General features: G+C 46.0%; 3 protein-coding genes across 18 annotated transcripts; 1 reads left to right on the top strand and 2 right to left on the bottom strand.

Annotated features, from left to right (window-relative positions):
• Positions 1-21,391: 21,391 nt before the first annotated feature.
• Nfya (nuclear transcription factor Y subunit alpha) lies at positions 21,392-42,144 on the bottom strand. 11 transcript variants are annotated; one of them, XM_021186498.3, is made up of 10 exons: positions 41,848-42,144; positions 33,116-33,253; positions 31,660-31,746; positions 28,418-28,564; positions 26,138-26,269; positions 25,897-26,002; positions 25,071-25,237; positions 24,618-24,791; positions 23,994-24,095; positions 21,392-22,071 (listed from the first exon to the last, which is right to left on the bottom strand). In XM_021186498.3, exons 2-10 carry the CDS (start codon positions 33,188-33,190, stop codon positions 22,018-22,020), a joined length of 1,044 nt encoding a protein of 347 aa, XP_021042157.1. In that variant the 5' UTR covers positions 33,191-33,253; positions 41,848-42,144; the 3' UTR covers positions 21,392-22,017. The 11 variants fall into 11 exon arrangements, with proteins under 11 accessions (XP_021042157.1, XP_021042161.1, XP_021042160.1 ...); XM_021186502.3 differs by having other exon boundaries at positions 25,071-25,219; XM_021186501.3 differs by having other exon boundaries at positions 31,663-31,746.
• Positions 42,145-42,217: 73 nt separating this feature from the next.
• Oard1 (O-acyl-ADP-ribose deacylase 1) lies at positions 42,218-49,560 on the top strand. Of its 6 annotated transcripts, none has more exons than XM_021186509.3 (6): positions 42,218-42,459; positions 43,058-43,137; positions 43,514-43,658; positions 46,471-46,529; positions 47,478-47,590; positions 48,986-49,560. In XM_021186509.3, exons 2-6 carry the CDS (start codon positions 43,099-43,101, stop codon positions 49,086-49,088), a joined length of 459 nt encoding a protein of 152 aa, XP_021042168.1. In that variant the 5' UTR covers positions 42,218-42,459; positions 43,058-43,098; the 3' UTR covers positions 49,089-49,560. The 6 variants fall into 6 exon arrangements, with proteins under 6 accessions (XP_021042168.1, XP_021042166.1, XP_021042169.1 ...); XM_021186507.2 differs by having other exon boundaries at positions 42,240-42,316; XM_021186510.3 differs by having other exon boundaries at positions 42,245-42,316; positions 43,061-43,137.
• A 1,923-nt stretch (positions 49,561-51,483) lies between these two features.
• Positions 51,484-66,230, bottom strand: Apobec2 (apolipoprotein B mRNA editing enzyme catalytic subunit 2). The gene is made up of 4 exons (XM_021149965.3): positions 66,050-66,230; positions 65,028-65,165; positions 55,170-55,734; positions 51,484-51,874 (listed from the first exon to the last, which is right to left on the bottom strand). The coding sequence occupies exons 1-3, from the start codon at positions 66,196-66,198 to the stop codon at positions 55,191-55,193; spliced, it is 831 nt and encodes a 276-aa protein (XP_021005624.2). The 5' UTR covers positions 66,199-66,230; the 3' UTR covers positions 51,484-51,874; positions 55,170-55,190.
• Positions 66,231-70,007: the final 3,777 nt, after the last annotated feature.

Genomic DNA, 70,007 nt, shown 5'->3' with positions numbered 1-70,007 from the left:
AGAAGTCCTTCCTGCCCCTGTCATGATGCCTGAGAATATAGATCCATTTGCTTGAGTCTAGGAAGCTCTGCTGCTCTGTGCCTTATGAGCAGATGATTAGCCACAGCATCTGATGGGCTGGCAGGTGGGTATGGGGTTGCTGAGGAGTGGGGCAGTTACTGATGAGTTCAAAGAAACTCCGGACAGAAGCAGAGTAGGAGATAAGAGCACAAAGAAACAGGAGGGAAGACAGGAGTGGAAACAGATGCCACATCCCTTCTCAGAAGGGACTTAGCATTTTCAAGCCCTGGGGGGTGAGAGAGCTTCTTACCAGCCTTGCTCTTGGTAGGTAGTTCACAAACACCAACAAACACAGCTAGGGCTGGTGAGATGGCTCAGTGGGTAAGAGCACCCGACTGCTCTTCCGAAGGTCCAGAGTTCAAATCCCAGCAACCACATGGTGGCTCACAACCATCCATAACGAGATCTGGCGCCCTCTTCTGGAGTCTGAAGACAGCTACAGTGTACTTACATATAATAAATAAATAAATCTTTAAAAAAACAAACAAACAAAAAAAAACCACAGCTAATGAGTTGCTGAGCTCTTGTCTGCTAGTCAGTAATTGAAAATATAAAGAGATGAATGAGGAGTTTAGGACACTGGGTGAGAAGGCAAGGAAGCCAGGATGGAGCTGGGTAGACAGGGATGAGGATGGCAAGGCATAGCAAAGAGAGCAATACAAGGAGATATGCAAATGAGACATCTTAATTATGGACAAACACCCCCTCCCTTCCTTGAGGTTCTCATTGTGCTCATTTACAGAGAGTGTGAATGCTGGGTCCAGGAGAGTTTACCATAGGCTAGATCCTATGAATGCCTGTGGAGCCTAGTGGTCAATCTGAGTAGAGTCCCAGCTCTACCACGCTATAGCTGTGCTTCCCAGCTAAACTGTCTCTAAGCTTCCTTATCTTTGGTCCCACCGAGTAGTTTCTACTGGACACAGAGCATGTGTGTACCCCTGTGACCCTGGAAAATGACAAGACAAATCACCACAGCCTGGTATTGTCTGCATTCCAACTGTGAGTTCTTGGAGAACCTACAGGGGAAGGGTTACAACTCTTAGCTCTGTGCTATTTACTATCTGTCTTCATTAGTGTTTTGTTGCTGTGAAGAGACACCATGACCACAGCAATTCTTATAAAGGAAAGTTCTTTAGTCAGAGTTCTCTAGAGTCACAGAACTTATGGAACGTCTCTGTATATTAAGGGAATATATTGGAATGATTTACAGCCTGATGTCCAACTAGCAATGGGCAGCTGTGAATGGGAAGTGTAAGAATCTAGTAGTTTCTCAGTCCCATGAGGCTAGGTGTTCCAGCTATCCTTCTATATAAGCTGGAATCCTGAAGAAGTAGCTTCCAACAGATGTGCTGGCAAGCGTGTACAAGCGGGTGAGAAGAGTCCTCCTTCCGCTGTCCTTATGTGGGCCTGCAGCAGCAGGTGTGGCCCAGATCAAAGGTGTACACCACCATTCCTGGATTTGGAACTTAATCTCTTCCAGGCTGGCCTTGAACTCAGAGATCTGCTTGGGATTAAAGATGTGTACCACCTTGCTTGGGCCTAAGCTTTCCTTACCCACTATGCCTCAAGATCTGAATCAAAAGCCTGTGTCTTTCAGCCTCAAGATCTGGATCACAGGTGTGCCCTCCATTTCTGGATTGTAGTTCATTCTAGATATAGTCAAGTTGACAACTTGGGATAGCCATCACAGAAAGCATTTAACTGCAGCTGGCTTCCATTTCATAAAACCTCAAAACCCACCCCCAGTGATATACTTTTTCCAACATGGCCACACCTAGTTCAACAAGGCCACACCTCCCAATAGTTCCACTCCCAGTGAGCCTATGGGGGCCATTTTTATTCAAACCATATTACCTTCCCTGGTCCCCATAAACTTGTACCCATATCATGCATTTAGTCCAACTTCAAAATTCCCATAGTTTATAACAGTCTCAATCATGTTTAAAAGACCAAAGTCTCTTCAGAGACTTATAACCCCTGTAAAATCAAAATTAAAAAGGCAGATCACATAATTCTAACATACAATGGCACAGAATTTATATTACCATTCCAAAGGAGGAAAGGGAGTGTAACAAGGAAATGTGTAACAAAGTCAGACTGAAAACCAGCTGGGTAACCTACAAACCACATCTGATGTCTGATGTCAAAGTGCTCTTCAGAGCTCCAACTCCATTAAGCTTTGTTAACTGCAACACATTATTTCTCCTGGGCTGGTTCCACTCCTTGTTAGCAGCTTTCCTTGGCAGGTATCCCATGTCTCTGGCATCTCCAACATCTTGGAGGTCTCTGAGGCTCCCGGCTTCACCTTTACAGCTTCATGCAATGGCCTCTTAAGCCTCCATATAGGGACACCCTCTCCCACGAAATACACCTGGCCTCAGTGGCTTTTCTTAGTCGTAGAGGGAGATTCCATAACCCCTATCTCATATCCTTGAATCTAAAGCCAAAACCACATGTCTGCAGCCAAGTTCTGTTGCTGGCTGGGGTTGCAATATAGCCCCTTTGTTCAAATACATTTTCACCAGTGTCTTAGTTAGGGTTTTACTGCTGTGAACAGATACCATGACCAAGGCAACTCTTACCAAAACAACATTTAATTGGAGCTGGCTTACAGGTTCAGAGGTTCAGTCCATTATCATCAAGGCAGTGTCCAGGCAGGTATGGTGCAGGAAGAGCTGAGAGTTCTACATCTTCATCTGAAGGCTGCTAGCAGAATACCGGCTTCCAGGCAGCAAGGATGATGGTTGTAAAGCTCACACCCACAGTGACATACCTACTCTAAGGCCACACCTACTCCAACAGGGCCACATCTTCTAATATTGCCACACCCTGGGCAGAGCATATACAAACCATCACAACCAACTTTCTATTTTCAGTGGTTTCCTTCACTGTTTAAGCTTAACTGTCCTGGAATTCACTCTGTAGACCAGGTAGGCCTTGAACTCAGAGATTTGTTTGAGTCTGCCCCTTAAATGCTGGGTAGGATTAAAGGTATGAGCTAAATGCCTGGCCTTAAACTTTTCTTTAATTTCTTTTTATAGTTTGTAAGTTTCTCTGGGTGAGGTCTTGTCCTGAGGACACCACTCCCCTTGTTCTATTTAACATCAGTTTTTCATTAATCTGCTTGTTAATCTGTTAGCCTACATTTACTACATTGTGGGTTCTTCTTTCTTCCACCCTCCTCCACCTCTTTTATTCTACTCTTTCAACCTCCTAACACTGGGTAGGAGAGAAAAAAAAAGATATTGGGCAAAGTGGGCAACGCTACTGTTAGACTATGTGCTGGCAACTAGGGACATCGAGTTCCTTGGGGCAAGTTAGATGTTTGCTAGCAGGATATCTAATTTCTTCTTGTTATTTTTTTTTCTTTGTGCATGACTACTTAACAAACTTTGACCAACGACAACCAACCAACAATCCATCTACCTCTAAGGGCCCCAGCATTTATATATCCTCTGAAAAGTCCCCAGAATTCCAGATGTCACACAATTGCAGAAACTGTCTGCAGCTGGCAAATCCACACCCTAGTTAGCGCACAAGGCAAATCATAGTCAGCTGCTGTGGACAATCTGAAGCAGCCCCATATCCCACACCTAGGACTACAACAAAAACTTATTCTAATAATATTTCTGTGGTTTTTAAAGAAGCAAAAAAATTCTCTCTACACAAGACTTAGACCTATTATACTTCCTGGTGCCCCCTTTTCTCCTCAATCTGTTTATTTTATATTTTTTCCTTGCTCAGCTTGCTCATTTTCATTGCAAATCTGCACAAGACTGGCAAGAACAACACAGCACAGTTAATACTCTACTGTTTTGAAATCTCCCTTGACAAAGCTGTTAATCCAAAACTCTTCCATTTAGCCTCAGGCAGGGTTTTTGGACAAGGGCAAAAACTACATTCTTCAACAAAAATCTCACAAGAACAATCTCCAGGCCATTTACTAATATTCTTCTTTTCTGAAATCTCTTGAGCCTGGCCCTACAAAGTTTGAATCACCCTCAGCACTGTCTTCTATGTTCCTACTAGGATGGACCCTTAAGCCTCACTCAACGTGTCCAATCACTTTTCTAGTGCAAAGTCCCAAACTCTTCCATATTCCTCCAGACAAAAACATGGTCAGGCCTATCGTAGCAATACACCACAGTGCCAAATTCTGTCTTAGTTACTGTTCTCCTGCTGTCAAGAGACACGGTGGCCATGGCAACTCTTGTAAAGGAAAGCATTTAACTGGGGCTGGCTTATGTTTCAGAGATTTAGTCCGTTGTCATCATTAGCACGGACCATGGTAGCATGGAGACAGAGATGGTACTGGAGAAGGAGCTGAGAGTTCTACATTTGGATACACTAGCAGCAGGAAGAGAGGGGGGGGAAAGAGAGACAGACAGACAGACCAGACTCTGGGACTACTTTAAGCTTCTAAAACCTTAAAGCCTGCCCCCAGTGATGTGCTTTATCCAACAAGATCATACCTCTTAGTAGTGCCACTCTCTATGAGCCTTTGGGGGCCATTTTTATTCAAACCACCAAACCAACCATGGCTCTTTAACAAATTCATCACATATGGGTCCTAGTTAGGGTTCCTATTGCTATGATGAAACACTATGACCAAAAGCAATTTAGGGAGGAAGGGGTTTATTTGGCTTATACATCTACAGCACTATTCATCACCAAAGGAAGTCAGGACAGGAACTCAAACAGGGCAGGAACCCGAAGGCAGGAATGGTACAGAGGTCATGGAGGGTGCTGCTTACTGGCTTTCTCCTTATTACTTGCTCAGCCTGCTTTCTTATAGAATGCAGGACCACTCGCCCAGAGATGGCACCACCCATAATTGGTTGGGCCTTCCCCATCAATCACTAATTTAAAAAATGCCCTACAGTGTAGGGGTAGTTCTGATGCTAAGGTCTTGTTCCTCAGTTAGTTCTTGGTTTATTAGTAAGGATGCTATGGGCCAATTGCTGGGTGGAAGGAATAGGCGGGACTTCTGGGTCCCTACAGGAAAGCTGGCAGACACAGGAGAAAGAGGAAGAGAGAGTTTGCCATGCTTTGGAGGGAGAAAAGCCAATCAACCGTGTGAGATCTTCGGTGGGGCAGCCACAGGCCGCTTCTACAGGCGGGAGGTTGGAAATGTTGAGCTGGGGCTGAAGGTGGCTGAGCTACTGAAATTGAGTGCAGACTTAGGGAGCTGAGCTGGGAGTGCTGGGAAGGGTCTGATAGCAGAGGTAGATTGGGGGTGCCCAGCACTGCTAGCGGGCCAATTTGAGCCAATAAGGCAAGTTGAAATTGAACAACTGTGTGTGTCTGTGTTTTTTAATCTGCAGATTCAATATTCTCTGGGTGGGGACTGGTATCGAGGTCTGTTCCCAGAGCTTAGGCAGGGTAGCAGAAGCTACACACAACATTACAGGTTTGCCTACAGCCTGATTTAATAATGGAGACATTCTCTCAATCAAAGTTCTCTCATCTCAGGTGACTATAACCTCTGTCAAATTGACATAAAATTAGCCAGGCTCTAGGTTCTTCCTTATAGTCAGAACTAGGATGCTACAGAAAGATAAAGGCTGTAGACACATCTTCGAAGAGACCTAATAAGGGCCAGTGATATTCAGCCTTGCCTTGGGCTAAGTAAGGGACACAAAAGAATCTTTCCAGTAGGACACAGAGGCTAGGTGGAAAATGTGTTTACAAGCTTTTAGAAACTCAGCTTGGTGGTGTGCAGCTATAGTTCCAGCACCTCGAGACTAAGGCAGGAGGGTATTGAGTTCCAAAATAATTGGGCTAAATAATGAGCTCCTATTAAAAAAAAAAGTTATTCAAGATATTGAATAACTTCTGGAGGGGCATACAATAGCTTAAATGAGTTCTGTGTACCCCTAAAATTCCACCCTTTCCCACAAAGCCAGGATGAGACATTAACATGTAGCTAGGGAGAAGTGGGAACCCTTACCCATGTTCCTTTGAGAGTTTATTTATTTATTTATTTATTTATTATCTTTATGTGCACTGGCATTTTTGCCTGCATGTGTATCTGTGTGAAAGTGTCAGAACTCCTGAAAGTGGAGTTACAGACAGTGGTGAGCTGTCATGTGGGTGCTGGGAATTGAATCCAGGACCCCTGGAAGTGCAGGGAGAACTCTTAACCACTGAGCCATCTTTCTGCCCACCCCACCCCCCGCATCCTGAGAGATTAAAACATTAAAACTCAGTGTTAAATGAAGTGCAGATAGTCATCAAAGGGCCATACAATAATCCTGTGGGCAGAGAAGGCAGCTGGGACAAGATATGCTGTCAAGGTAGGAATTGGGGTGAGGTCACATGGAAAAGAGGAACAAAGAAGACCTAGAAGGGAGACACCTGCAAGTGGCATTTGCTCCTCAAACCTTAAAAGACAGGGCACAGGCTATGGCTTAGGGACATGCCCATGATGACCTATGGTCCAAATGTTGGGTCCCATCTGAGGTCTGGATTCCTTAGGAATACAGCAGAGACCTACACAAGTTTTACCCTTCTTTTTATTTTTTATTAATTTTTTCACACAATATATTTTGATCACGTTTTTCCCTCTCTCATCTCCTGCCAGATCCTTCCCACCTCCCTACCCACCCAACTTCATGTTCCTTCTCTCTCTCCAAAATACAAACCAAAACAAGATTTTTGTTTGTTAAGATGTATCTTCCTTATAAAGCAGCAGATCTCAGTTAGTAGTGAAGCAGGCCAGGCCAAGGGCACCATGACCTTGGGGGATGTCGGTCCATCGACTCTCCCTCGAATGGACAAAGAAAAACTACTGAACAGTTAGGGAGCTAGGAAGCCAGTGGAGGAGATGTGGGGGAGCGTATACTTTCAAAGCAATCCTGCATCTTAAAAGATCACTTCACAGTTCTATTTATACAGAGAACATCTGTGACCGGAATCAGAACTGTCTCCAGGCGTAGCATGTGGGAAAATGCCTGGGGGAGTGTAAGATATCTGAATGTCTGCCATCCTCCTACTTTCCCGCAAGCACATGGCAAGGGTCAGGGCACAAAAGACCATATTCACAAGTTCCAAATCAGCTCCAGTTGTCGTTTTCACTCCAGATCCCCCGACTGTAAGATACTGCTTCTTGGAAAGCATACCAGAGTCAGAAGCATACAAATAGACATTGGTGGGGGTGGGGGGAGGAGGGTAGTGCAGGAAGATGGGGGAGAAAGGAGCATGAGGCAATGTCAACTAAACTAAGTATGTGAGAAAACGCCACAAGGAAACTGGCTACTTTATATTAACTTAAAAATAAAATAATCTTCCGGGAGAGATGGCTCTATGGGTAAGGACGCCTGCTGGGTAAGAATGGGGACTTGAGCTTGGATGTTACCAACACCCACCTTAAAAGCCAGCTGCTCCCCCCCCTCCCTGTTTCCTCTTCTGATCCTCCCAACAGCTCCCCCAACTGCTCCTGGTTGCTGTTATTGTGGTTTGATGAGAAATTGGAAATATCCTAACGAAGAAGATTGGACTTGCCTCAGGAAACTCAATACCCATAATCAGCAGGAAGTAGCCTAAAAAGGTCTACATCCCCTTTCCCTTCTAACCTTCTTTCTCTTCTATCTAGTGTTAGGGGGTTGGAAGGGATTAGGCTGGAATGAGGGTTGGATGGGAGGTAGATATAAGAACCCAATAAAATAGTTTAAGAAAATACACCAACAGTAGCTATGGGGCTTGAACTCTCAGATAGCCCCAAACCCATCACATCTAAGCCTCCTTTCTCCCATCTGATGGAGACACTGAGATAGCCAAGGTAGGGTCTGGTGTAGCCTAAGGCTCGAATGATCATGGCCACGGTCAGCAGTCCCTTTCTGAAGAATTCTTCTTAATGAACAGCTGTGCACAGAGCGGCCACTTCTCTCTGTGTTCTGAGAGGATTTCTGGAAGTCTACAGAGGCACCAGCAACCTGAAGGACACCTAACAATCCCACTATGCATTCATTCGGCGTTTCCATGTGGCTTCGTTCTTGTGTCAGCACCTCTGATAGTGTCTGGGCACTCTGTCCATCAATCTGCCTGCCTGTACTGCTCCTCCATGCTTCTAACCTTATTCCCACTGCTTGACTTTTAGATGAATTCCTTTCTCTCTGTGCTGCTCCTTCTACATCTCAACCCAAGATTTTTCTCTTCAATAACACAGACCAGCGCCTCTGCCTCTTCTTTGCTTTTTTCTAATGAAAGACCCCAAGTCTTGCTCTTTAGAGCCCTTCCCATCCAATCTGCTTCCTAGATCATTATTTCAACCACATACATATCTAACACATGAATGGATCACCTCTTTCTGTGCATATAAACATGTCAACCTCAAGAGTGGTTCCTTGAGTACCCTCCATCTTAACTTTTACATCAGGGTCTCTACCAAACATGTGCTTTTATAGCTAGGCTAGCTGGCCAGGAAGCCAAAGGTAGACTTCACTGTCTGTCTCTTCCTTCCCAGACCTGGGATTAGAAGTGCATGTGGCCATACCTGTGGGTTCTGAGGCATAAACTCAGGTCCCCATACTTGGGTGGAAAGCACTTTAGAGCCATCTTCCTAGTCCCAGCCTCTAAAGGCTCTCTTTTACCAACACTGCTTTCTTTGTGTATCTAGATCACCATGTCCTCTTGTTTTCCTCTTGGCTTACAAGTTATTCTTGGGTTCTTTTGCTAAACCAACCTTTTAACATTTTTTTTCTATACTCATTCCATTAATATCCTGTGCTGGATGGTTTTCCTCAACTTGATCCAAATATGGACATAGATGGAAAGAGGTACTCCGTCAGATTGGCCTGTGACCATGTCAGTGAGGTATTTTCCTGATTCCTATTTTATGTAGAAGGGCCCAGCCCACTGGGGGTGGCTACATTCCTAGGAAAATTAACTGTAAAGAAAGCAATCCAGAGGATGCAAGCCAGTAAGCAATGGTCGGTCCTCCATGGTCTTTTTTAGGTTTCAAACCTGGGACTCCTAACCCTAACCCTGTTAGTACAGAGGCAATTCCACTGGCATGCTCTCGGGAACCTATTGCTTATGTTACCACCTATTGGCACCAGGTGTGCCAAAAGTGTGCTGCAGATGGAAGGACCCCAGATCTCTCTCTCTGTCTCTCTCTCTCTCTCTCTCTCTCTCTCTCTCTCTCTCTCTCTCTCTCTCTCTCTCCATTTCTCCTCTCTGTGCATGTGCACTCTCTTTTTCTTTCTGCTCCCATCTCTCCTGTCTTCCTGTCTGTACGGCAATTTCCCTGACCTTGTTCTCTGAGACCAGTGAACCTGCTCAAGAACTGCCCCCAATAAACCTGCTTTTATATTTTTAATTTGGCTTGTTTCATTGTCCATGGACAAAACCTATTATATTAGTTTCTGCCTTCAGATTCCTACCTTGGCTTCTGTCCATGTTGGGCTGTGATCAGTAAAATAGATGCTTTCCTCCCCAGGTTGTTTTGGTCATGGTGTTTCTCACAGCAACAGAAAGCAAACTAGGACATGCCCTCCCTCCATATCATAGCTTTCAGGAACATCGATTCACTGATGTCAGACCCACAGACTCAGATGCCTCCTCCACAGCTCTGTCTGGCTGCCTCACAGGCATCTCCAGGCACATGCCTCTCAGTCTTCCCCAAAATCTGTTTCTTCTGCATCTCAGAATTATTTTCATCTGTCTTGAGACTCAGGAAGTAGATCTTGGGATTATCCCTTGACTCTTGAACATCTCACATTCCAGAACAGAATCACAAATGAATTGTGCTAGAAATAACTAGACAGAATGGCACTTCTTCCCACTCTATTGCTACCATGGTCTAAGCTTGGAGGACACAGTGACATATATAATACCTCTCCTGGGCATATATCCAGAAGATGTCCCAACCGGTAAGAAGGACACATGCTCCACTATGTTCATAGCAGCCTTATTTATAATAGCCAGAAGCTGGAAAGAACCCAGATGCCCCTCAACAGAGGAATGGATACAGAAATTATGGTACATTTACACAATGGAGTACTACTCAGCTATTAAAAAGAATGAATTTATGAAATTCCTAGCCAAATGGATGGACCTGGAGGGCATCATCTTGAGTGAGGTAACACAATCACAAAGGAACTCACACAATATGTATTCACTGATAAGTGGATATTAGCCCAAAACTTAGGATACCCAAGATATAAGATACAATTTGCTAAATGCATGAAACTCAAGAAGAATGAAGACTGAAGTGTGGACACTATGCCCCTCCTTAGAATTGGGAACAAAACACCCATGGAAGGAGTTACAGAGACAAAGTTTTGAGCTGTGATGAAAGGATGGACCATCTAGAGACTTCCATATCCAGGGATCCATCCCATAATCAGCTTCCAAACGTTGCCACCATTGCATACACTAGCAAGATTTTGCTGAAAGGACCCAAATATAGCTGTCTCTTGTGAGACTATGCTGGGGCTAGCAAACACAGAAGTGGATGCTCACAGTCAGCTATTGGATGTATCACAGGGCTCCCAATGGAGAAGCTAGAGAAAGTACCCAAGGAGCTAAAGGGATCTGCAACCCTATAGTTGGAGCAACATGATGAATTAACCAGTACCCCGGAGCTCTTGTCTCTAGCTGCATATGTATCGAAAGATGGCCTAGTTGGCCATCACTGGAAAGAGAGGCCCATTGGACTTGCAAACTTTATATGCCCCAATATAGGGGAATGCCAGGGCCAAAAGAATGGGAATGGGTGGGTAGGGAAGTGGGGGGGGAGTATGGGGGACTTTTGGGATAGCATTGGAAATGTAATTGAGGAAAATATGTAATAAAAAATATTAAAAAATATATATATTCACAGTGACAAATATATATATATATATATATATATATATATATATATATATATACCAAGAACCATGTAGAAAAGGCTATAACAAGTGAGTGAGTTTTCTGGAGATAGCCCACTGTTTTGCATGACTGCCATGGGTGCTCTCGAGAGGCATAGATCCCAGAGACTTTGTCCCAGGAGTGCTTCTCACTGCTGATATGCCTGTCCTGCTACTACTATTACATAGCCTAATGATTCCTGGGCATCAGTCCACCTTTTTGGGAGAATCAATATGAAGATGTACTTTCATGTAATAATGCTGTTTAGATGAATTGATGAATTCATAATTCCTCATAATGATTGTCTAGAACTCCTGAATCGATACAAGTAATCTCTGTAGAATAAAAGCTACAAATTCATCCCTGTAAACATTCATATTCCTGGGCTAAATGCACTAGGAAAAGAAAGCAGGCTTGAAACAAATACATGATCAAGAAGAATATTTCTTCTAGGTTAGGAATGGGGCCACTATCTGGTAACTAAAGGTCACAAACTGGGAATAGACAAATTATTGTGGGTGTAAGGACAGAAAATAAATTATTGACTAATTTAGCTATATAATACTTCAAAATAATAAGACACAAGGCAGATAATTTTTCCCGTCACAAAACCTTGCTAACTTGTGACATAAAAACTATTGCTTTGAACTTATAATGAACTTGTGGAGTTAGAAAACAGATAAGGAATGTTTAGTTAGGTGCTAGTCTTAATGGAAAGACAAGTACACAATTCTGCTGTAACTCCTTAAACTTTATCAACCTATGACATGAACTATTGCCTTATACTTACTATGAACTTATGGAATGTAAAAGTGATTAGAAAACCATGTAATCAATTATCCTGCTGTAACGGTTCTACCTGCTACGGGATAATTTTTTTGTCTAAAAGGTATAAAAACTAAAAACAACAATAAAGTAGCAATGTAGCCCTTTTCTGCTTCATTCAGTGTATGTGTGTCTCTGTGTGTATCTGACCCCCTTTCCTTTCCCTTTCCCTTTTTCCCTTTCCCTTTTTCCCTTTCCCTTTCCCTTTCCTTTCCTTCTCTCTCTCTCTTTCTCTTTCTCTTTCTTTCTCTCTCTCTCTCTCTCTCTCTCTCTCTCTCTCTCTCTCTCTCTTTCTCTTTCTCTGTAGCTCAGGAAGAGACACCAATCTCTGAGCCTCTTGCCTGGTCAGACAAGCAGCCTCTGAGTTAAAGAGTATAGAGTCTAAGTAACTAAGTTTCTTTTCGTAACCCCATGCTGCTCCCAGCAGGAGTTAATTGCCAGAAGCCTTCAGATTTTGGCCTCAGAAGAGCAAAAGCTATTCTGAGTAAGAATAAGAGAGAATTAAATAGCCCAAAGTCACCAGCTTTTGGTTCCCATTATTGCCACACCTTGCTGCCTTCCTTAGTTTACTCTGGATGCTGAGCTGGCTTTTAGTATCATATCCCCTGCTACTGTTCATTTTTATCCACCATCTAACATCTATGTGGTTATCCTAACATGCTACATGTGTCCCCAGAGCCACGATCAGTTTCTGGAACCAGGATGCTTTTTATAAAACACTGAGTAGGCAGGTAAAAGGTAATGATGCGCATTAGAATTATAACCACCTGTTTTCCTTCATTTTCCTAAGTCAGTGGTTCCAATACCTTTTACAAGCACAGACTCTAGGAGAGTCTGATGAAAGCTATAGTTATCCCGATCAAATGATCCTTTTATTAACCCATATACTGATTGGATGCTTTAGAGTTTGGTGTTTAATTATTACATCTTGTATACATATTTTTTTCATCCTTGCCTAGCTTTTATGTAAGTGCTGGGGATTTGAACATGGGTCCTTTTGTTCACAGCAATGCTCTTACTTGCTAAACTATCTCCCTAGTCTCCTGGATATAAATCTTGTCTGATATATTTTGGATGTGCTGGCTGGTTTTGTGAACAATTCTTGACACAAGCTAAAGTCATTAGGGAGGAAGGAGTCTCAGTGGAGGAAATGCCTCCATGACATCCAGCTTTAAGGCATTTTCTCAACTTGTGAGCAATGGGGACGAGTCTCAGTCATGCTGGCGGTCCTGGTTCTATAAGAAACTGGGCTGAGTAACCCAGGGGAAGCAAGTCCGTAAGCAGCACCCTTCCATGGCTTTTGCATCAGCACCTACCTCCAGGATCCTACCCTGTTTGAGTTCCTGTCTGACTTTCTTCAATACTAAACAGCAAAATGGAAGTATAAATCAAATGAATTCTTTTCCGCCTGTGGTATTTTGAGTTAAAATGGCCTCACTATACCTCTAGGGTGTGGCATTACTAGTAGATGTGTCCTTGTTGGAAGAGGTGTGGTCTTGCTTGAGGAAGCGTGTCTCTGTGGGAGCTTTGAAATCTCAGCTCAGGCTACTTCTCTTTCTGCTATGTGTGGATCAAGATAGAGAACTCTCAGATCCTTCTCCAGCGCTATGTCTGCCTGCACACTGCCATGTTTCTTGCTATGATGATAATGGACTAAACCTCTCAACTGTTAGCCAGCCCCAATTAAATATTTCCTTTATAAGAGATGCTGTGGTCAGCCGGGCGTGGTGGCGCACGCCTTTAATCCCAGCACTCGGGAGGCAGAGGCAGGTGGATTTCTGAGTTCGAGGCCAGCCTGGTCTACAGAGTGAGTTCCAGGACAGCCAAGGCTACACAGAGAAACCAAAAAAAAAAAAGAGATGCTGTGGTCATGGTGTCTCTTCACAGCAATAAAAACCCCCAACTGAAACAGAAGTTGGTACCAAGTACTCGGGTATTTCTGTGATAGGCCTGACCATGCTTTTGTTTGGAGGAATGTCGACTTGGGGGCTTTAGATTAGAAAATTAATTGGATTCTTGAAGTGAGGCTTAATGGCCATTTTAGTCGGAACGTGGCAGACAGTGGTTGCCGAGGATGATTTGAACGGTGGGGGCCTGGGTCAGGAGGTTTTAGTGGAGAAGGATGTTAACATGGGCCCTAGGAACAGCTCTTATAATATTTTGGCAAAGAATGCGGCTGCTCTTTCCCCTTGTCTGAAAAACCTGCCTGAGGCCAAAGTTAAGAGTTTTAGATTAAGTCTAATTGGCAAAGGAAATCTCGAAATAGTCTAGTATAGATTCTGTGGTGTGATAACTAATGTCCACCCTTATGAAGAGTGTCTTGATGAAAGGAACCAAGCCTAGCATGGAAAAATATGAAATGTGCAGTTCAAGGAGACAAAGGGTACCAGGAGGTGCGATGGAGCTAAATTCTCTGTCCAAGGAGATGAAAAGATTAAACAAAAGCCCGATGTTAAATGGCATAAGCACAGCATGATCTCAGGATGAAACTTGACCCAGCTAAGCTTTTATTTTGTGAAAATGAATGAAAGAAAAGCTTAGGTATTGGCATGGTGGTACACACCTTTAATTCCAGTACTCAGTAGACAGAGGCAAGTAGATTTCTGAGTTCAGGGCCAGCCTGGTCTACAGAGCAAGTTCCAGGATACCCAAGCTTAGGTAGTGAAGGAAACTATTGAGAATAGATCTGGTGAAGATGTAAATGAACAAGGGGGACCATGCTCTAGCCTCAGCAAGCTGCAGAAACTGGCAGCTTTTGGCTAAGAGGCTCTGGTTTTAGAGTCAAGGACAGAAGAAAGAGGTTATGGACTCTCCTTCCATAACTAAGGGAAGCTTCTGAGATCAGGGATTTTTCAGGGATGTCCCTACATGGAGGCATAGAGAGGCCATTGTGTGAAGCTATGAAGGTAAAGCCTGGATTGCCTTGGGGACCTGAAGATGATGGAGATGTCAGATTTGTGGGATACCTGCCAAAGAGAGCTGCTAACAGGGAGTGGAGCCAGCCCAAGAGAAAGAAATGTGTTGTAGTCAACAAAGCTAAAAGGAGTTAGAGATCTGAAGAGTGCTTTGACACTAGAGTGGGAAATGCAGAGTTTGGAGTTTGCCTAGCTATTGCTTCTTAAAAGGACCTTGATTTGCTGAAGAATGAAGTTGAACTGAACGTATTTGACATTATGATACAGATACAAGCTTAGGGGGCCAGAAAGTGGCATGTGGTGGTTTGAGTAAAAATATTCCTCATAGGCCTAATGGCACTATTAGTAGGTGTGGCCTTGCTGGAGGAAGTGTGTCACGTGGGGGTGGGCTTTGAGGTCTCAGAAGTTCAAGCCACTTCTCTCCCTGATGCATTACAGACCACGGTGTAGAACTCTCAGCTAATTCCCCAGCACTATTTCTGCCTGCACACTGCCATTTCTTGCCATGATACTAATGAACTAAACCTGTACTATACTGTAAGCCAGCCCCAATTAAATATTTTCCTTTATAAGAGTTGCCATGCTCATGGTGTCTTTACCTAGCAACAGAAGCCCTTAAGACACCAACTTGATGTTTGCACAGGATGTGTTATCACAGCAACAGAACCCATAAGATACTAGACAAAGGTTGTTTTTGTTTTTGTTTGTTAGGCTTTTCCCCCCTTATCTTGTAGGCTGTTTCTTCATTCTGGTAATGCTTTCCTTTGCTGTATAGACGAATATGTTTTTTGACATGGTTATTTGACATACATATAGTCAGACTGAGTATCTTTCCCCATTCCCTGTCTCAGGATATTTGACCTCATTGTGAACAGGGAGATTGTGAATTGGTTCTAATTGTGGTGGCTCAGCCTTTGATTCTAGAACTTTCTGTTTACTGTAAACAAAAATGTGTGCTATGGGCCAGAGCTAGCACACACCTTTAATCCAAGGGCTAAATAAAGTCAACCCTAGGTCAAGAGGAGGAAGAAGCCACCAGGCAGCCAGTAAGTGAACAAAAGTAAACAGAAAGGGAGATCTTTAAATTGAAGGCTATTCAAGACAGCATGGAGAAGGAGAGAGAGCTTTTCCTTAGGAAAGTCAACAGGGTGTTTTCTCTGCCTCTCTGAGCTAGCAGGTTTTCACCCCATCATCTGGCTCCTGAGTCTTCATTGGTAAAATTGAATGGCTGAGACTTTTGTTTTTCAAACAATTTCCTTCCAACAGGCTTTCTACCATGTATAGCCAAGGCCCTCTCCAAATGCTCTTTTGAACACACACACACACACACACACACACACACACAAACACACACACACACACACACACACACACGAAAACCTGTCTGTGAGCTGTGAACATAAAACCCTATGCAGACACATGAGAAATGGTGTCCAGTTAGGTCTAGTTTATTGGAAACTCATGCTAAAACAGGAACTTGGCATTGTTCTGCCTAGCACTTGATGTTTCTGAGAAAAACCCAGGAACTGCTCATCCCAGCCTGACTCCTGCACCATATTAGCCATGCAGGTAAATTTGTGACTGTTGGCTGTGGCCTCCATGCAAGAGTGTCCAGAGGTAGTGTGCCCAGCTTCTTTCTGTTGTGAAACACAGGACGGTCACACCCTACTCTGCTAATCCCCACCTTTCCTTTCCACATAAGAGCTCCAAATCTACTCCTCATGGGGCCATTTATAGTCTTTCAAACCCAGAGATGTCTCCCAATCTTCCCAATTTGAACCCCATGTATCATTTTAAGCCATTCCTGTTAATGAGGAAATGATATTTTTAAAAACGTTCAGGCTAGGGTGATGGTTCAGTGGGTAAGATGCCGGTGACAGCAATGAGGACATGAGTTTAGATCTCCAGTATCCATGTAAAAATAGAGGTGTGTGATGCTATGTATATGCTTGACCCAGGGAGTGGCACTATTAGAAGGTGTGGTCTTGTTGGAGTAGGTGTGTCACTGTGGGCATGGGCTATAAGATCCTTGTCCTAGCTGCCTGGAAGCCAGTCTTCTCCTAGCAGCCTCCAGATAAAGATGTAGAACTCTCTGCTCTTCCTGCACCATGCCTGCCTCGAGGCTGCCATGTTCCTGCCTTGATAATAATGGACTGAACTTCTGAACCTGTAAGACAACCCCAATTAAATGTTGTCCTTATAAGAGTTGCCCTGATCATGGTGTCTGTTTACAGCAGTAAAACCCTAAGACAAGGTGCATACCTGCAATTCCAGCACTGGGGAGGCAGAGGCAGGGGGATCCCTGGAACTCAGTGGCCAGCTACTCTAGCCTAATCAATGAGTGCCAGGTTCAGTGGGAGAATCTGCCTCAAAAGCTAAAGTGAAGACTGATAGAAGACACCTGGCATTGACCTTTGGCTTCCACAAGCATGCACACACATGTGTGCACACCCAGAGGTTCACTCTTTGGTTTGCTGTTTGCTACATAAAGGTGGTTTGTAGACAGAGAATATCTTGTGTATTGTATGGATGTATCACTTGTCAATTAAAAAAAAAAAAAAAAACTATGGTCAATAGGAAAGGGTATAAGGTGGGACATCCAGGAGGCAGAAAGAATTCTGGGATAGAGCGAGGCTGGGGAGATTTGCCCAGGAAGATGTGACATGTTGGACACATGGTACCTGAGCACAGGTAACCAATCACATGCCAGTATGTAGGTTAAAATAAATGGGTTATTTAAAGTTTTATCTAGTCAGAGAAGAGCATTAGCTATATGGCCAAAGTGATTCCAAATATATTTTGAGTCTGAGTCTTTTCTGGGAGCATGGGCCGGATAAAGAACCAGACCAAACATCTACAATAGTTAATAGAGCAAGGTAGAAGATCTACACCTGTCTGCCTCTCCAGTAAATGATGTTAGGTCACTTGACAGCAAAGAAAAGAGCAGTCATAGATGAATATGGGCGGAGCTCCAGGCTGGGTCCTCGTTTCACCCCAAGGAGAACGAGGACCACTTGGCTAGGCTTCTCACTTCTTTTGAGCTGTTTGACACGTTGGCTCAAGAAAAAGGATTATACTGATTTTTTTTCCCCCAGAAATGTTTGAAAAAAGATCCCAGACCAGGTCCAAAGGAAAACCCTTTTCATAAGCTGAAGGGCAGTAGTTTGGCCACAGTAATCTGTCCCTTGTTAAAACAGACCCAGAGATGGGAAGCTGCAAACATATGTTCTGGATATAACATCTGGCTCTTTAGCTATGAATTGTGAGGTACTGATACGCTCAGAGTGAGAGAGATTTTCTCCACTGATTGAAGATGACTTAAGATATTAAGGCTTCAATAACATTCACTGCCTTTCTGACATCACCGTAGCCATTTTGAATAAAACTTCCATTTTGAATAAAGGTCAAATAAAGTTTAAGTTCCCAAGACCTCCCTGGGTAGCTGACAATGGGTCAGCAGCAGTTTCCAGACCTGTTTCCAGTCCCCATGTTCTGAAATGGAATGAGCCTAGAGAAGAAGCAAGATGTAAGTTCCCTATCCTGGAATCTCCTAATGTGCTTTAAATCAGGCCTGTGAGCTCTTAACTTGGTTGGCTCTCTATTCTGGTAATGGGGGACCCTAGCATATTGGACTTCTGCAAAATAACACTCTTGCATTTACATACTATTGATACTAGGGTATCATTCTTCATCGAATCATGGACCCTTACAATATCATGCACTCTGGTCCCATTCATCTCCCTGCCCCTTGGTATCTGCCCTCTACTCTTGTAAGTTTGCCCCCTCCTAAAGGGAAAAAAATTAAAAGAAAAAAGAAATGAAACAAACAAAAACACCTATGTATAATCTTTTGTTTAATCATCTTTACTTGTAAATGTTCGCTGCAATTCATTGGTCTGGTTTGAGGCATCTTGACTTCTGCTACACTATCAATAATTGGGACTCCACTCAGAAATCCTGTGTTGCCCTGTTTCAGGGAGATCCTGCAGCTTTGGACCTGCAGGACTGGCCCTTTCATGTGCTCTAGCAGTTCAGATGTTAGGGTAGACCAACTCAAAGCCCTGGATCTGGGTCTGGTTGGTGGATGAGTTGGTCAGCCTGCCAGCACTGCTGTGCCAGTGTGGTGGTTTGAATGTGCTTGACTGAGGGAGTGGCATGATTAGGAGGTGTGGCCTTGTTGGAGGAAGTTTCACTGTGGGGGTGGGCAAGATCTTCCTCCTACCTCCTGAGCAGTCAGTCTTCTCCCGTTTGCCTTCTGAACAAGACATAGGACTCTCAGCTCCTGCATTATGCCTGCCTGGGCACTGCCATGCTCCCACCTTGATAATGAACTGAACCTCTGAACCTGTAAGCCAGCCCCAATTAAATGTTGTCCTTATAAGAGTTGCCTTGGTCATGATGTCTGTCTGCTGCAACAAAACCCCAAGATATCCAGCTCTCAATTTGGCCAGGTGAGTAGTAGGGCCAGCTTACCTGCCTAAGGCAGTTGGCAAGGGACTGGACTTGCTCTCCCACACCCTGGGAGGGCTCACCAGCAACCACACCACCAGCCTGCCTGGCTGCTCAGCAAAACCCTGGGATTGTTCTAGCTTCACATCCTCATTACTGGGCATAAGCCTGGCTCCACCATGCCTTTTGTATGTAGTAACTGAAATGAGACCTTCAGGCTTAGCTAGCCCCAGACTGGTTTTTGGCTTTACTCAAAATATTGGAAGCATATCTTCACTGTTGAGGTCTACCCCCTGGAAAATGAGAGAAGGCTCATTCTACTCAGGGGGTCACTTATTTTGATGTCCATTTCCAAGGGGAACTAAGAGCACAAAGTGGAGAGGTCTGACCCTAACATCACATGTTTATGTCTAAAAGTCATGACTTCAACATTGGGAATGAGTTTCCAGGCAACGGGCATGCAGATTCCTCAGTTGTCATCCATGCTGGGTGTGGGGATGCACACCAGGCAAGGCAGGAAGAGCGTGAGTTGGAGGCTCAAACAACAACAAAAAGCCAAAAAACAAACAAACCCCAAACTAAAACAAACACCAAAAATCCAGCCACTTTTTCTAGTATTTTTATAAATTTATTAAAAAAGAAAAGCAATTGCAATGACATCAGTGATCACCTGTACTCCCCTACTGGGGGAAGGGGGGTGGGGGGTGGGGTGAAGAGAGACGTACATGGTTGAGTCCCAAAGGAAAATCAAGACATTATTATCAGGCACCCTGTAGCCAGGAGAGGCTGTTGGTGCAGTGGTCTAGACCAGTGCAATTAAAATATATACATTTACAGTTATCCTGCAACAGGAAGTAGAGTGCCCAGTAGACCAGCAGCCCACTCCTCCACTTACTCTGTGTCTTTGAAGCCATCACTACAATCACAAGAACAAGTAAAAAGAACTAAGTTAAACAAATAAACAAACAAACAAAAATAAATCCAAGTGAGCCCCTCTGGCCTCTGTGCCCACGCCGGCAGGGCTGGGAGCCGACTGCAATGCGGCCAGAGTGGAAACCCAAGCATCTGCATTAAAGGAAAGAAAACTCAAACTTGCCTATGAGGTTAGGGTTATGTACAAACTTACAGACACGAATAAATAGCATTCTACAACTGCTGGCTGAAGCGCTACAGTTAAGTCGGAGGAATCCCTGAAGCCTCCCCTTAGAATTCTCTCCACCTCAAAGGGAGAAATTCCTCCCGGCTTTCAGTAACACATGGAAGCTCATGTGAAGAGCCAGAAGTTTGTAGTGAGTTTATTAAAAAAAGGATCAGCCCCCTCTGACCTCTGGAAGCCAGGAGAAATGGCAAGATTCCTGGGAGTAGGAAGGGATGGCTTACCTCATGGTTCTCCAATTAAACTGGTCTCCCTGTGATATTTCTTTATAAGGTTAAAGTCTTTCCCATCTTTAACACAGAACAAAGTCAAAGAGCCAGTCTCTAGACTTGACAGGTATTTTAGTCTTTGGATTGACTGTGTTTGACTTTGATTACAGAGAAAGCAGCCAACTCTTTTGATGTATCAACATTGGTCTTTTCTTCCAGACCTCAGCATTGGCTGGGGCTGGGGCTGGGGGAGGGGTGTGTGTGTGTGTGTGTGTGTGTGTGGCTCAGTGGTAGAGTGCTTGTACAGAAAACACATTTCTGAGGCCCAATTCCTGACCCTGCAGGAATCCTTGCAGGCTGTAGTTGGTCCCTACAGCACTGATGCAGTGAGCAAACCTTGCTGCAAGGCCTACAGAGAAAGGAGAAAACAAGTGGAAACTGGCACCAAAGAATCAGCTGCCATGGGCAGAACATTCACCCTCTGGGTCAGCACCCAGCTCTGTGCTCCAGCAGTGCTCCAGTCTGTATCCAAGACAGCTAGCTCAACAGTGCTTCTTCAGGCAATATAAGGATTCTCTTTTAGTGCACGTCAGAAGGTGTCAATGTAAATGTGACTTGGTTTCTTCAGCCTAAGAGTCATGCCTGGTATCTATCCATCCACTGGAGAATCAGCAGGGCACTTGCTCTCTAGATTGAAATGCACAGATCCTTCCATTTGCTACTTGCTGTCATAAAGCCCATGATTAAATACCCTAGGTTTGCCTCTGTTGAAGAACAACTGTGAATGTCCTCAACACTTCAGCACAGATGTTTTGAAGTTTTGTTCTTTACTCTCTAAACTGTCTCTAAAGTGGTCACAGTATGAACTATGACCCAGATGGCCGTTAATAGAAATGAGCAGACCACAATCAAAGCTAGAAATGTACCTTTTAGGTCCTTTTATCCTGAGTCCAAAATATCCTTTTTGTACTTTCTTGGCTGAAGTAAACACAACCTAGCATGTGGGCAGACAGGTTCTTATCAGCACGGGTCAGAAGACAGCAGCTTGGTCGGTTGCTCCAAGTCCTAACAGGAAGCCTCTTTGCCTGGGAGCCACCTGAGTGCCAAGTGTCTATGCATCAGGCAGCCCGACACCCCACCAGGGCATGGATGCTTGTTGAGAACCCACAGGAAGCCAGGGGCTGTGGCTGCCTTGACTGAGGACCAGGTTGAGAAGGCTGCTCTCCCCTACTGCAATGGCTGACTGGCTGGCTTTACCACTCAACATAAGTGCTGTGTTTGTAATGCTGGGCTGGCAAATACCTCTTTTTAATCATCCAAATTTGCAAAAGGTCAGTGTCCAACAGTCTGAAACAGATCCTCAATGAAGGGGTGCGACAAAAGCTTGCCACTTCAGTTTGTCAGCCACCACTGCAGCTGTAATACTGAGCTAAGTAGTTTCTGTCCTGAGAAAGGGCAGAGTGAGACTGTCAGTGCCCCACTGGAAGTCAGTCCATTTCCAGAACAGTGGAGAGGACCGTGACTGATCAGCTCTGCCACCCTCCTGTGGTTAGGAAACTCGGATGATCTGTGTCATGGCTTCTTCGTCAGCTTGGTTTGGATCCTACAGAGAGAGACAGCACAACAGTCCTTTACATCAGCACCAGGAGTCCCTGGCTCTCAACTTAGGTGCTTGAGTGGCTAGGACAAAGCCCCAGAGCAAGCACCATGATACACTGTAGTTTTGTGTCATTATTTTTATATATGAGATGAAAAGAGGTGAGGGAACTTCCCAGGTCAGCATGGAGAACAAGGAAAGCCTTCCACACCACAGCCTACAGCTGGCAGTTCCTATTCACAGACATGCGCAGATACCACTAAGAACAGAGGGTTGTCAGGATGCTCGCAGTGTGGTTCACTAAGGAGAAGGAACCTGCAGACTGCCGTGGGTAGACTATTAAAGCCTTCACTATCTGATACAGAACTGCACGTGGCCACCAGATGGGGCCCTGTGAGTGTAGAGGAATTCCATGCTGCTGATAGTGAAGAGAGCCAGCAAAAGAATCATGAACTCAACCACTTAGAATTGGAAAATAAGTTAACCCCCAAAATACAACACAACAAAGCTTTCTATTTTAATGTCACTTACTCTGCAATAAAGGAAGCAATGGGGACCAAATAGAGAAAACCTCTTGTTGGTTCTTACAAGGTAAAGGATGGAATTATGGGAAAGTATAAGAGGTCAGAGAGCTCCAGGAGAGATGAGAGCAGGCTCAAAGCCTCTCAGACCTAAGCCAGGCCTAAATGTAAGGCAGACCAAAGCCGTCTGTGGTGGCATACTCCTGTAACCCCAGTGCTTGGGAAACTGGGGTAGGAGTAGTGCAAATCTGAGGACAGCCTAGGCTACCAGAGAGAAGAAGGGATAGTCATGGAAATGATGGAGAAAAGAACATTACAGACTAGAAACTGTAAGGACAAAGGACCAGGCAGGAGAAACAGATAAATAGGTAAACTGAACAAATGAATCTAGACCCAGACATATGCTTATTGACAATGGGGTGAGAGAGCAAAGGTAGGAGAAGGTGTGACGTGGGGCCTGACGACCACCACCCTGAGATGTGGAAAATGCAAAGGGAGGCAAGAGGCACGACAGTGGATATATTAATCTAAACCAAGAAAGAGGACTAGGCCAGGCTGGCATCAGTCAGGAGGGTACAATAAACATGTAAACATGTAAAATTATGTTTCAGAGACAGAACCAAAAGAACTTCAGAATCGGAACCATCTAAACTGTACTAACTGGGTGGTGACAAGCCACCTGTTTAGGTAATAGAATAATGAACAAGCACTCCATTTTGGACAAATTCAGAAGCATGTGAGAGCTAATTAGTGAGATTCTACTACCTGAGTTTGAATTCAGCTGATGAGTCTGTTTGTGGAGGAAGCAGGATTTGAACCCAAGGCCTCATATGCCAGTCAAATACTCCACACTACTGAGCTAGCTACACTACTAGCCCTTTATGAGAATGGGTCTCACTAAATGAGCTGGGCTTGAATTCATCTCTAGCCCAGGCATGGCCTCACCTTGTTATCTTCTTGCCTCAGCTTCCAGAGTAACTGGGATGTGGACTGCACTTCCAGGGCTGATTCAGCTGTGCAAGGATCGGCCTTAGGCAAGTTACCTAAGATCTCAAGAACTTCTATTCAAATGTAAAAAATGCTATGTACTCTATGGACCTGAGTCTGCCAGTCAGTTGAACAACAACAAATAAAAGCTTACTAGAATGCGTGACACAAGAACTGCCACACAGCATTAAATGTTACTGACTCTAATAGGCTAAAAGAAAGTAAAACTTTTCCTTAACAAAGAACTGAGAAACCAAGAGTAAAAAGGCCGTGGGTTGGAGCTTTCAGTGCTTCTAAAGGAAGGAAGCTAAGCAACAGACATCACATGCTGCACAGAGTGTTTCTTCCTTAAGCGAGGACAGCCCACTGTCGATAGAGAGAAGGCTGGCGACAGAGAAAGGATGTATGCAATGTCCTTACCTGCATGTGGGGACTGTCCTTTTCTTTTGGAGAGAAGAAGCGACCCCCTTCCCCACGCTTCCGTGCCATGGCGTGCCGATGCCGAGACTCATGGAGGTATTTCTAGAGAAGAGAAATAAGAGCCCCACTGTTAGTGAGAAGACCGAGCAGTAACCTAAGCAGAGTCTATCACTACAAGTTCAGGCAGTGCAATCAGGTCCTCTGCTCCGGGAACTGAGCGAGGTTTGGTTGAGCAAATGGCAGGTCAGGAGGAGACCCCATCTTTATGCTATCGATAGCTTAGACTGGGTCAGTGGATGCTGGCTAATGGGACAGACAGACTGACTCCTTTAAAATGAGGAGGCTGCTTTCTTATTCCCTTGGCTCCTTGGCTAGAGCCCAACTGCCACTTCAAAGTACAACCAAAACATGAGCACTGCAGCCTTAAGACAAGAAGAAGTCCAGAGGACACGTTTTCTTTGGACTTTACTGTAGAAAGGGCAAAGTCCCTTGTTTCCAAGACATTTGTCACCAGTCTTACAGTAAACCTTCCTGCATTCCAGTGTTTGGAAGGGACAAGGAAACACACACGCTTGATGCAGAACTGTACTGCTTCCTGCTTAGCTCTCCCCAGGGCACACGTACCCTTCGTTCCTTTGGGATTTTCCCTTCTGCCTCTAGCTTAGCCCGTGCTTGTCTCCTCTTAAGGATGCGGTGATACTGTTTGGCGTTCACATACAGGGGCTCTTCTTCCAGCATCTCTGCTCCAGGCAAAGGGATTCTTTGGATAGCAGGCACAGAGCCAGCTCCTGGTACCATCTGCATGAACGGAGACCAGACCTTATTACTGGCATGAAAACCCTAAATAAAATTGCCCATTCACACCCATACTGCTGCACATCCAGACTAGTCTGCTAACTGGTAGGCATCAGAATGAACTAGGCTTCCTGTGGATGCAGAGCACTGCTAGTGCCTTAAGGATGAAGTTAGCTTCAAATCCAAAAGTTATCATAAGTGACTTCACAGGAGACACCAACTTGCAGCTCAAAGACAAGAGAACCCCATGGGAAGCTCCAGTGCCAGGGACACTTTCCTTACCATGACCATTCCTCCTGAGTTGACCACATTCCCTGCCACAGGCAGTGTCACAGTGACAGTCCCTTGTCCACTGCTGGTTGTGTTGGTATTGGCTCCTGTCTGAACGATTTGTGCCCCTGCCAAACTGGCTGCTGGGATGGTGATCATGCCTGAAACAGGGACTGTAACTTTAAGAAAACAAAACATAAAACAAAAACAAAACAAAACAAAATAAAATAAACAGGTACACGGAACAGAAAGAAGGGGAAATAGTTAGTCCCTTCTACCTGGCTCCTGTATACCCTCCTGGACAAACTGGCAAACACCACGGAAGAAAGCAAGCGCCTTCTGCTGCTTCACTGTATTCTGCTAAGTTCAGTTCATTTTTAAAAGTCTAACAGTCTAGGGCCCAATTCCAAATAAATTATACTTCCGCCCACCATCACAGAATCTGGCTGCCATCTCCTTTCTAAACTTAGCTTCCAAAGCATTGAAGTCTACTTTGAGCATGTTTTCCCTGAAGCCGAGTCTAGTCCTGTTACACATCTCTGCCTAAGGCATACTTCTCTAAGCCTTTGCATTCTATATGGTGTTTACATCTTCCTTCTTGTGACGCTAAGTAAACACCTATGTGAATAGATGTAGAGGCCCAAAGTGAAATGGAAGGAACTCTAGTGACTAAGCATCAGGTTGGTCCTGTGGTAACTGACGATCACTGCAGATGTGGTGGAAATCCTGTTGCTGTTTAAACATGACATGGACTTCATAAGGACTCTGAAGCACTCTCAGGTACTCAAAAGCTAAAACTAATGCCCTAAAAAGTGCCACTGCAATAGTGGCAGCTTACCTTGCTGGAGAATTGTGCCGTCTGCATTAACTGGTTGGTAGACAATAGTCTGCCCTTCAGCAGTCTGGGCCACTTGCTGTCCCTGGACAGCAATCTGTTGTTGTGTCTGTAGAAAACAATGACATAGTTAACAGATGTCAAAGGCTCACAGAGACCCCATTTTGATGACGTTCTTCACATTCACATTCCATGTGAACCAGGTGGCTCGCTGTCCTGATGACAGAGGAGCAGGTGGACTCACCTGAGTCTGGCCAGCGGTGACTGCAGTCTGTGGCTGTTGGATGATGATCTGCTGGGTTTGACCCTGCTGGCCTTGCACCTGCACAGCCTGCCCACCCTGGATCTGGATCTGTCCAGGAGGTACCAACTGTATCTGTGGAACAGAATACACAAACAGCTTGGCACCACACTGACACCACTCCTCTGGCTCCTTATTTGTTTCTGTTCTTTATTTTAGGTGTATGGGTATTTTGCCTGCATATATACATATATACATATATATACACACCATATGTGTGCCTGGTGTCCAGAGGCCAGATGAGGGATCCTCTGGAACTAAAGTTACAGATGGCTGTGACTACAAGGTGGTGTTGGGAATCAAATCTGGGTCCTCTAGTAGAACGGCTAGTGTTCTCAACTGATAAGCCATCTCTCCAGTCTCAGTCTTTGGTTTCTGAAAATTAGCTGAACAAATTCCACTAGAGACCAGGAAATACCCAGAGGAATATGCCTGCAATTCTACAATTTGGGAGGCAGAGGCAGGGTTATCAGGAATTCAAGGCCAATGTTAGGGACACAAAAGTGTCCCTTTAAAAAATAATCGTTGGTGGCATGGTTATTTTTTAAAGTATATTTACTTAAACATATTCTGAAGTACTGTTATCAACGAATCAAACAACTTTGAAAATACATTCTTTCCAAGTTAAATGTTATGCTGATGGCAGCAAAGGCAACACTTTGATTAGATCCTGGATATACAGACAGATCAGCTGTCAACCTTCCGATCCACAGAAACTGAAATGTATAACCACCCATTTGACTAGACAGAAAATCATCATGAAAACAAACACTAGGCATGTCTGTTTCTAGATTAATTAACAGAGGTGGCAGCCTGAACTAAGAAGGAGACAGTGAGCAGAGCAGCAGTCACTCTGCCTCCTGCTTCCGCCTTTTCCCCACCATGCTGTACCAGCACCCTTAACCTGTGAGCCAGCAGAACAGTAACTCATACAAAATGCTTCTTGCTTTCAGCCAACAACCTCTAGGATATGGTGATCCACAGGAGTAACACAGACAAGGCTCCAAATCCCTCACTGTCACTCGTCACTGCTGGTAGTGTTCACTAGCCCTTCCTATCCCTATCCTACAGGTTTTAGAGTGCCAAAACTCACACTACAAAAATGGAAAGCAAGAGATCCTATGAGGTAACCACTTATCAGAATCTTGACAAGAAGTTTTAAATGTTTTTCTTTGAAATCTTGTAAATTGACAAAACAAAAAAGCCTTAACACTTTGCTCAAGGAACAAAATCCTGTTTTCATGAGTACTGATATATAAACCTTAAAAGATCTGATGGGAAAGCATTTAGGAAGGCCCACAACTTAAAATTTCTAGTACTTTATACTCTAGAATATCCCCAATCCAAGCCATAGTCCCAGCTACCTAAAGTCTGGCCTCCACCTCTCAACCCCACCCCTAGACCCGCCTTCCTTCTCACTGGCTTTGTAAGCATCTGTCACAGTTCCTTTGACCCTCTGGAGCATTCCCAGATCTAGCAGCCTGGGAGGTCACTCTTGAAAAGGTGAGTCTGTGAAGGACATGACTAGAGCCTCAAGTCCTACCACTTTCCAGCTGACCGACAGCTGGTGGGAGGGAAAGGGAAGGAAACCAGGCCATGAATGGCCCCGTGTCTTAGAGACGTCTGTGGACCTTTTGTTGGGCTACACACTGCCCAATTTTCTTAAAGACTGGAATACTACTTAACTCAATTAAAATTGTTGACAGCTGACTAGGTCAGCAAATCTACCTGGTTCCACCTGGACTGTTTTGCTCCAGAGTTTCAGGTAGCAAGGAATACCTGTTTCCAGCACATTACTGTGCTCCTGTTATGCAGTACAGTACAACAAAGGCAGAAAGATTAAGAAGCACAAAATAAGGGGTAGGACTCAAGCAAAAGCAGCTGGGTTTTGTTTTTTGTCTTTTTTGCAGCAATTTCTTCTTCAAAACATCTGCTCTGCAGGGTAGGAAGACAGCTCAGACAGAGGTGAGGCACGTGGTGCACAGCACAAGGGTCTGACTGGAACCTTGGCATCCACAGGAATTCATGGCAGCGCTGGCACAGAGGACAGGCAGGAGACACCAGTGGGCTCCCAGACTACAGTTAGTAAAAGACCTTGTCTCAAAAACTAAGGTAAAGCATGTGTGTACAAACCTGTACACATATGAATTATATACACCATCCACACTCATACCAGACGTCTACTCTGACATACAGCCTAAATGCTTTAAAAACACCACTCACCTGCTGTAAACCTTGTGTGCCAGACACAGGTACTTGCATGATGGTTTGGCCTTGTCCACCAGGCACAGCCTGTACCATGATGGGTTGGCCTGTTGATGTAATAAGCTGGCCTCCACTGACTTGCACCATTAACGGCTGCCCCTGGACCTAGAAAGAAATAAAATAACAATGAAATAGTGTCAGACACAAGCAGCTTCACCAAGATGATCAATCACTGCCACTATCCTGCTGCCTGGAAGAGGGGAGGTAAGGCAGATTTAGGAAGGTCAGTCTTCCACCTCCCCACCAGGGTCTCTATGTAGTGCTAGCTGGCCTTAACTCAGATATCCTCCCTCTGCCTCCCAAGTGCAGAGATTAAATCCCGGCCTGAGAGTGTTTGTAAACTCTAATATTCATATCCGCTCTCTGTCTCTCTCTGTCTGCCTGTGTGGAGGTTATGTGCATATACTACAGAGAGTGGGATTTCAGATCCCCCTGGAGCCTGACTTACAGGTGATTAAGAGCTGCCTGATTATGGTGCTGACTGAAATCAGAGCCTCTGCAGCAGCAATATGTGCTCTTAACTACCGAGCCATCACTTCAGCTCCAAGAAAAGTAAGTCTAATGTTCTTCAGACACATCTGATTATTTTTGATTAAGTGCCAAGCTGGATATTCAAAGGTCAAATATAATGGAACCTATGTAGAGTCTGGAAAATCCCAATAGATGTAAGGCACTCATCACCAAACACAGGCTGAATTCAAGAAAGCAGTCAAGTTACCAGTACTGCTTGCCTGCTCAAGCCGATACTCAGGACCGGTTCTGGTAAAGGCTATAGAAGCAGTGGGCTTCAGCTAGATCCAGGTGAGCCTGATGAGACCCCATTTCAAAGCAAAGCCAAGACTGGTCAGAAACATTATCTAGCTAGTTTGTGATCAAGGTAGAGTTCTTCGAACTGCACCATAAATATTTGCATAGCTGTTTTAATTATCAGGAGCAATGAAACCCCAAAATCAGACAGCTACTGTATGTAAATAGAATGTCCAATTTTCAGTCTTCCGCATCAACAGACACTCTAGAAAGGAAGCCAATGCAAATGCTCAGCCACACCTTGAACCCCAGCGTGAAAACTCAAGCAAGCCTTTCAGAGGCCCAGACAGAAGCTGCTTTGGACTGAGGAGTAACAGGACAAATCCCAAACTCCCTTGTAGAGTGTGTCTCTGCTTGAAGGAAGGATTTGTAACAGAATAGACTGGCACTCTCCTTAGTCCCAGCAGAAGTCAATTCCAACAGCATCAACTACCTGTGCAGTGACTGTGTCCTAGATGTGTGTGGTGGCAAGCTCTCCACCATTCTCCGTCAGAGCCATCAGCCCAACCTTAGGGCTGTCCCAAGACTTTATGGCCTATATTCACACTCTCTCAAGTCTCCATAAATTCCCTTTGCTGCAGGAAATGTTATCAGGAGCCTTACTGCAGAGGAAGAGAAAGAACTGTTTGAATTCTCCTAACATGAGGAGGCTCATGAGAAGTCCCCATTACTTCCATTTCTCTTCAGTGCAATCTAGATCTAAGTAAGCTGACACGGCTGTGTTGTTGCAGTGCCCTGGAAGGCTGTGCAGTTCTTGGTGTCAAAGTGGAAGCCAGAAGCTGACACTGGATGCCATCTTCTACTGCTTGCTACCTTGTTTTGAGACAGTCTCCTAGAGCTCCCTGCCACAGGGACAGCCAGCCAGCCACAGGTTCTTCCTGTTTCTGCCCCCTAGTGCTAGGGTTATAGGATAAACCTACATATTTTTAAATGACTTCTATGGACCCAAACTTAGGTCTTCACACTTGCATAGCAAATAGGGCACACTGAGCCATTGCCTCAGTCCCCAAAGTTGACACAAATTTTAAACCACTTACTTTTCTGGTTATCCATCATCTCTGCCCACCCCACACCCGCTCCTGCACTAACATGCTATACATGCATGCAATAAAGGGTTTGAGACTGAGGAGCTCATGTGTCTACAACAAAGACCACAGGGACTCATGCATGAGACAACAAGCCACACAGTTAAGAGCATGGTACATCCCATTCACACAGTGGTTAATGACAATCCCAGACACCACTTCACGTATTGAAAAGATGAAGCAAGCAGGAACAGAGAGCTGCTGCTCTCCCTGATACTCAAACTGTGCAGGAAGACAAAACAAACTTCTTTTATTTTCATATATGTGTAAAACTGGCTGTGTGCCATCACCAAAGTGGCAGGGTTGGGACAGGCTGAGAAGGTCAAGTGCTTACAGCAATGGCTCTTAACTAGTGGGCTGCAACCCTTTGGAGGCCGAAAGATCCTCTCACAGCGGCTGCCTAAGACTGTCAGAAATCCCTGACTTACAGGAAAGGGTGGTTACCTGCAGGAGGGTCTCGGCAACATTGGCAGTAAACGGAGATGCCAGAGGACTCTGGAGGTCCTACTGAGTCCATCCAATTCAACAGAGGAAGAAAGGGAGGACGGGTATCTGAGTCTTGCCAATTTCTCAAAACCTTTAGTTCTTAATGGACCCAGAAAAGACCAATGCTGTTACCCTTTTTTCACGGGAATTTAGGATATTTAACAAGCATACATAATACTGAAGAATAGCATTGGTTAACTCCAGTGTTTGTCTTTAAAAGAATATCAGTGTAACCAGTAATAACTTTTTGTGTTGTCCCAAACTCTCATTCCTCCTGCCTCCATATCCCAACCGCTGGACAAGACACATGCATCACCATGTGTTATGCTGCCACTTAGAGATATGCAATCATCTGTATAGTGCTTGTAATGAAACACCATGGTTCATGGTACATGGTTCTCAGATAAACTTTGCTTAGTGCAATGGCTGTTCAGTAGTCATGTTGCACTTTTAGCAAAAACAAAACAGTGTAGCTGAGTCTTCCCATGTGTGCACTCCCTTCTCCAGTGTAACACAATTCATGGAACTCTGACACGCGCTTGGATTGGGAGCTGAGGACTGAGAAAGATCTGCGCCACCTGTAGAATTTATTCCTGTTGCTTCCTGGTCTTTCTAAAGCAACACACTTAGTGCATACTTCTGAGAAAATAGACAGAGCGGTCACTACATGTCTTGGCATGGGACACTGGCATACTGGCCTCAGAGACAGGTTAGCAGCACAAAAGGCATGCGATTTTGCCATTCAATTTGAGATCCAAACACAAACAGCAGCAGACAGGCAGCGTTCATGCAGTGCTCACAGGGAATCAGAGAGGGCACCACTACCTGGAGGGTCTGGACTTGCTGGCCTGAGGCGGATGCCACCTGGGCCTCAGTCTGCAGCTGGACAGCAGTGACACCACCCTGCTGCTGAGAACAGGAAGAGGAAGAGCTTGAAATGTATCAGGATGGAAATATACAGCTCAAGACAGCAGATCACTCTGAGGGAGAGGGAGGGATGCCTCTAAAGCACCTCGCCCTACACAGGAACTTTCAAAGGTGCGGACTCCTACATTCAAGCTGTCCTGCTGCATCAGCTGCTCCTAGAGTGGACCTCACAACACACTTCTAGGACTTAAAATACAAACATTTATAATGCAATACTCCCTAGTAATTTTTCCCTTCTGCTAGACATATATGTTAAGGATCTCTTCCTTTCCTGAGGGTCACAAGAACAAAACTACCAGGTTTTAAAGCCTTGAAACTACAATGAAGACTTGCTGTGGCTTTAAAGCATCACCATGGATGAAGGAACTAGCCATGGGGACTGATCCAGACGCCAGCCTCAGGAGGCTACTGCTTTTACATCCCCAAATGAAGATTTAGTCCTAGCCACCTGACTGCTTTCAGAAAGTCAACCTTATTTCCTATCCTGGGGAAGTCCTCACAGAAGAGAGGCCCACCAACAAGGCTCTGGCCATAGTTAGAAGGCCCCTCCAAGGTCTATTCGCTAAGGCACTTCAGGAAGCCACCAGTGCTATAGCAGAGTGTGGACAGGAAGGCGGCTAGGGAGCCACCATGCTCAGCCCATCTCCCCCTTTAATGCAGAGTAGCCTCTCTCCCTCATCAATGGCTTGGGACTCACAGTCACTACTCCCTTCACCCTCCCTGCTATTCTGTACTAGTGAACCTCTGTTCTCAGGAGAAAACACACCAAGGACAACAGTCTTGACCTATAATCAAATAGAAACAATGTCTTTTTCTCCAAAGTGCAGGAGAGGGGAGTGGGAGGAGATTCGCTAATATAAACCTAGGTAAAAGCATCAAAAATGGTATCTGTGCATGAATCCAAACATCTGAGCAACTACTGTGGAAGACACCAGTGGCAGACGCTCTCTCTCAGTATGTACTTATCCACAGAATAGCAGCCCAATATTATTCTAATATTAGACTACAACTGTTCCGAATTAATTCTGAACAGACTGGCTGGAAACTGACAATTGTCTGTTGTGGCCAAATCCTTACTTTATCATAAGGTAGCATAAAACAAGGGAAATAAGCAGACTTAATGCAGAGAAAAGCAGGGTAGGTATCATTTCAATGAGTCAAATAAAAGAGGGCAATCTACTTTTAAAGTGATTTTCACCAAGAACAAGTACCAGGTGGCAACAGACTGATTCATAGCACAGCAGCAGTCATGAGACCGAGGACTTCCTAAGGTCTGACTAGGCCTAAGTCCTTCCACAGAGGTCTCCATCACTGTGGTATTGTGATAGTCAAAGCACACTTGCTCCCATACCTGCTGCTGAATCTGGCCGGCCTGCACCACGATCTGCTCTGTGGAACTATTGCTGTTTGTCGTATACTGCTCCATGGCCCGGCCACGTTAAGAGTCCTGAAGCTTCACTCTACAGAGGCAGCTGCCAGGTAGGGACTCCTATTAAAAAGGGAAGGAAAAAACCTAAAATGAGTCAATCAGTAAAGGCCCTCTTAAGATACTTACTATACATACATACATACACACACACACATAATTATTTGCAGTATTTTCAATATAAATGCACACCAGTGGGAGATGCTCATCATCCTTGTTTGCTTTTTTTTTTTTTTTTTCAAATAAAAGAGGATTACACAGCACAGTCTTTAAAAAAACACCACAGTCAGGCTAGTAGTGGGGATCTCTAATACCAGTACTGGAGAGGCTGAGGCAGGAGTCTGAAAGTTTGAGCCAGCCTGGGATACTTAAACCGACTCCCCTCAGAGACTAACTGACAAGCAAGCCACAGTATTTCATTTTCACTTGCACTGTGAGGGTGTGTGGTGGTGAAAAGTACATTTTCACACCATGGTGGCCAGGACATAGAGAATAAATACTCCAAATGGTGAGGGCAAGATGTAGTCCCAAATAACAAACCCTCCTCACAGTAACCCACTTCTAACTAGGCCCTATACTTAAGCAATAATGGTATCATATAAATCCACCCAGATTGGAACCCTGAGGATGCAACACTCCTATAAACAACATCCTTACAGACAGGCCCGGGTGTGCTTTCCTAACTTCCTGTTTCTTAATCCAGTTAAGCTAATAAAACTGACCATCTTTCAACATTGCCAGAATAACACTTAGGAGCACTGTCAGACCATCTCTTGTTGCAAGGTCTACTTTCAAGGCAGCAGACGTACGTCAGAGAATTTGTATACAAGTGGGCCCAAACATGCTACTCTCTTGAGCCACATATGTCCCAAACGACCTCAGGCTCGAGGGTTGTTACTAAGGAGTTCAAATAGTTTGCTTATCAAAATCTCCATTTTACATAAGCCTGGAGGTGGGGTGGGGGGTCTTATGCTTAAAATCACAGCACTTGGCAAACAGAAGATGAGGACCACCTGTGTCAGGCCAGCCTGGGCGACACAGTAAGTTCAGGACAACCTATGCTTGAATGAGAGACACTTTGCCTGTAAACAAACTCCACCTTACAGAATCATGTCTATTAAAGACAAAACAAAACCCCCAAATTTCCTTTGCACAGTGATGCAGGCCTTAAACTCAGCAGATAGATCTGAGTTCAAGTCTCTACTGGGAGTTCGTTCCAGGTCAACCAGGGCTATACAGTGAGACCCTGTTTCAAACTCCATTAAGTAGCACTAAGTAGAACACTTTAGCAAAGCTCTGGGGATTGTGCTATAGTCCAGGAGAGTGGCTGCAATGAAATGGTATCAATGATAGCAGCCAGTTAAAACCTGATAAAGCACAGCCTGTTTCCACGTGGTGGATCAATACACACACGGGGTGTTTAAAACCGGGTTTAGTACCACATCCCATCTAGACTATTCTTTGCATATTCACCCTGCAGCAAAGCCTAAACAGTGAGCCCAAATGAACCTTTTCTTGGTTGATGACTTCAGGTTGCTTCTTAGAAACTGAAAGGTACTGTCTTAGTCAGGGTTTCTATTCCTGCACAAAACATCATGACCAAGAAGCAAGTTGGGGAGGAAAGGGTTTATTCAGCTTACACTTCCATGTTGTTATTGATCACCAAAGGAAGTCAGGACTGGAACCCAAGCAGGCCAGAAAGCGGGACCTAATTGCTTCCCCTGGCTTGCTCAGCTTGCTCTTTTATAGAACCCAAGACTACCAGCCCAGAGATGGCACCACCCACAATGGGCCCTCCCACCCTTGATCACTAATTGAAAAAAATGCCTTACAGCAGCATCTCATGGAGGCATTTCCTCAAGGGAGGCTTCTTTCTCTGTGATAACTCCACTTGTGTCAAGTTGACACACAAACCCAGCCAGTACAGGTACCTAACAACATTCAAGTGTGACCTAAATAAACAATGACATATAAAACTTTTTATGTTCTACTATACCTTCTTCAAAACCTCTTCTACCCATCTTGTGGCCCCATTTCTAGGTATACAATCTCTATCCACACAAACAGCTACTCACCCGCTACCACGAAAGTAAAGTTAGGATTGCCTCTGCTAGGACTGCCTATGCCCGAGAGAAAAACACATGTGTTTTTTGAGTCCGATTTATCTTGCTTAACGTAACAAGCATTAGTCAGGGTTTTCTGGAGGAACAGAATAGAATAAATCTATCTATCTATCTATCTATATATATGGAGAAGGTTAGACGGCTTACAGGCTGTGGTCCAGCGAGTTCAACAATGACTGTCTACCAACACAAAGTCCAAGGATCCAGTAACTGTTCATTCATCCATGAGGTTGGAGGTCTCAACTGGTCTTCAGTATAGGTCAGGAACCTGAAGAAGTAGGCCTTATGCCAGTGAAGGAGCAAGGGCAAGCAGGCCAAGACCCAGTGAGAAAGTTTCTTTCTTCCATGTCCTTTATATAAGTTGCCACCAGCAGAAGGTGTGGCCCAAAATAAAGGCAGATCTTCCCACCTCAAAAGATCTGGATTAAAGATGTGTCTGCCCACTTCAAATGATTCCAATCAAGAAGAATTCCTCACAGGTGTACTCAGCTCCTTGGGTTTTAGTTAAACCTAGATGTGGTCAAGTTGACAACCAAGAGCAGTCATTACCTAAAACTTTACAGATTTATGTTTTCTTGCAAAGTTTATTTTTACGGCTGTCTTAAAATTCCATTTTACATATGCATGGCATTCATTTGCATTACCCATTCTGCTGATAACATCTACGTTGGTTCTACTTCCTTATTTTTTTTTAAAAGATTTATTTACTTATTATATGTGTGTACACTGTAGCTGTATTCAGACACTCCAGAAGAGGGCATCAGATTTTTGTTACAGATGGTTGTGAGCCATCATGTGGTTGCTGGGATTTGAACTCAGGACCTTTGGAAGAGCAGTCGGTGCTCTTAACCACTGAGCCATCTCACCAGCCCTACCTCCTTGTTATTGTGCATAGGAGAGTGCAAGTACTTGTGAGGTAGCATAGAATCCTTTGAGTATGTATGTAGCTGAGTCACATGGTAAATCTATTTGAGAAAGCTCTGTATTCATTTGTACACACCAACAGTGTAAATAATGAAGACTTCTCTTTCCCACATCCTCAGCAGCATTTGTTGCCCTTTATCTTCTAGATGAGCTCTTGACTCAGGTAGGGAGGTGGGGTGGGGTAAATTTTAATTTACATGGCTCTGGTGGATAAGTATGTCGGTCACTTTTAAAAATGCTGGCCCTTTGTGTCCTTCTGAGAACTGCAGAGCCCATCTCATGCCTGGCAGTTCTGTCCTCTAGTATCAGCAGTTCTGGCAAGATGGCTCAGTTGGTAAAGTACCTGCCTCAGGAGAAGGACCTGAGCTGGATCCTAGAATGCCCATAACACTGGGTGTGCTGGCCTGTTTGTAAAGGCCAGAGCTGGGGAGGCAGAGACGGCACAACTTCTGGGCCTCCAGTTCAGCCTAATCGGTGAGCCCTCAAACAAAGAGAGACCTTGTCTCAAAGGAGGGCAGTTACCCAGAGGATGAGTGGTTTCCTTCAACAGACAAACACACTAATGGTATGCAAAAACTTTGATTCTGGAGGCTACTTACTTTGCTAAAATCCTAATTTCACAAAACCCCTTTGTTAATTCTTAAGAATGCTGCCCTACTCAGAAAGTTCATATCCTATATCCTTTTCTGCCACATCACCCTGGAAAAGCCCCATCTTGTCTTATCTCACAAGCCAAGCAAGGTGGGAATTGATCGGTCAGTCCTCAGTACTTGGATGGGAGTGTTCTTTTCTAGGTCTCTATCTTAAGTGTCTCTCCCCACCCCCCAGTAGTAACTTACTCTTATAGTGATAAAAAATGAGTTTGTGGAGAGATAAGCCAGCATTTAATTTGGCAGATGGTAACTATAGAGTCTTAAGTAGTAGGTACATGGGTATCCATCATAACATTTTTTTCAACTTCACTGTCTGGAAATTGCTACATTACAATGTAGGGGGAAATATTCAATAAAAATAATCAGGCTCATTACCTGTAACCAAAATAGACCACTATGCCTTTACTGTGGGTTCCAATGGACTGACTACTCAACACACAGATTTCTGGCTCTGACTTGAACTTACAAAGACTTGCAAAGGGAAGACAATATGAATGGCAACATAACTAAATTTAATCACTACCTTATTAGCAATGTATTAGAACTTGATTGCTACTTTACTGGCATGTGTTCATTGTATAATAATGGTTTTTATCTGTATGTTTTAACAATATACATAACCTGTCTGGACTACGCTGACTCCATTTTCACTTTACAGATAATCCCTTCTTGTCTTTAGATTATGCATATTTGGTATTTGGCTTTCTGAATATACCTTCGTTACCTTACTATATAGCTTCAGTAGCATCCATTTCCCTACAAACACCATAATACATAATACACTGAGTATACATACATTTTTTTCTTTACCAGTTTACTCACTGATTGGCACCTACAGATTCCCTAACTTGGTGATGAAGGCACAGCAATGAAGTGCAGTGTCTTTAGTACATGTTGACTCTAGCTTCTTCAAGTGTAATCCCAAGACAGTATAGTGGGATCATATAGTGGTAGGTAGGGATTTTTTTTTTGGGGGGGGGGTGAGGGCAGTATGTCTACAGTGTGATGGCTTTTCTTGGTGTCAACTTGATACATTTGGTATTAGCGAAAACCCAAGCAGCTGGGCACACCTGTGAGGAATTGTTCTAAGTTCAATCATTTGATGTGGGAAGGTCTACCTGTAATCTGGCTACACCTGGTAACAGTCCATATAAAGGAACTGGAAGAAGAAAGTGTTTGCCCTTCACCTACTTGCCCTTGCTGGCAAGTTCATTCCTTCATTGGCTGTACAGCCCAGTACTTCTAGATTCCGTCATATACTGAAGACCAGCTGAAATTGAAATATCCAGCCTCATGAACTGAACAACTAGGTTCTTGGCCTTTCTGTTGGTAGAAAGCCATTGCTGGACTAGTTAGATTACTTGTAAGCCACCTTAATCACACACTCACTCTCTCTCACACTCACACACACAGGCACGCACGTCAGTCTCTGTCCTGTTCCTGGAGAACCCTAATACACCAATGTGCATACACTCCACTCCACGGTGGCAGAGCCGACTTATATCCCAACCCATGGTATTACGAGCTATTCCTATCCTCGCTCACCGGCACTCTTTATTTTCTTGATGACAACTATCCTGACTGGTGTGAGAAGGAAGTTACAGTATAGTTTTCATCTGCATTTTCCTGATGGCTCAGTATATTATTTTTAAATACATCTATAGGCCATATGTATTCTTTTGAGAACTGTCTAATCAATTTGCATATTTATAGCTTAGATTATTTTGTTTGTAATTTCTGAGTTCTTTCTATATTCTGACTATTAATCCCATCAGCTGAAAAGCTAGCTAAGTTTGCAGATTTTACACCAGCCTGTTGGAGCCAGTTGCCTGAGCTGGTTCTTGAGACCTCAGGTCCAATATGGTAAATCAGCCAAACTAAGTGGCTCCACCAGGGCACCAATGTTTTCCTTACTGGGGATGAGGGGGCTTGAGGGTGCTGACAGGTGGTCCAGGCTGCCCTCAAACTCAGAGATCCACCTGACTCTGCCTTCTGATTGCTGGGATTAAAAGCCTGTACTACTATAGTCCATCCAATGTTTCCACATTTTACCTTGTGTCTAACAATGTACCTGTCTCCAGACTAATAAATTAGGGCTACAATATAAGCAAGCATGGCCCTATGATAAGAAACTCTGACATCAGAAGCCTAGACAGAAAGCAAACTGGAGTTCCTTAAGCCTGAGGGAAGGAGGTGGGAGAGACTGAATAGATGAATAGATGAGCTAGCTCTACGACCATTCTGGGGATGATCAAAGTTCTCACCCTTTTTTTCAAGTGGGACTGTACAGGTGTGGAGAGCTTTAAAAACTCACCAAAATACAGATATATAAGGATTAGATTTTAAAGGTTTTTTTTTTTTTAAAGGTATTAACCACCTCTGTATTTTACCACTTCCACTAGCCCCTATAAAACTTTCTTCTTGGCTAAATGTCCTAAGTCTGCATCGTCTCAGATAAAATGCAGAATGGAGCTTGAAGTGGGCAAGAGGGCTGGAATAGCTGCAAGGAACATTTGGATCTGACTCAGTTATCTTGCTGAGACAAATGCTCCACTCTCAGGCCGTTGAGACCTACTGTGCTTTGGAGGCAGCTTCAAACCCAGCAGCTATTCTGCATTGATAAGGGAGTGGTGGCGCTTGGAGCACAACCCTCAGGTTGCCCATGGTGCCTGCTTCTTGGCTCCAGTGCGGCCACATGCTCCTTCCTCCATCAACTCAGCCAGCAGAACTGTGACACAACCTGACACACTTCCTTTCCTTACGCTTTCTGTGCCCAAGTTTATGACAGAATTGAGCCAGCTGGATTTAGTCTGTCTAGCTCTTCTACAGACTTGTGAATGTGTTTCTGAAAGTGAGAATATGAATGAATAGGAATGAGAATGGGTTTATTCTGGCCTGAGACATTCTCTTCCATAGCATTTCCTGCCCATTTACATGGCACAGAAGTAGCTGGCCAGCACTTAGAATCTTCAAAAGCTGAAATGCCCAGAAATGCTCCTACAATAAGCATATGATCACCACAGTCCTTCTGACCTGGCATCACACGCACACCCAGCTAGGGCCTTTGAAGGCTCCAGTGTGCTCCTTGTCTCCACTAAGGAGATAGCATGAACTAAATAACAAAACAGAGTTAACTTCAAAGAGGCTTTTAAGTCTAAAAAGGAACAAAAATGTGTATTAGACTCCTAAAGGGAAATACAGTAAATGGAGTTTGGGGGGACAGAGGCTTTTCCACTGGGAACAAACCAAGGAAAGCACTGGGAAAGGGTGTCCTGTGAGTTAGGTTTAAGTCTGAGGTCTCACCCAGATGATGATAGTATAGGGTGAAGTATTTCAAACAAAGGGAAATGCCTGGGCTGTGATTAGAGAAAGCGAGAGTCTGCACTACTTTTTCTTAAAGTGCAGATGCAGAGGAACCAGTGGAGGCTCCACAGGTCTGAGTCACAGTGACCGAGGAGAACTGCCTTTTGTCCACAAAAACATTTGGCAGTTTTGAGGTGGACAGATGCATCCATTTTTTTTTTTTTTAAATACCAATCAAAGTTAGAACACCCAGTCCAAATACAAGACTATGGGGTAGAATCCTCAGGTCAGCAACCTTTACCCCCAAGGTTAGGGGAGAAATCCACTCTGGATTAACTTTTAACCTCTAGTCAAAACCGTTTTCAAAAAATTCCTTTGTAAGACCTGCAAAGGTTTTTACCAACTGGACTTTCCCGCCTAAACTCAGTACTCCAGGCCTTTATGCGTCCAACCGCACTATCTGTTCCAGTTACTCTTCAGTCTTTCCTCTCTGAGGACATCATCCTCCATCACCCAATCAAAAGCGTGGCGCTGAAAATAGGCTTCCTCATGTAAACTGCACTTCTGGGTACTGGATTAGATCCCTATGAAACACTAACACCAGTCAATCTCCACCGAGCAGGCATAGCTCCTACCCCTACTCGCTTGCAGCACTTGGGTGACGCCCGCCAAAAACTAATAGCTAGCAGTCCTTGGAAGACTTCCTGTCCCCCGAAGAGGGAAAGAAAATCTAAGCACGTGTAAGTTTTAAAACATCAGTGGAGAAAACGTTCGCGCGGGATTTCAAGGTGTATTAGAAAAAAGACATGAGTGGGCCGAGCTATTGAGTGGAGAGTGACACACAAAGGTTAAAGGAAAACAAAACCAGAGAGCATCCAAGGGAGAAAAGATCAAGGGAGGAGACAGGGATAATAGGAACTGCGAGATGTGTGCCCCCAATCATTAAGGATGCACAAAGGTTATCAGTTCTGCAACAGCGGCGTTTCAAACACCGAGACCCTGAGCAAAAAGAGGAAGAGTGCTTGGTTGGGCTTCAGTACGGAGGTGTGCCGGCACCGCGGGCTGAGCGGGGAGGAAATGACGAGCCAGAAAGGGGTGGTAACGGCGCCGGCCCGGGAGCCCCGGTGGCGGGCCGAGAGGAGGGGCGCGGCAGGCGCGCCAACGGCCCCGGGGTGGGTCTTGGGAGGCCGCGCCGCGCGTCTCCGCCTGGTCTCGCTCCGGATCTGTAGTCCCAACTGTGCAGAGCTCAGGACACACGGGCCTCGTTGGGGCCCGGAATGTGGGGACACACAAGGACAAGCCGTAGGATGCGGCTGGAACGACGTGGGGAAACCGCCACGGCCCGTGGCTGGGCGGTCAGCCACCTGACCTCCCGGGACCGAGGATCGGGGACCGGTGGCGCATCCGCCACCGGTCCCCGGAGACGATCCAGATCCCGAAAAGCCTGGCTCCAGGACGCCGTCCCAACGCTGGACGGCCCCTGCAGGCCTCCACCAACTCCGAGCCGGGGCTACTGGCTACCCAGCTCGGGTAGCCTCGGCTCGACTCCCGGGCTCGACGGACGCCTGGGCCTCTCCTGAGTGGTCAGCGAGACCCGCCAATAGGGGCGCTGGGGCCGGCTCTGGGCCGCTGGATATTGGCTCCTCATACTCACCGTGCCTCGCTCCCCCGGTTCGCTGCCCGCGCTGATTGGCTCCAGTACCGGACCCCGAAACCCAATCAGAGGCTCCAGCCGCCGCCGCCGCCGCCACTGCCGCTGCCTCGCAAAATGGCGAATCTGAACAAAGGGGAATCGGGCCTCCCTCCAACCGCCTTCGCGCAAGCGCCTTCGAGACCACGCCCCATAACCCCGGCCAACCTGGCCCCGCCCCCTAGGAAGAGCACTGCGCAGGCGTTCCAGAGGCCACACCCACTTCCTGGATTTGACACCGCCTCCTGCCAGAGGCCTACGCAGGCGCCTTTCACACGCTCCGTACGCTGCTTCTTAAACACCTCCCTGAATTATACACTACGCAGGCGCTGACACGCCCCCCTGCTCACCTATTTCTAAGTGTCCACTGGGACCCACCCTCTGGGGCCGAATGCGCAAGCGCTCTTCTTCTCCAGTCGGGGTCGGCATCTCGGTACGCATGCCTGAGCGGTAGCGGGAGCCTACGGAATTTCCCGCCGGAAATTCTGAAGCCTTTACTACCGAGAGCGGGCGCCGCTACCCAGCTAGAGAGGCTCACTTCCGCCCCGTTAAGGGATGGGGGCGGCCATCTTGAGTGTGCGTACAATCAAAAGGCTTTGGCGGGATTTGTTGCGTGTCGGGACTCTTCTCTTGCTTTCCCACCTACGAGAGTTTCATCCCGAACCCTTCCCTGCTTGGAGGAGGGCCTGCTGACGGCCGATTCCTTTGCAGGTGAAGGATGACCCCCAGTACCCACTTTTCTGCGCGATCCCAGGGTTGCCCTCCTTAGGGTAGGAGAGACGGGGAAGTCTTTTCAGACCTTCCTTCCTGCACCTCCAAGACTAGTGGTGATCTTCCCCTGAGAAGCTGTTCTCGGCTCACTCTGATTGTCGCTCAGTGTGCCTGTGGCCAAGTATTTCCCGTTCTAAGCTATATTCTCTGTGAAAATTATGGACTGTCCTAAACTTTCCCTGCGAGGAGAAGTAAGGAGGTGTGTCTTAGGACCGCCTTTGCTTCGGCTCCTGGAAAGCTGTTCTGTGTTGCCTCTTAGAGGCTGAGTGAGCTCACATCCAGAAAGAATACCTTAAGGAGGTGGGGAAGACTAAATGGGTTGTCAGGGTGATCTGAACACCCTATGTTCGGGCTGCCTGAGCAGTTTTTTTTTTTTTTTTTACTTGCTTTTCCTTTTCATTAGCAGAAGGAACTCTTAAATTCTGGAAATAGCGACTCAGTAGCATGGCCAGCCGCCTTAATGAAGATCCAGAAGGAAGTCGAGTGCGTAACAGCTATTAAATTTATCGGTGAAGTGAAAATCAGAATAATTGAGGTCAAAAGCATAAACACTTTTTAATTAAACCAATAATTGGATTCTCACCCCTCCCTGTTTGTTTCTCTCTAGCTGATTTACTTAGAAAAGGCTAATACAATCCTAGACAGATAATAACCATCCATCACTTTCCTTTTACAGATACTTTTAAATATCGTGGTTAACTCCTTAAGATGGGAAGGGTTGTCTTTAATTCAGAGTGTCAGAGAAGCAGGGTTGAGGTGCGCGGGGGGGGGCGGGGGGGGGGCGCTCTGTTGAAGATCTGAAAGGAGAAATAGTTTTCTGTTTTTAACCTTTTTTTTTTTTTTCCTTTGCACGTTTTAGATCACTTACGTGAAAGGAGATCTTTTCGCATGTCCCAAAACAGACTCTCTAGCCCATTGTATCAGTGAGGATTGTCGAATGGGTGCTGGAATAGCTGTTCTCTTCAAGAAGAGATTCGGAGGGGTGCAGGAACTGTTAAGTCAACGTGAGTTTCCAGAGCATCGTAGCCTAGATCATGCTGGCTGAAGCCTGATTTGGTCTTTTGTTATACTCTGTGTACATGTACAGTCAAAGAGATTTCTAGTGACTGCTTTTAACTGTTAAGGGTTTTGTTGTTGTTATTGCTGCTGCTGCTGCTGTAATTTTTTTTTTTTTTAACTTCCTCAAGATTGGCCTCTGGTGTGAATCTTTACCACACTAAACCAGAGTTGTTGTCAAAGTTTCCAGTCTCTTTGCCCTTTTTGGGTATGAATTTGCAGTGTGCAGATACATACATGTAAGGAGTCCAGAGGTTGACACCATCTGTCTTTGTTGACTCTCCACCTTTCTTTTTTCTTTCTTTCTTTCTTGTTTTTTTTTTCCTTTTCTTTTTCTTTTTTTTTTTTAGCGAGGGCATCTCTTAATAACGTAGAGCTTGTCCATTTTGCCCCGTTGGGTTAGCCCCAGGCATCCTCCTATGTGCTTTTCCAGTTTGGGCTATCCAGTGTGTACCTGACAGGTAGGTTTCCTGTGGGTGCTGGGGATCACACAGGTTGTCATGTTTGTGCAGCGTGCACTTCGCTGATTAACTCGTCTCCCCAAACCCTCAGGTCTTCTCTTCCAAAATATTTCACCTTTCCCACACTTTGCTTAACTGAAGGGCTTCTCAAGTTCCATATGCTTTGCAGGTCAAGATCCTGCACGAAAGTTTTATGCCGTTCTTTCTTTGAAGCATAGTCTCGTTGTGTAGCCTAGGCTGGCCTGGCTCTTGCTGTGTAACTTAAGCTTGTCTTTACCTCTAAGCCGTCCTCCTGGCTCAGTCTCCCGAATACTGACATTACAGGCATGAGCCACCACAAAGTGTGGTTTGGACTAGAAGCGGTAGCAGACACCTTGATCTCAGCGATTGAGATATAGAGGGGGATGGATCACAGCAAGTTCAAGACAAGCCTGATCTCCATAAGGAGTTATAGGCTAGCCAGGGCTATGTACTTAGACTTATGAAGCATAGGTTGGAAACCACTTTCCAGACCCCTCCACCACTTTCTGCCAATGACTTTAAATCAGAACTGTGTATTACAGTACATCTGGGGCGTCTGAAATAATCTTACTACACTCCAGCCCCATCCCTCTTCAGAACTGCTACTTCTCCAGACTTCTAGGAACATGGACCATTTGTTATGACTAGACTTACTGCTTTTGGTTGCAGTTATTTAAAATGATGCCATTAAGTTGGATGGTGGTGGTGCATGCCCTTAATCCCAACACATAGGAGATAGGTAGATGGATCTCTGTTAGTTCAAGTCCAGCCTGGTTTACAAAGTGAGTTCTGGTTCTAGACCAGTCGGGACTGCTACACAGAGAAAACCTATCTTGAAGAAACAAACAACAACAATAACGAATACAAATGATGGCACTGTTTCTGAATAGATAATGGAATAACTCAGGGCCTTACATGTTCCTCAGCATCGAGTGGTTGCACACACCTCTAATCCTAGTAATCACGAGGCAGAGGCAGGCAGATTTCTGTAAGTTCAAGGTCAGCCTGCTCTACAGAGCAAGTTCTAGGACAGCCAGGCTACATAAAGCAGTTATGGGTGGGGTGCAGAGGGGGAGTGTTCCTTAAAATGTTTAATTCAACACTGGGGAAAGGTTACTGCTGGGAGAGGGGCGTGATTTGAGCTATAAAGTGCTTGCTAAACAAGCATGAAAGTGAACTTTCTTCCTCAGAACCTATAGGTTTGATTTTGTTTTATTTTTGTACAGCTAGGTATGTTTTAGTCAGGGTTTCTATCCCTGCACAAACATCATGACCAAGAAGCAAGTTGGGGAGGAAAGGGTTTATTAGGCTTACACTTCCATACTGCTGTTTATCATCAAGGAAGTCAGGACTGGAACTCAAACAGGTCAGGAAGCAGGAGCTAATGCAGAGGCCATGGAGGGATGTTCATTACTGGCTTGCTCAGCCTGCTCTCTTATAGAACCAAGACTACCAGCCCAGAGATGGTCTCACCCACAAGGGGCCTTTCCCCCTTGATCACTAATTGGGAAAATGCCTTACAGTTGGATCACATGGAGGCATTTCCTCAACTGAAGATCCTTTCTCTGTGATAACTCAGCTTTGTCAAGTTGACACAAAACTAGCCAGTACATAGGTACAAAATATGTTTGCCACCGGTCCTGAAGATAGAGGTAGGTGGATCTTCGGGGCTCACTGGCCAGCCAGTGTAGCTGGTTCAGGAAGCTCCAATGTCAGTGACAGACCCTGATTCAAAAAGAGAGAAGGAGAAAAGAGGAAAACAAAATATTAGCTGGGGTGGGGATGCTGGAAAGGGGGCTCAGTGGTTAAAAGCTTTTGAAGAAGACCCAAATTTGATTCTTAACATCCACATGGGGTACCGCAATTGCCTGTGACTCTGGTTCCAGGGATCTGATGTCTCTGGCTTCCATAGGCACTTGAACTTGTGCACATATGCATACATGAACATACTTTTAAAATAATAAAATAAGTACTTTTCAATAATTAGATGGAAAATAGTTGAGAAAGCACTCAATATTGACCTCTAGTCTCAGTGCATACCTGTCATGCACGTGCATGCGCACGCGCACACACACACACACACACACACTTGTTGAATAAACATGTTTGACAACTTTTGAACAGTCGTCTATTCTAAGACAATTTTAAGACACAAGTGGGCAGATCACAGTGCATTAGAAGTTGGGGTAAGTATGGTCAGGTCTATAAAAATTGTTCTATCATAAGTGGAAATAGACATTCCTTTTCCTTTTTACTATTAAGTAACTGTTTTTCTTAGAAAAGAAGTCTGGAGAAGTGGCTGTTCTGAAGAGAGATGGGCGATATATATATTACTTGGTAAGATGGGGCCAAATCTTCATACTGTGTAGATTGGCAAGTAGATGAACTTCTCTGTATTGGTCATGATGCACCATCCTAGACACCAAAGAATGCCAAACAGCTCCCAGCTGTACATCAGCTCAGCTTCAGAGGTGCTGGCTGCTTGGAGCACTGAGGCAGGTGTACCAGGCTGCCCCAGCTCCCTGGTGAGACGACTGTGCTGTCCTCTATGGGCCTGTGGTCTAAGAGTGACAAACCTTAGGGTGATCCACTTCTATTTCTTAGTCACAGTGGAAGGAAACCCTGTCTCAAGAGAGATTTCCCTGAGGGCTTTTAATCTTCCTTGTTGTGAGCCACAAAATGTCCTGTTCCTCTCCTGCCTACTTGGGGAAATGTGGATTCTTTATCTTTCTCCCTATCTTCGGTCCCAGAAGAGGTGCGCCTTCCTTACAGTTGGTGTGGGTGCTTTAGAGCCAACCCACAAGAAGCCGGTTCTGGACAGCAAACACTTGGGAGACACACTAACCTGCCAAGTGGCGTCTTAAAAGCCAAGACTGCTTTTCAGTTCGAAGAACTATGTCTTGCTGCTGCTTTCACAGGGAAGCCCAAAGCAAAGGAGTGTGATTGCTAAATGAGACTTTGAAGGGGGCTGCTCAGGCAGTATGAGGACTTGGCGCAAGTGCGCCACTTCACCCGTGATCTTGCTTAAACATGGCAGTGGGTTCAGCTTTCCTGTGCCGTGTTCTCCTTCTTACTCGGCAGAGTCTGTTTCTCAGTCACTGATGGATTTTCCTGCGGCTGTAGGATGTTGCCATCCCTGCTTTAGATGAGTTAGGTGAATTAATCTATAAAGCCATGTTTATTCTTGGAATTCTCAGGTTGTAGAGGAGTCATATCACTTCTTTGTTGACTGCTGTATTGGGAGATGGAGCTAATGAGAATTCGAATCCTTTCTTTTGTGTTCAGATTACAAAGAAACGGGCTTCACACAAGCCAACGTATGAGAACCTACAGAAGAGTTTGGAGGCCATGAAGTCCCATTGTTTGAAGAATGGCGTCACTGACCTCTCCATGCCCAGGCAAGGGAATCCCGAATCGATTGGTGAAGTTTAATCTCTAACTTCCAGGCCAAGCCTAGAGTATAGGTGGAGACACATCCATGCTTGTCAGAGCTCCTTACTAAGTGGCATATCTGTAGTCTAGCTTAACTGAATGAATCAGTTAAGTAATGGAAGGCACACACCTGCCTCAGCTCCTCTGTGGGGAGTGCTTATGGTTGAATTCTTGCCATTGTGTCTGAAGCGTTAGCCTCTACTCCTAAAGCATGGAATCTCAGACTGTAGACTGGGCAGCTGCACTGCTGCTCGGGCTACTGCTGAGCTCCTAAAATTGGATTTGGTGTTAGGAAAGTTGTCAGTGACCTCTGCCTTTTGTGCTGCATGCCTGCTTGTGGTTCCCGTGGGTTGCAGTCAGGATGTCCTTGATGTCCCTTTGAGGACTTAAATGACATTGGTCTTAGGTGACCCTTTGCTTCCTCTTGAGGACATGGTCCATACCCCTTCTCTTTTTATTGCCCTAGTAGTTTTTAGTCAGTACTGACCAAAGCCCAAGTGACTTTCACTGTGACCACAACATCTCTTCTTTTTATTTTTTTAATGTGCATTAGTGTTTTGCTTGCATGTATGTCTGGGTGAGGGTGTTGAACTGGAGTGAACAGGCATTGTGAGCTGTCATGTGGATGCTGCAAATTAGAACCTCTGGTCCTCTGGAAGAGTAGCCAGAGGCCTCTCTCCAGGCCGTCATCCTTTCTTCAATATACTAGTGGCTTATGTATCAGAAACTTTTTTTTTTTTTTTTTTTTAAAGTCACTGTTCAGGAACTTGATTGTCCTGTTGTCGTGTGAAATTGGCAGTTTTAAGCTTTCCCTTTGTCCCGAGGGCTGTGTCATATTACAAGGAAAGTGTCAGTTGGTAGAGTTGACCATCTGGTTGCAAAGGCCTCATTCTTGCCACACAGCCAGCAGCATCTCCGGGCATTCCGTTTTGACTCCCTTCCGAAGGTCCTCCCTCCTTTGCATGCTCCCTAACTCTCTATTATTTTAAATATGTTTTAAACATATGGACATTTTCCTGCCCACTCAAGTCAGTTTTCATTGAAAGAGTAACTAGGCTAGTGACCTCGTATCAAAGAGTGAAATAATTAGAAAGTACTTAAAAATAATTGGAAAGCAAAGAGATACGATGGTCGCCCAAGAACTGTCCTGAGTGACTTCACAACAAGAATCGACCTGGAGATTTTTCATCATGGCTTCCTGTGGGTGTAAGCCTAGGTAACTGCTTTGGTTAGAGCCCAAAGGGAGCGGGGAGGGGGAGCAGGGTCCTATGCACTTTCATCATAGCCAGTGGAGGGTTGTGTGTTCACGCTTCATCCTAACCAAAAGACCAAGAAAAGAGCGTGGTTTCTTTTGTTCTCAGGATTGGATGTGGTCTGGATCGGCTGCAGTGGGAAAATGTATCTGCAATTCTCGAAGAGGTGTTTGAGTCAACAGACATCAAAATTACTGTGTACACACTCTGAACAGATGAAGATCTTGGATGAGCCCGTGGTCTTTTGTGTCATCTACGAAGCTGTAGGACTAAGCAGCTGTAGGACCTCAGAATGGGCAGAGGACAGTCTGTGAGAGGGAGTCTCTCCTAGGCCAGATGTGGGTTTCTGTACTCCAAGAGGATAGGGAGGGCACTGCACCCAAGCAGGAGGTGAGGTCTGTCACTAGGCAGGAAACCATGTAGGTAAGTGTTTAGGACCTGCTTGCTTAGCCACTACTGGATTTGTTTGGCTGGCCACTGGGTGGCAGAGTAGGTTCTAATTTTCTTTTGAAGAGAAATTGTGGGAAGGGTAAACTTTTGAGATTTTTTTTTTAACAATTTTATGTTTGTGCACTTTGTGTTAATCTCACCAAAAATCATCATAGGAAAGGATTATGGTTTTTAGTTATGACATCACAATGTGTCAAGAGTGGAACAATAAACGTTTCCCTTGTGTTCACTGAGGTTTGCACACGTGAACGTCTGTGTTCTGGATCTTGGGGACAGGCTAAACCTGAGATTCAATTTTGAAGAGCCAGGGTTCCCTCGGGAGAACAAGAAGGTAAGAGGAGGTATGGACAAGGACAGTCTGCCTGGTTACAAGGTGCGGTTAGAGTGCTTGTGGGGCTCTTTGCTGTCTGCTGTGGAGTTGATGTGATTAATCAGGACTTAATCAGGAGGCCAGCAAAGGAACACTGAAGACTCAGAGGCAAGAGTGGGTTCCAGGTCCTAGAAGATTGTGACATGCGACTAACTGGACTCTCACGAGCACGACAGTAATTATTGGTCCCTCTTCTGAAACTAAGGACAAGCATCATGTCTATGGTGGGAAGATAAAGCCCGCTGATTTAGTCAGTGCTCTGTTATTAGAGATACTGGGGCAAGTAGGAATCCTCCCGACCCCACAGTGGTTGTACTGCAAGTTAACACAGCCAGACGTACCACAGTCTGGACTCTAGTGTGAAGGCTGATTGGTCAGGAATGGGTGATTCTTCCAGTGTAAAAATAACAACTAAATTAGAAGCGGTTGTGGAGATACCAGGAGAGCCCTGATGATGTGATTCCCTGGTACGTGAGCTATTGCATATTGCAGCCTGCTGGCAGGGAGATCAAAGGGGAGCAGACAAGTTCTACATGGTACTGTGGGAGGAGTCCAAAGCTGTCATTAGAACCTGTGTCTCTAAAGCTGTAGGAAGAAAATGTCCAAATACATGAAGCAGATGATGAGAGCGGGTGATGGGCAGATGATAGTATTTCACTCTGGGAAATCTTTACGTTCCTTCTCTCCCATGGATTGAATCTGTAGCCTTCCGTGTTAGACTGTTCCTCCACCAGCCTACACTTCAGCCCCCATGGAAACATCTGAATGCTTGCTCAAATCAGTAGCTCTCTAGGCGGCTTTGCTTTTAAGGGGATTATAGTTAATAGTTAATTTTTGTCAGGGAGCCTGGTTGGCTGTCAGTGACATTCTGGACCTTGGTGGGAATGGTATTAAGTGCCTTTGGGTCAAATTCCAGCGACTTATCTATCACACATGAAGCCTGAGGAAAGGGGAGTTGGCTTGATAACAGACACCACTTCCTCAGAAACCCAGTTAGATTCTGGCTGATACCCCAGCACTCAGACATGCAGTGCGGTTTCACTTCTGCAGAGGACTCAGACCCTTGAGAAGTGACCCCTGCTGCCTCCTGTCATCATTTCCAAGAGTCTCACGGTGTGTCGGAACATTTAGCTGTTACTTTTGACCCCCTCTTTAGGGAAAAGAAAGTTGCTTATTGCTTGGCTGTTGAGATGTGGATATCTCGTCAAATTCCACGAGCCTTGTGTTCCCCCACCATCTTATCTTCACGGGACAGGAAAAGCTCTCCTTTACAAACACTCCGAGGAACACATTCTTTTCTTTCTTTCACTGTTCGGTAGTGCTGGGGATGGATGAGAGAAAGCCTTGCATATTCAACCCAGAATGCTCTGCTGCCTCACAACCTTCTCCCTTATGTGAATCCGTCTCCTGGTTGCCACTGGGTATAGTAGGCTGGCTGGCCCACAGACCTCCAGGGGTTCTCCAGCCTTCATGTTGTGCTAAGAGGACAGACTGATGCTTCTACATCCTGCTGCACGAGAGTTCTGGGGATCTGAAGCCTGGTTCTCATGCTTGCAGCAAGAGTTTTACACACTGAGCCATTGCCAGCTCCCCAGCCCTCTGGAGGGTGGGGGTGGGGGGGGTGATATTTTCAGGTCAGGACCATGGTGAGAAGTCAGCCTGAGAGAGTGAGTTCTTCACTGTCAAGACTTGGTTCTTAGCTGGCAGTATCCCTGCACCTAGGTACCCACTCACTGTCCATGGGAACTTCCCAACATCCCACTTTCTTAAGAGAACAGGCCACAAAAACCACTTATTTCCTTTATTGATGTTGCTATTTTGTCTTTTTTAAAAAGTCAGCCCAATTCAGAACACTTTTCTAGCTGTATTTCAAAGGTCTGTACCTTGACTGAGGATCTTTGTCTCAGGCAGCACCCCTGGAGAGGCAATAAGACCCTCCACCCCCAGGTACCTGCTGCCCACATCACAGTTGCTTTTCTTGTCTTCATTTTCCTTCTTCTGATAGCCCTATTACAAAAGGCATGGTTGAATGAATGACGTCCCGAGGTATGTTTTGAGTTCTCTTGAGAGAGGGTCTTGTCCAGTGCAACTGGTTTGTGTCAGATGTCCAACTCCAAGTAGAATTAGAAAGCCTGGATGGCATCCGGGTCATTGCTCTGAGTGGCAGCAGGTAGAACCTACAAGGGAACCAACATGTTACTGAGAGCCTTGCTAACCCCGTCTGAAGTAACTAAAGCCTCTCTGTGCCTTCCCTAAACGACCCTCCCGTGGTTCCTGGCTGAGGTGCTGTTGGGACTGTCTCCTGCATTGCTTTGGTGTGGTTTACCACAGCCCCAGAGATCCGTTTGGATTCTGTTCTCTTAAACACACAGTACAGCAAATACTCTGCAGTGTAGCTTTGTGTGGCCCAGAACTACACAGAGCAGGCTAGCCTTGAACTCAGATCTGTCTATCTCTGCTTCCCCCGGGCTAGTCTGCTAGTCTTTCTTAAAGCAAAGATAAAAAGAGATAGACAAATTGTATTTTAAAAGTGCTTGCTATTTAGTGAACTTTAAGAAGGGCTGGCTATTCTTTAGGGGCATTTGGACTCTGTCATGATTTTTGGCTTACATTGGATCTTCCCTCGGGAACTTTAGAAGACCCACAGATATGCCAAAGGAAGTGTGCTGATGGGTTCAAGAATTCTGGTTGTATCTGTATACCCAAGAAGGAGTTAAATTCTTCTTTAAAATCACACTTATTTATGTGTATAGGGGGTAGTGTGCGGGTTTGGAGGTTGAAGTATAACTTTGGGGGTCAGTCCTCTCTTTCCACTATGTGGGTTCCATAGATGAAACTCAGGTCTTTAGGATCGGTGGTAAGCACCTGTGCTAGGTGGTCCCCTGGCCCAAAGTGTTCTATTTTACAATAAGCTGACTTAGACATGTCTTCCCCTCATATTGCATCACTTACTGAGCATCAGTTAAAACTCCCAGTGGTCCCAAATTTAAAACTTTATTCGTCATTGAAATTCACAATTTTAATGAAAAAAAAACAAAACAAAACCCTGAAGACTTGCTAATTTGGTAGCTGGCAGAAGTGGCCTGTAAAAGTCTTCAAAGGGGCTGGAGAGAGAACACAGTCAGTTAAAGAGCGAAGCCTGACACCTGAGTTCCATTCGCAGAACTCGCACGGTGGACACAGAGACTCAGCTCTGATAAGTTGTCCTCTGACCTCTATGTGTGTGCTTTGGCGTGTGCCCCTCCAACACACAAGTAAAAAAATAAATATAATCTCATTAAAAGTGTGGACTTTTTGTAGGGGAGGTTTGTGTTTGTTTGTTTGAGATAGGGTATGTAGCCCAGGCTGGCCTATGAACTCTTGCGTTCTCTTCAGCTCACCTCTTGGCGCTGGGAGCTTGTAGTCTGTTATTATCAGAGCTAGAAATTGAATCCAGTATGTATACCTTCTAGACCAGCATTTCACAACCCCAGCACACATCTTTGAGTTTTGTAAACATTCTACCACTGAACTACACCCACAGGTTAGCCTGAGACTTGGTATAACCCAAGATAGCCTCTGACTGGCAATCCTCCTGCCTCTCTGCCTCTGGAGGGCTGGGATTATAGGCACCCAGCACCAAATCCCTCTCCCCCATGAAGACTGCAAAAGAAAACACCTCAGGGGGAAATTAAGTCAGCAGCCACCATTCTGGTGAGTCTTATGCTGGCTAGGGGTGCTTACGCTAACAAAAGTCTTTGAGGAATTTTAAAAGCAAGTTCTGTATTTTCAGGGATTATCCTTAAATCTCTCCTTACTGCTGTCACGACCCAGTGTCCTGTGTTACTTTATGGCGTGAACCTACCTACATCAAGTCTCTCCTCTGTCCTTTTGCTAAGACTAGGCTGTGTGTGTGTCTGCTTGGCTAGCAAGATGCTCAGCCTGAGGACATCTGGGCACCCCGTGTGTATGCCTAATAGCAAACACCTGCCAACATGCAGGTCCGGAACATCAGATTTCCAGAACGTGTCTGCGAAGCTGCATCTTCTCTTAAGGGTATTGGAAGTGAGAAACATCAGACATAAATTGGATGATCTTCATGGATGCATGCTGCGTCCATGTTTTATGAATACAGGAGTCGTTCCAAAATTAAACTCAGGAGTGCAGTGAGGAGCCTTCGCCATCACTGGGAGATTTTGATCAGTTATTGTGGCCTTGGAAAAGGGTTCAGTCACAGCAGTTCTATGGGAGCAAACTAGATCAGACCAAATTCAAAAGATAGTGAGGGATCTTTTACCCTCTTTCCCGAGGATAATTGGCCTGTTTCTGTGAGAGTCTAATTTACCCACAGCAAGAGGCCAAATTGGCCTTAATTGTGTCCTAATTATTTGCCTAAACAGCTCATCTTTATTTCCAGTTCTCCCATCACCTCTTGACATCTGTAGACTACTTCTAAGCTGCTGTTTTTAGTTACCAACACCTTAACCCTTTAGACACTGATATAAAGTAGCTCACTACTCTCACCTGATGGAGTTTGACTCCACGAGTTAGTTCTCATGGCGATTCCCAATAAGAAGGCCCTAGCCCTATGCATCCACATTAACAATCACTGAGTCACTCAAAGAAAGACTCTCTGAAAGCAAGAGAGCAGATCTGGTTCAAATTGAAAGTAGAATAGAAGGCTGGAGGATGGATCAGTGCTTAAGAGCACTGGTATATCTCTTCCCAACGACCCAGGTTTGATTCTCAGCACCAGATGTCTTACAAGTGCCTGTAACTCCAGTTCTAGGGGGAATCTAATGCCCTCCACTGGCCTCTTGGGTACAAGGCATGCATGTGGTACACAAAAATACATGCAAGCAAAACACCCACAATATAATTTTCAAAATAAAAAATGGAAAAAAAAGATGAAAAGAAAAATTCCCCTCAAGAATGAAAACCCTGTATTACAGAAGAACAGAGGTGGTGGCTTTGGAACTGGGATCTAGAAAGCATCCAACAATAAAGGGCTTGGAGTCTCTGGCGTTCGGGCAGGCCTAAGCCACCGTGTGGGTGTTAAGAATCAACCCGGGTCCTCTGCGAGAATAACCAGTGTTCTTAACCCTTTCAGCATCTGTCTAGCCCTTTAGATTTGTGTACATCTGTGTGTGGATATGAGCAAGTGCATTCTAGTGTCCGGAATCCAGAAGTGTTAGGTCCCCTGGAGCTAGAGTCAACAGGCAGTTGTGAGCCCGCTCAGTGTGGGTGCTCAGAACCAAACTTTAGAGCAGCCAGTGCTTTTAATAGTTGAACCATCTCCAACTCCAAGACTTGGATTTAGGTAGAGGGATTCAGAGGAAAGGGGAAGTGAAGCAGTGTTCTAGAATGTCTCTACAACCAAGTCATACAAAGGCAGCCCGTGAGAACTGCGTTTCTTCCTACCTGACCTCAAAGTCTTGCTACTCAAGTGAACAGTGAATACGGAGACAGTGCCAGGGCATTGGGAAAACTCACTGGAAGGCTGAGCTCTGTTGCCTACTTCAGGATGTCTGCCAACTTCTCCTCATAGTATAGGAAGTTTTCCTGAATGTCCTCCCAGGGCTCAAAGGCCTTGGATTCACCCTCTTCTTGCTCCACAAAATTCTTCCAGATGTACTCGAAGTCCTGGGGTTTCATGATGCGAAGTTTGCAGCCGGCCTCCTTCAGCTTTTTCAGAGCGGCCTGGACCTCTGGCTCCTCCCACATGAAGAGCCGGCTCACCAGGATGAGCAGACGCAGGTTCTTGGTCTTGCTGAGGGTTTTGAGAATCCGGTCAGCGCAGGCTGCACAGGGGCTGGAGGACACATACCAGGTGACATTGTACTTGAGGGCCGGGTCGAAAGCTGGCAGGATGGTGTTAAAGAAAGCCTCCTCAGCGTGGGCACCTGCGTGTTCATCCTCCAGGTAGCCCTGCGTCGCCTGCGCTTGGCCGCCTTTACTCTGTGCTTCGACCACATAGCAGAGAAAGGTCTTATTCCGCCCGGAACTGTATTCCACGTTCCGGAACTGAAACTTGAAGAAGTTGACTGGTAGCCGCACCCTGTAGGTCAAGGGGACATGGCAGGGAAGAAGGGAATGGTGAGTCTTTTGTTCCTAGGACCTAGAGCCGGCAGATCTCCAAGACCCAGTCATTCTTGCTGAAAATGAGCCGTGTCTATGCTATCCCAGAGGTTATGAGGGCTTGCTACTCTTCTACAGGACTTGAGTTTGGTTCCCTGTACCCATATTCAGCAACTCACAACTACCTGTAATTCTAGTTCCAAGAGCTGACACACTCTTCTGGCTTCCCAGAAGAGTCACCTGTACACATTCAGTGACATCAGTATAAAAATATCCACTCCTTGAAAACAATATGGTCTTTTTTTTTTCTGGTGTCCTGAAACGAACTATATAGACAAGGTTGGCCTCGAACTCACAGAGGTCCATCTGCATTTACCTCTGAGTGCTGGGAGTAAAGGCATGAGCCACCAAACTTGTAGCAGATGTAAATCTCTTGCATGGAGCTCACTGGGAGGGACAGAGATAATCTGGATTTGCGTTTGTATTCTGATTACCCCACTAGGAAGTGGCCCCAATGTGCCCACCTTTGACCTAGTTTCCCTCCCTCTCTAATTTCTTTCTCTCAACAGGGTGCAGTTAGCCCAAGTGGCTGGGACTCCAGCTCATCTTGCTGTTTGTGGTAATGAGGCAGTAGGCTGTGAAATTTCTCGTGATGGAGCAAGACAAAGATTTTACAGAACGCCCCACACTGTCCTTTCTCATTGAAGCATACATAGACTGTGTTTTGGTCATGGAATGGCCTACATCATGTAATCACGTGTTCTCCTATTGGCTGCTTCTCAATGAAAAGGGGTTTCTCATGATCAGGGGCTAAGAACTATCTGTAAGACGAGTCTACCCAAGGGTACACACAGGTTAATTAAGCTTGAGTCATTTCAGTCTTGAAAGACTTGGCCCTTGGCCTCCACGTGACTGTCATCTAGCGGCTAGAACCTAGTTAGACTGCCAAGATGTAAATAAATGGTCAAGAACGCTAGAACATTGCAGGAGTGGGCAGAGAGAACCTCTGCAGTGTGAGGGTTAGTCTGTCAACCTGACCAGATTTAGAATCATCCGGAGACACAGGTCTGGGCATGTCTGTGAGGGTGTTTCCAGGGGTGTTTACCTGAGAAGGGAAGAACTATCCTGAATTTTAGGGGCCCTGGCATGGGCTCGCGTCTCAGGCTGATAGAAAGGGGATACAAAGAGAAAGTGAGCCAACCAGCATCCCCTGCTTCCAGCTTCCTTGCTATGGATGCCATGTGACCGGTCACCTCACTTATGCCTTCCAGGCTCTGACAGGTTAGATCGCCTCAGTCTGTGAGCCCAGAGAAACTGTTCTTCCATTGTATTTGGTTACAGCCATGAGGGCAAGCTTCGGAAAATGTATGGAAGCTCTTGCAGGTTGCGTCTTGGTTCATGAGGTCGTACAAAATGGTTTCACGTTCCTGAAGAAAAGTGCACTGCAGGTAACCTCCAGGGAAGATCACAGTGGTGACACCGGCATAGGCTGAGGTGGATCTAAAGAGCCCACTAGATGTCTTAGGACAGTGGACTCGGTAAGAGGAAGATTTAAGAGGGGAGTTATATCAGGCAATAAATAGGGAAGGAGTAGCATTTTAAAGAACAGCATGCCATTAATAAAAGGAGAGAAGGCATCAGAGTTGATGGTTATATTTATTCTTGGGGAGGAGGCACCTGTGCCACGTCATGTGTGAGGAAATCAGAGGACAGCTTGTGGGAGAATTTGGGACTGGGGTAATGAGGCCAGACAGCCAGCGCCTTTACCTGGAGCTGAGGCAGCTTTGTGGCTCTCAAAGATTGTTCTTGCTTTCCTCACTTGGGAGTGTTTTCCTAAAGTTCAGACCTGTATGCATTGGGGGGGGGGGGGTGGTGGCGGCAATGAAAATGAGATTTTTTTTCAAAATCAGGGGTGGAAAGGTGCTAAACTAATTATTAATTAATAAATCCTGATGACGGTGTTGCTGCCCGACTCAGTGGTTTATGTTCTCAAATGAAACACACACACACACACACACACACGCACACACACGCACACACGCACACACACGCACACACACACACCCTTGTATTTTAATATGCCTTATGCAGCACAATAGCTGGGCAGCTGCCTAGCCTCTACACTGCTAGAATCTACCTCCCGTCAATAATTCTGAGTTACCACCTTGGACTCTCCGGACCCATTTATCCAGCCCTCTGAGCCCCACTTTCTTGACCCAGCAAGCTCTCTTTGCTTCTCCACCCCTACTAGCTGTTGGCATCTTTATTTACCAATCAGAACCAACTGAGGGCAGGTTCCCAGAAGGTACGTGCAGACCCTCTTGTGCAAACAGTTTCAGGGGAACGTAACTAGCATTTGTAACACACGCAGCTACAGAAAGGAGAAATGCCTGCCAGAGGGGTTACTTACCTTGCTATAACTAGTCTCTAGGCTGCGGTGTGGCTCCCTGAGAGTGTTTGCCCAGCATGCAAGATCCCCAGTGCTACAGAATCAACGGGAAATCTCTGCACCTGCTGCTGAACATGGCCTGGGACACCACTAACTCACTTGGTGCTTGTTTTGGCTGCTTCTCTCCCTGGGAAGGATGCCAGGGTTGTAGGGGAGCCCCTAGACCTTGGCTGCTTAAGGAGAAGCAGAAGGAGATTGTTAGACCCCAGGAAGCGTCACCCCCCTCCCAGAATTTATCCTCTCCTTGCTGAATGTTCTCCACTCATGTCCCCACGTCCCCTGCTGTCCAGGTAAAGTTTCCAACATGAAGATGGCTCTGTCTGAGGACCCAGCCCCAGGACTCTTTCAGGGCTATAGTTAGCTCTTAAGCCCCTCCATCCCTGGCTGAAAGAGTTTATTGTTTACTTCACACTGCATCAGGAGCAATCACCCGATGTCACAGTTCCTCCTCTGAACTGGAAGAATACTCCCAGTTGCATAGCTCCACTCACCCACCAGGCCACCCTCCAGCTCTGTCTGTTCCCCTTACTTCCTGAAACATTTCTCTTCCCAGGGACACAGAGCTGAATATATATATATATATATATATATATATATATATATAAAATCAAAACTTTTTCTTTTGGTATTTAAAGACTTTTGCAATATTCTTCCCTTCCCTTCCCCACGGCCACCCAGAGCTACCCCTGTGCAGGACCCTGAGGGAGGGAGGAGTTGGGAGTTTTATGTCTACCTTGTGGGCCTGGGACTTTTACAGCAGGTGCCGCCTCCCCGTGTGGTACTTCGGGGGTTTTTCCTGGCGCTCTTCCCCTCCCCCAGATGTCCAAAGCACTGTTCCAACTTTGTTCACTGTAACCTCACTAAAAGCAAGAATTTGGCTCAGCCAACAGGAGCAAGCTAGCTCAGTGGATGAGAACTGAGCCCCTCCTTCATAAACTCTGACATTTGCCCCCGTCCTCCTCTTCCCCAAGCATGAAGAGAGAACCCAGAAACCCTAAACCCATGGGAGGGGAAGAAAGGTCACCTCACTATAAATATCCACATCTGAACCAGTCCTGCCAGCAGCCCAGGGCCGGCCTGCCCCTCACAGGGCCTCTGCGCTAGCTCCTTCCAGGAGGACCTGTGGCCTCCACTTTCCTTTGGCTTGGCGAAAGCCTGAGATTGCTTAGCTCCTTTGGTTCCTCACTAAGGCTTTTTGGTCAGAAGGAGAATAAAGGTCACATGAGGTTCATTGGGTCTCCCGTGGACTACCTCAATCAGGAAAGGGCAGGTCACATGGGTACCTCAGGCAACTGGGGAAACACGGGATGTGCCAGGACTACTTAGCCCCTTAGGGGAAGAAAGGAAGCAGAGGCGTCTGCCTAATTTCTCCACTCTCAACCCGTTTCCTAAGAACACAGTGTCCCTAGGCATCACTCTCCACCTCAGTAGATTTCCCCACTAAAGAAGCAGTGGGCATTTGTGTCTCTGTGTAATTGTGTACATGTGCGCATGTGTGTTGGGGGCGGGGGTGGGGGAGGGTAGAGTGACACTCGGCTGGAAGTCTTGTTTCTCTGTATTTAGTCACTCGTTCAGAGTAGACCTGGGGTGTGGTGCCAGTTCTTGCTTTTAGGCACCGCTTGCAATGGGGCATTGAATGGAACAAACCAGAATCCTAATATCTAGCCAAACAAACAAACAAACAAACAAACAAAAAAGTCAGCCGAATAAGGGGGACCTAATATGGGCATATGTGGTATGCATTTTTTTCCCCTAAGGTGTAAACGTTAAAACATTTGTGTTAGCTGGGCGTGGTGGTGCACGCCTTTAATCCCAGCACTTGGGAGGCAGAGGCAGATGGATTTCTGAGTTTGAGGACAGCCTGGTCTACAGAGTGAGTTCCAGGATAGCCAGGGCTATACAGAGAAACCCTGTCTCGAAAAACCAAAAAAAAAAAAAAAAAAAAAAACCAAACAAAGAAACAAAAAAAAAAAAATATGTTTCCTAAGCACAAATATACAGTGAGAGGAAGTAGACTAGGAGTCCCCAGAATCTAGCTGGTCAGAGATGAGATTTTTTTTGCTACAAAAGTAACCCTGGAGTGGAAAGTCTGTTCAGGACTGAAGACCAGATACTGATATGTCTCAGGTTATCCTCAACAGACCCGTGTGCAACGTGTGTGTTACAGGAAGAGTTGCGGCTCTCAGTAACCGCCTTTCTCAGGCCTGCTCAATATGGGATGCTGCTCGGGGAGAGGAGTGCAGAGCGAAGCAGAAGGGTCTAGAACTAAGGAAAGGATGCTAGATTTGCTACATGAAGTTCTCTGCCTGAGTCAAGCAGGAAGTCTGTGCGTTCTCTGTGGGAGACACTCTTTCCACACTGTTGATCACCCTGAAGGCCAGGGTGGCAGTTGGTGGGCTATTTCCTGGTTCTAGTAACACACTCCCCAGCACGTCCAGAGACCAGGGTGGGGAAATGTGACACTAATAGGGCATGGGTGTTATAGCCGATGACTTTAACCCAGCACTTGGGGGTTGGGGGTGGGAGCAGAGATGGGTGGATCTCTGTGAACTGGAAGGCAGCCTGGTCTACTCAATTAGTTCCAGGATAACCAGAGCTATATAGTGAGACCCTGTCTCAAAAAAAGCTAAAGCTCAGTGGCTAAAGTGCAAGAGTCAGGACCCAACTTTGAGTCCTCAGAACCTAAGTAAAGAGTCAGATGTGGGAGTGCCTTTGTCTGTAATCTGGGTATTTCTACGGCAATGTGGAAAGCAGAAACAGAATATTCCCTGGCAGCTCACGGGCCATCGATCAGACACAGTGGAAAAAAAACCAAAAGGCCCTGCCTCAAACAGGTGAAAGATGGGGATAGACCCTCAAGGGGGTTCTCCTCTGACCTCCACATGTATGTACATCACGGTGTGCATGCTCCCACACTCGCACAAATGGGTGCACACAAACGTGCGCGCGCGCGCGTGCACACACACACACACACACACAACTGATGTTGAAGGCTCACTGCATAGACACACATATGAGCAAAACATCCGTTTAGATACAGTAAAATAAGTAAGTGTAGAAGAATAAGATGTGGTTAAAAGAAAACCACATTTCTGCCATTTATCCTCAGTCTGCAGGAAACCCTGTGGCAGCAGGCCGTGCTTTCTATAGAAACATACTCGATGCCACACTTACAAGGATGGTGTTGGGTAGGGCCAGGGTCACTCATGGCAGAGATGGAAAGATGGGGATCATGCTGCCCTCAAGCATCCCTGAGCTTGCTGCAAGGGCATGCCTGGAAAATTCTGTCTGTGCTGAGAACTGCAAGTCTCTCTGTGTTCTGATCGTCTCTGTGTCAGCATCCCTCTCTCTGGTTCGCTTCCCATCACAGTGGCTTGCAGAGAGCCTAACACACAGAAGTGCTCATTCATTAGGTCCATTCATTTGCCCTACCAGTATTTATTGAGTACCAGTTGAGAGCTAGAGATACAGTGATGCAGGAGAGTCCTTGTTCTCGTGTAGGAGAGCTATTCTCACGAAAACAAGCAGTAAACGTGCAATTCATAGGTGGCTAATAGTTGTGACTATAAAAGCCCTCTTTATGGTTTGCTTAGGGGTAGTACTTACGCTTTGTAGTCATAAAGTCCTGGAATTCATGCCCTATGACTCTGGCTAACCTTGAGCAAAGTCCCCGTCCCTCTGAGGTGTATTTCTATATGCAAATGAGTGAGTAATCCAATCACTGAGACTTTGAACGATGGTAGATGCTTAATAATGGATAATATCTTTTCTACGTCTCAGGTCGCATCTTTCAAAAAGCCATCCTAAGTTTAACCAAACCACAGAAAGAGAAACTTCTGGAACTGAGAGAAATAATACTCAGCTCTTTGAGGAAAAGAAAAAAATTCCCTAAGCTGTAACATGATTTTTTTTTTTTATATCACAACCACCACCATCACCATCACCATCACCATCACCATCATCATCATCATCATCGTGCATATGTACATTTGTTGCACATGCTGTGTGGTGTAGACACCAGTCTGTGCATGTCATGCCACCTGAGTGGAAGCCAGAGGACGATTTTGTGAAGTCAGTTCTCCCCTTCCACCTTTGTGTGGGTTCCGGGAATCGAACTCAGGTTGCCGGGCTTGCAGGCCAAGCACCTTTACCTGTTGAGCCATTTTGCAAGCCCAACATTTGCTGATTTCTCTCGTGTAAATCCTGCACTGTGAAGACTTCAGGGCTATCAGTGGAAATCCCTGGATACAGGCCAGGGAAGAGGTGGGCAAGAGTCTCCTCTCTAGATGGGAGGAACTGCCTTCATCACACACTGTGGTTTGAGACCCTTTCCAGAATCTTCTACCATCTTTCTTTGTTCTTATGCTCAGGACTGCTTTCTGTCTGTCTATCTGTCCATCTGAAGTACCCCATGTAAACAATCACAACAGACAAGTCTCTCTCATTCCTCTATAAACCCTCCTCTCCCCAATCTGTTCCCTGCAAAGCACCCCCCCCCACTCTTCTACTGGTTTCAGCCCAAATCTAAGGAGCATATTAGACTGGTTCCCTGTGGAGTCTAGACTAGGAAGGGAGCAGCTTCGCTGGCCGTTTGGAAAGGAAGGAAAGGCGAGCCATCTTTGCTGGCCCTGCAAAGGCACAGCCACACCTCTGGGCTATTTTAAGTAACTGTTTATCCAGAGAGGCCCAAGAGACAGATCACCACAGCTGCTGCCGGTGTCCAGGAAACACTCAGAGTCCCGCCTCCATCCAGAAGTGCTCTCAGAGATCTCAGAATGGTACCCCTCTGTGTCCCTTTCCCTGAGCCATGAGTCATAGAAAACCTCTAACTCTCATTACCGTGGGAGACCTGTGGGTCAGACACTTGGCTAGGAGTCCTAAGACCTACAACTTCCTGGTTCTGTGGTCTTAGGTATATTGTTTAGTTTCCCTGAATCTGCTTCTCCTCCCCTCTCCCCTCTCCCCTCTCCCCTCTCCCCTCTCCCCTCTCCCCTCTCCCCTCTCCCCTCTCTCCTCTCCCCTCTCCCCTCTCCCCTCTCCCTTCTCCCCTCTCCCCTCTCCCCTCTCCCCTCTCCCCTCTCCCCTCTCCCCTCTCCCCTCTCCCCTCTTCCTTCTCTCTTCTCCCCTCTTCCTTCTCTCCCCTTTTCCTTCTCCCTTCTCCCCTCTCCCCTCTCCCCTTCTCCCCTCTTCCTTCTCCCTTCTCCCCTCTTCCCTCTCTCCTCTCCCCTCTCCTCTCTCCCCCCTCCTCTCTCTCTCTCTCTCTCTCTCTCTCTCTCTCTCTCTCTCTCTCTCTCTCTCTTTCTCTCTGCATTACCTGAGGATGAATAAGCATATTCCCTTCACTATGTGTTGTGAAGCCTTAGACAAATGCCAGTTACTTCAGAGAACCTTTAGGCTCCATTTCCCTGGGACCCTAATACATCTTCACTTAAAAAAAAAAACAGTTTAATTTTATTGTTGACCCACCTTGCCCTGTACCTGGGAGATGGAAGGTATGTGTGTAACCCAGGACAGCATGGTCCAGGACGCTCGGGTGTCAGTAAAAGGATCCTCTTCCATAGGCGAGCCACTGGAATGGAGGACCCTGCTGGCCTATTTGCCCTAGGCTTCCCCTGTGTCTATATTAGTCTGTGCCCAGCTGCTTCCTTAATCCTAGGATGAGAGCAAGATGATCTGGGCGAGCAAGAGTGAATGGAAGTTCAATGCCTACTCACATCTCAGAAACCAAGCAACATTTTCCCCTGGGTTCTCTTAGAAGTCAGAAAATATCTGAGCAGGAAGGGACATTAAGAATCAAGTCGGGTAGCTTCCTCATGTTTGAAATAAGAAAGTAGAGTCCAGGCCTGGGGCAATACAGGTCAAGCATAAAACAGCAAGTCCAAACTGCTCCCCAGGGCTGCTCTTCCTCCTTCATGTCTTTGTTCCTCCTGAGACTTGGTGTGCCCCCACCCAGCCTTTGCGCACATTGCTGGAGACTGCTATGAAGGGAACCACAGTTCAGGGGGGAAACTTGGATTTAGTGGCATCTTCCTCTCTAGGAATAGAAAGAGATAAGGAGGAAGGCTACTTGCGTTCATTTCTGGGGGCGGCACAATCTGGACAAGAGGGTACCCTGTAGACTAATTTGAGCCCAGTGGCTATAAACTGTGCTTAAGCTCCGAGTATCTGCACCTTGGAGATGGCTTCTTGCTGGGGCCATCTTTAAATATGCCATTCTTATTGAACTTGTTGGGATTGGGCTATATGCACGGGCAGATGATGTCCGATACCCTGCAAGCCCGATTGCTGCCAGGGCCCCTTCTCCTTCTCCACAGCATCCATACCTCCACTCTTCCAGAAACTTCTCTCAGTATGGCACCCATTCTGCCTTTGCACATTTGCAGAGACTGCCATGAAGAAAATGTTATGTAGTTTCATTCTGTGGGTTCCATTTCTGAGGCACTCCTTCCACATCCTCCTGATTACAGACTCTAAGTTGTCACCTCAAAAAGCCAAGAGTATCTGGACCTGGTGTTAGCTGCTTTTAATCCCAGCAATGAAGAGGCAGAGGCAGGAGGAGGATCTCTGTGAGTTCAAGACCAGCCTGGTCTACATAGTGTGATCCAGGCCAGCCAGAGTTACATGGTAAAACACTGATTCTAATTAATTAATTAATTAATTAAAAAAGACAAGAGGCCTTTGCTGCCCAGAAGCCTCCTGCTAGCATGCTGGACACACAGCTCGTGGCTGACCTTGGGCTTCCCTATTCTTGTCCTAACCTTCCACAGCCAGCTCAGACCCCATCCTTTCCCAGGCAGGAGCCCCAGCCCCCACACAAGGCTTACCCAGTGACAATCTCGAAGGGTGGAAGATCGATCAGCTCCTTCAGCTTCTCAGGGTCTTCTAGGTTCTCCAAATCATCTCCATTCTGAGAGGCTGGCGCCGCAGCCTCAGCGGCCTCTTCCTTCTGAGCCATGGAGGAACTGTGGCCGAAAAGTGGAGAGGTTGTCAAGCCAGCCAAGGGCCTGGCGGCAGAGTCCCAAGCAGCTGTCAGCAGCTAAGCCTGGCTGGGGATGACAGAGAGAGGACCGGGTTTGATGCTCCCCACAACTCAGCTGCAGGTTTTATAAGCAGGGCCTCCCGCCCCACCTCTGGAGCTATCTCACTCATCTTTTTTTAATTGGATGACTGACAAGGTGACAGGGTGGGGGAATGGAAACTCTGGCCATGTGTATTCCCCCTATTTATCAGCAGGCAGACAGGAATCTGGCAGGTGGGGAGGGCTGGGCCAATTCTACCCCGTCTCTCCTCTCTCGTTTACCCCGACTCGACTGAGCTTTAGGGGAGAAGGAGTCTACCCCGACTCGACTGAGCTTTAGGGGAGAAGGCCTCTCGTTGTTTTAAACAGATAAGGCCTGTGATGAAGGAGGGACTTGTAGTGACCCCCCTCCCCCGCCCACGTTGGGGGTAACTCGGGTTTAGGAAAAGAGGGTCTTTGTGGGACATGAGTTAGAAACCAATGATTTGAGAGGAGAATGTCTGTTGCTACTCAGGGTCTGTATGTTATGTTTGTTGTGAGCCCGAGTGGGTGGGTGGATGGATGCGCATTTGCGCATGCGCACGAGCATATGCTCGCCCGTGTGTGTGTGTGTGTGTGTGTGTGTGTGTGTGTGTGTGTGTGTATCGGCCAGAAGACCTGATCAGGTGCCTTCCTCTGTCAATCTCCACCTATTTCTTTGAGGCAGGCTATCTCCTTAAACCTAATGCTTCACACTCCGAGTTAGACTTGAAGGCAGTAAACCCCCGGCCATCCTCAGGCCTCTGCCCTGCTCAGAGTCTTCGTCCCCTTCATCAGTCCTGTGCCTACCTGAGGGCGCATGCTGAGCAGATGCTCTGCTGGGAACGGTTCCAGGCACTGAGGTGCAGAACAGACCAAAGGAAGAAGCAAAGAAAAGCCCTGCTCTCCCGGAGCTTGCAGGGGTCAGCTGCTATATCGGCTAAGTAAAATAACTTCATGTGTTTTGGTAAGTGCTGGGGAGAACTGGCAAGGAAGCATCGGAAAAAGACAAAGAGTGAGAGTACATTTTGAAAAGATGTTTACTTTTTCTTTATTTCCTTGTTTGTTCTTGAGAAAGAGTCTCTCTGTCTTGACCAGGCTTGCCTATGAACCCACAAAGATCCACCTGCCTTTGCCTCTGCCTTCCAAGTGCTGGGATTAAAGGCATGTGCCACTACACCTGACCCTTATTTTTTATTTTCAGTTATTTGTTCGTGTGTAAGTCTCTGGGTGCATATATGCATATAAGTGCAGGTGCCTGCAGAGGCCAGAAGAGGGCGTCAGATACCTTGGTGGTGGAATGCAGGAAGTAATGAGCTGCCCCATGTGGGTACTGTATTCCAGTCATCCGCAAGAGTAAAGTGTGCTCATAACTCCTGAGCCATCTATCTCTTTAGTCCCAAGATTACATTTTGATAAGGAAGGACTTTGGAAAGAAACGGATCAGTCCAAAGGAGACAAAGGAAACATTCATCTGACTATCTAAAAGGAAAGTTCTCCGAGCAGACGTGGAGGGGGTGGGGGAAGAGGTAGGGGAAGGTGTGTACAGGAGAATTCTTAGGGGCGGGGACAGAGGCCCTGAGATTTACTGCTGTGCTCCAGGAAGCAGCAGGGACCGCTGAGTGATTGGATAGTCTTTGGAAGGGAAGCCAGAAGGAGAACAAGCTATGCAGATGCTGGGATATAAGTCTCACTTCTGGTTCAGTGTAGTGAGGCAGAGTGTAATCCCAGCATCTGAGAAGAGGCAGAAAAACCAGGTGTTCAAAGCCAGCATTAACTATGTACTGAGGATGAGGCTATTCTGGGCTGTAAGAGACCCTTCTACAAGCTATATTATATTATATTATATTATATTATATTATACTATACTATACTATACTATACTATACTATACTATACTATACTGGGGAACCCATTAGAAGACCAATCAAGCCAGCTCAAGAAGGAGTTGAAGTGGGATGACATTGTAGGACAGTGGGCAGTGTGTAGCTCACGTGATGAATACTTAGCAGGCCCCCCCCTCTACGTTCCTATACTTGGTGGTACGGGTGCTCTAGACACCTCAGGGAAATGTAAAAGTAGCCAAGACCACCTGCTGGCTGCAATGTTAAATCTCAGTTGCAGGTAGAAAGGCTCGGCACATAACTTAGTAGAGTACTTGCTTAGCATGCCAAAGCCCTGAGTTCAATTCCCAGCCCTGAATAAACCAGAGATAAATAAATCCCACACTGGGGAGGTAGAGGCAGGAGGACCAGAAGTTCAAGGTCATCTTTGGCTCTGTAACAAGTTTAAAGCTAGCCTGACCAAATGAGGCTCTGTTTTTTTTTTTTTTTTCTTTTTTTAAAAAGGTATTCTTGGGATGTGGTCTGGAGTCAGACTGGAGCAGAGGAGTCAGGAAGGGCTGGGTGTGGAACTCCCTTTTTGGGAGTTCTGAGCAGCATAGGGTACCATTCATATGGGTTCTGAGCCTTCCTAGTGCCCAGGATGGTCATGCTACTCCCCCCGGCCCCCTCAGTTGTGTCATCAGAATTACCACAAATGCCGCTCTTGTCACCTGAGACTTTCTAGTCAGACAACAAATTATCTGTTTTTCCTACTCATTAAATCGATTACAGAAAGTATTCCTGTCTGGAGATTACAATATAAATCTCAGGAGACTCAAGCCCCTGTTGGAGGAAAACAGCGCCCATGACCACAAAGCAATGTCAGTACCGGCTGTAAACAGCAAAGGGCGTTTGTGATGACACAAGCATGCAGCATTGAGATGTAAAGCACTTGCTTTATTCTTTTGATTTAATCAACATCTACTGAGCTCGCCTATGAGCCAGGTGCCATAGTGAATATCAAGAATGCAGAGATGAACATACAGGACCTGCATCTTTATAACAACTGTGGGACAGTAATCCGACACTCAAGCATGCCCCATCCCGTTCAGTCTCACGCTTGTGAATTATTGGGCTCTCTTTGCAAGTTAAGGGGCTGAATGCTTGGGAAAAGACACTGACTTGTGTAAGGCCAGCACAGGTTTGTGGGCAGGGCTTCTGAGCCTAGCCAGGTTCAGCCTCATTTCTCAGGCTGCATCCAGATATGAGGGGGATGGCTCAGTGGTTGAAGGGATCGCCACGCAAGGACCAGAGTTTGGATACCCATAACACACATAAATACCACCACGTATGTGTCTTGGCTCACCTGTAATTCCAGCCTCCGAAGGCAGAGAGACAGGATCTCCAGAGAGATCTGACTAGCAAGGCTAGACATATCTCAAGCTCTGTTTGTTTCAGAGGCCCTGCCTCAGTGTAATAAGATGGAAGAGTGATGGATCAGCCCTGGGCCTTCCACATGCATGCACATGAACATGCATGCCCATACATATTAAACCTAAACCAAAACTCACAATACACATATCCATACCATAAACACATACATAGGACACGGAAAAAAGAGAAAACATTGTAAGTACGAGTCCCTCGTGGTCTTCTGGTGATGTGCTTGGATCCACTGAGGAAGGGTCACAGATCTCTGGAGGCCAGATCCTGTCTGCTCACTGGTCCTCAGGGAAAGACTTTGTCCCTAAGGTCGTGTCCTTACATCTTGGTTCTCAAGTCGAACCTTGGATTAGGAAGAAAAAGGAGCCTAAATGAGTCCCATCTTAACCTGCTTCAGGGCGGGATCTTAGGCAGTTACTTCACATCTCTGGGCCTCAGTTTCCCTCTCAAGCTCCTGAGCTATCGCTCTAAGGAATGGAATGCCCACGTAGGGTGGGTGGGCAAAGACCACAGGGTGGTACTAATGAGCGCTGGCAGGAGTTTCCTGACCCTCCCCTGCTGGGTCTCTGGGCAACACACTGGGACTCTGGGAGAGAGTGTAGGGGTAGCCTAGGCTGGCCCTTGCTTTAGATAATTTTTCCTTAGACCTTCTGGGAAGTGCCCTGGGCCTGTCCCCAAGTTGATGACTGCAGCTTCCTTTTCCATGGTTTCTTTCCAGCTTTCCTACACTCGTCTCTACCCCCGGAGGCCCTCGGGCCAGTGCTGGCTATTTATAGCACCTCCTAGGGACCTGAATTCCTAACTGGTCCCTGGCTCTCCTTTCCAAGTCAGGCTGGTTTCTCTCTTAGAGCCCAGAATGCAGCAGCTAATCTAAGTGGGGATCAGGTGCCAGAAACCTGGCTCCTCCCACACACAGTTGCCCTATAGTCTCTTTAGGGCCAGCACACCCTGTCCCTTTTGAAGCCTTTCAGGGTATGGTCTATGAGTCCTCTTCCTGCATAGCAGGGTATTTGATTCAAGGTCATACAAGGAGTTTAGTGGGGTGCTGAAATTTGATCGCAGCCAAGGCTTCCCACGATGTCATGATGCCTGGAATTCAGTAGCTCGGAGGGAAGGCATTCATAGTCCCTGGCTGCTAGCTTGACACTCCCCTGAACACCTGCAAATGAACTAATTTATTCCTCACCAGGATATTGTTTCTGGCGGGTCTTGTTTTGGATACCCATTTTTACTGACAAGGAAACTGAGTCCTAGAGGTTGAGTGACTGGCCTAAGATGGTTCCGCCTGCTAGGGAAGTAGAATTCTTGGCTTCCAGAGCCATGTTCTTAGCCTTTATCAGTCAGTCACTACTACTGCTGGGCTCCCAGGCCATCTGAGGAATGGGATAGGGAGAGGAACAGGTTGCGGTGCGGGGTGGGGGGAGCCGATTGCCCAGAAGGAGTTCTTGCTGAGAAAGCTGGCTCTGGAATATATTTGGAGCTGAGCAGCATTAAGTGTTGTG

Source organism: Mus caroli, unplaced genomic scaffold, assembly GCF_978045245.1.
Source record: "Mus caroli unplaced genomic scaffold, Mus_caroli_1 scaffold_18, whole genome shotgun sequence".
In the NCBI taxonomy this organism is placed as follows: Eukaryota; Metazoa; Chordata; class Mammalia; order Rodentia; family Muridae; genus Mus; species Mus caroli.
This window is presented reverse-complemented; position numbering and strand designations above follow the sequence as displayed.

Coding starts and splice junctions, on each gene's coding strand:
- Nfya (XM_021186498.3), bottom strand. CDS start 33,190: ATGGAGCAGTATACGACAAACAGCAATAGTTCCACAGAGCAGATCGTG. Junction 26,270..28,417: donor GCACACAAGGTTTACAGCAG/GTGAGTGGTGTT, acceptor TCTGTTCCACAG/ATACAGTTGGTACCTCCTGG. Junction 22,072..23,993: donor AGGACAGTCCCCACATGCAG/GTAAGGACATTG, acceptor CTCTCTCTGTAG/GATCCAAACCAAGCTGACGA.
- Oard1 (XM_021186509.3), top strand. CDS start 43,099: ATGGCCAGCCGCCTTAATGAAGATCCAGAAGGAAGTCGA. Junction 43,659..46,470: donor GCAGGAACTGTTAAGTCAAC/GTGAGTTTCCAG, acceptor TGTTTTTCTTAG/AAAAGAAGTCTGGAGAAGTG. Junction 47,591..48,985: donor ACTGACCTCTCCATGCCCAG/GCAAGGGAATCC, acceptor TTTTGTTCTCAG/GATTGGATGTGGTCTGGATC.
- Apobec2 (XM_021149965.3), bottom strand. CDS start 66,198: ATGAAGTTATTTTACTTAGCCGATATAGCAGCTGACCCCTGCAAGCTC. Junction 65,166..66,049: donor TGCTCAGCATGCGCCCTCAG/GTAGGCACAGGA, acceptor TTTCGGCCACAG/TTCCTCCATGGCTCAGAAGG. Junction 55,735..65,027: donor CCCTTCGAGATTGTCACTGG/GTAAGCCTTGTG, acceptor CTTGACCTACAG/GGTGCGGCTACCAGTCAACT.